The sequence below is a fragment of the Ranitomeya imitator genome, chromosome 10, assembly GCF_032444005.1.
Source record: "Ranitomeya imitator isolate aRanImi1 chromosome 10, aRanImi1.pri, whole genome shotgun sequence".
Lineage (NCBI taxonomy): Eukaryota > Metazoa > Chordata > Amphibia > Anura > Dendrobatidae > Ranitomeya > Ranitomeya imitator.
Window position 1 is genome coordinate 24,406,372 of NC_091291.1, and position 72,089 is coordinate 24,478,460.

The window sequence follows — 72,089 nt, forward strand, 5'->3', positions numbered from 1 at the left end:
TTCTCTTCACATCCTTCTACATTTCTATAAGGCTTAACGTGGCCATTCCAAAACTTTATTTTTTTTCCTCTTTAACAATTCTTTTGTAGAACGACTTGTGGCTTTGGGTTGTTCTCTTGCTGAATGACCCAGGTTTTCTTAAGATCCAACCCATAGAAAGATGTCTTGACATTATTTTTTTTTTAAGACTTGCTGGTAGAATTCAGAATTCATTGTTCCATCAATCATGACAGCCGTTCTGCTCCAGGTGCAGCAAAACAGACCCAAACCATGAGACCGCCATTCTACCCCCACATTTCACAGATGGTAGGAGGTCTTTTTTGTGTAATGTAGTGTTTTTCTTTATCCAAACATATCACTTTTCATTGACACCAAAGAGGTCTATTTTGATCACAGCTGTCCCCAAAAAAATTTCTAATAGCCATCTAACTTGGCCATGAAATTTTTAGAAAACTACAGATGAACAGCAATGTTCTTTTTGCTGATTAGCGGCTTTGCCCTTACAAACCTACCATGTATACGATTTTTGTTCAAGGTCTTCCTGATGGTGCATTCAGGAACATTAAAATTAGCTAATGTATAAGAGAGGCCTTTAGTTACTTAGAGGTTGCCTTGAGTCTCTTTGTGACCAGCGGATTATTATTACATATTCTTGGAGTGATCTTTGTTGGTCAACCGCTCCAAGGGAGTTTGATGACTGTCTAGAAATTCCTCCATTTTTGCACAAACTGACTGTGGATTGGTGGAATCCAAACTCTTCAGGGTTGATTTTGTAACCTATTTCAGCCTGATGAACATCAACAACTTTTCTTCTGAGGTTCTCAGAAATCTGCTTTGGTCTTGCCATGATACACTTTAATAAACATGTTTTTGTGAAGATCTGACTATTTTTATGTGCATGTAACGCTTTCAAAGTCCAGAAACAACTTTATATGGCCAGTCCTTTCCCCCGTTACTTTGAAGCCAAAGATTCAATTGAAATACTTTACTGACATCATCTTTGCTTCGCGACTTCAGGCAAATAAGTCCACAGTCAAGCAGGACGCAGCTCTTGGTGGGGAATAAAGATAGAGTGACACAGGCTTCAGATCTACCATAGCACTTTAGCATCATTTGCATATTAGGAGCTGCTTCAGGGTCTACTGTAGTATTCACAGTGCAAAAAAAAATAATTAAGTCAACTTTAAATAGTTACACACTAGCAGCTCTTCGTGGCACAGTTATATCGCAGTACAGGAGATGTAGTACTGCACTGTACTGGAAAGAGGCGCTACCAGACATCAAATCAATCGTAAATGTGCTTTATAAAAGTTCACTGTCTGGATTTTCTAGTCAATCACAAAAACTCTAGATCCAGAATGCTGATGGCATTGTACGTTTCAAATCACAATGATTCAGGAAAATCAAATGTTTGCTGGAAATATTTCAGCCGGATTACATTGTAACTTTAAGGACCACAGTGTCAATATATGAAATGAATAGTATACCGTGACGCAACTGTGAAGGTGCACAAGTAAGGTTCCCAACCAATGTGTAAAAAGAAATAGAACTTGGAACTTGGCACTCAACTTGGGTGATTCGAAAAAAAAAACTTTAATGAAGTCCAATATATGCAGACGTTTCGGTCATGTATATACCTTCATCAGTGTGCTGAAGTACAAGAAAAATATATATACACCAAACATGTATCAATCATGTGAATACAGAAAAACGGACAAAAAAAGATATCCTCTAAATATAGACATACACAATAATAAGGTAAGGACCAAATAAGGTAGTAGATAAAAATGAAATGACTTAAGGTAAATAAGGGAAGGAACTGGGAACCTACCCGACCGCTTTTTTTCAAAAGAATACAAATTTAAGCATTTTGCTTTGTGGGGTGACACCTGTAATGCAATAGTATAAAAGTATAATAGTGTAAACAGAGATATATGTTGTATAGGTCACCTAGTGTGATTGTGTAGCTAGTCATACTGATATAAACCAATAGCCTCACCATTGGAGAGCTGAATGAGAAACATATGTTCAGCCTTTGAGGCCATTGTAAGGCCCTGAAATGCAGTAAGTATGATTGTATGTTAGTCTAAGGATATGTCTCAATAGGGTACAGCGTATATTAATATTTATTCAAGGAGCATACCTTTGTCCCAGGTACTTTAGAAGAATATAGTCTAATATAGGTCCGGAATCCACCGGTAACTTGTGATGCAAAGGGCCTGTAAGTGCGCAATATAATAGGTGGCATGATATTATTCATGACCCAAAAAGATTCCTACTAAGAGTATCATTTCCTACCAGTTGTGCCCAGTATAGCTCGGGAGTCCCCCGGAAAAGATTTTTTTGCAAATGGCCTGCAATATAAGGTGTGACGTGATCTGATTGATATAGAATCCAAGTGTAATATCCTGTACTTTCTTACCGGTATCGTCTCGTGGAGTAGAGCATGGTTCCAATGCGGTGTCCTCCGCTTGTCGGATTGTCTTAGCAGCAATAAGCGCTGTGTTTAAATGAGCTTGGGGTGGGACTTCCGCCCGCGTGATGTGCGGAAGAGGATGGTCGGAAGTGACTGTGACTGAGAAGAAACCAAAGGAGTTCCTGGTACCGGCCGGGGCAGCGCTCTGGACTCTGGATGATTCATCATCCCTCTACCGCCACAAGCCTCCCTCTGGACCTGGGACACCTGCTGGTGACAACACACCCTTGACTCTCTGCCAGGACAGACCGGCATCTAAAGTGTACAATTTAAAGGTAAAGACCTTACACTCGCAAACTTTATACTGTCTATTTCTAGGCTGGTTTTGAGCATACATTAACCTTAGGTACAGCCATTCCCCTTCTGAATCTGCATCCTAATTAAACTTACTCATAAACCCACCAAATCATCAGCAGGTTACAGTAGCCTTGCTTTGTCTGATACCCCTTTGTTAATTATGACTTAAGATCTGCATTTGGCGTTATAGATCTCCTCTGAGGACACTTCCACATGACTTTTTCAACATATTATAAGATTATTACACCTCTTCCTAAGGAAGGTATGTACAGTGCAAATGATTGATACTTACCTATTGAATTTTATAAACTGACAACCTTTTGGTGTTGTCTCATTTGCAGCTGATACCCTCCTTACTATACTCGTACCTCCTACCACCTATTACTGTGTATAAAGACCTCTTGACTAGGGTTGAGCGAAACGGGTCAGCCAGATTCAGAAGTCACCGACTTTTGGCAAAGTCGGGTTTCATGAAACCCGACCCGACCCCTGTGTGGGGTCGGCCATGAGGTCGGCGATCTTCTGATCTAGAATCGGAATTCCGATACCGAGTTCCGATATGTTTAAGACATCGGGAATCGGTATCGGAATTCATATTTAAGTGTAAAATAAAGAATAAAAATAAAAAAATATTGATATACCCACCCTCGGACGCGCCCTGGTTCTCACCGGCAGCCTTCCTTCCTAAGAATGAGCGCCTGAAGGGCCTTCGATGACGTCGCGGCTTGTGATTGGTCGCGTGAGCGGTCACATGGGCGGTCACGCGACCAATCACAAGCCGCGACGTCATCTAAGGTCCTTCAGGCACTAATTCTTAGGAAGGAAGCATCCGAGGGCGCGTCCGAGGGTGAGTATATTCCTAATAGGTATATACTCACCCTCGGACGCTCCCTGGTTCTAACCCGCAGCCTTCCTTCCTAAGAATCAGCACCTGAAGGACCTTAGATGACGTCGCGGCTTGTGATTGGTCGCATGACGCCCATGTGACCGCTCACGCGACCAATCACAAGCCGCGACGTCATCGAAGGTCCTTCAGGTGCTCATTCTTAAGAAGGAAGGCTGCCGGTTAGAACCAGGGCGTGTCCGAGGGTAAGTATATCAATATTTTTTATTTTGATTCTTTATTTTACACTTAAATATGGATCCCAGGGCCTGAAGGAGAGTTTCCTCTCCTTCAGACCCTGGGAACCATTAGAAACCCAATGCACTGCATTGGGTTTCGTGTTTCGGCCAACCCCGACCCCGACTTTTCTATAGGATCGGCCGATTTCACTCGACCCGACTTTGGAAAAAGTCGGGTTTCGTGAAACCCGACCCGATCCTATAAAAAGAAAAGTCGCTCAACCCTACTCTTGACTATTCCAACAAATCGTATCTGGGTACATAAGGATGGGGGAGATAGATTCCAAATGGCCAAATTTTCCACATAAAGAACATAGGAACTCCTGACCAACCTAAATGTATGGGAAGTCAGAGGACATTCCTGTAGACCTATTGTGTATGGCCGGCTAAAAAATCACTGATTGACCCTAAAGTGTGATGGGAGCAAGACTGGTGTCTTATGTCTTAGATCCTAATGAAAAGTCATAAACAATTGACTTCTCCATCTGAAGAAGGAAGCATGATAGATTTCAGATGGACAAGTTATATCCTGTCGTAACCAAATTACCTAGCTTACCCTGCATACCAAGACCAACTGCTTGATCAAGGTGAGGTCCCCAAGATACTGCAACAGGCATGGTTGATGAATTTCATCTTTCTAGAGTCACTGCCCATCCATGGCTTGTTTGGAAAGGCTGAAAACCTCAAAATTGAACTCAACTTCACGATGGTGATTAAGTTGGTGGATGTGAAGATTATTTTGTTCTGAAATAAAGATTTATACCTAGAAGTTGGAATGTTTGTTATTTCTTAGAAATGAGTAGTGATGATAATGGTTATGTTGCAATTCATTTTACTTGGTCTAAACTACAGCTTAGGAACGAGTCTACAGAGGGCAATGGTCTACAGCTAGAACTGGTCTTAATTGAATTATATTGCCATAACCAAGAAACCTATGTATAATGCTAAGGATAATCAGGGACATACTGTCTACGCCGTACACCTATCTATACTTTTTTATACACCTCCATACAATGAATACAGTATACAGTGAATATGTATACAGTCAAATATAACAAATTGTTAATATGCCAGTACAAAGGACGTACGTTAACACAAGGACAAATACTGTATGCATCATATTATCATCTCCTCCACATGTCTCTAGAGGAGTAGAATTAACAATAAACAAAAAAAGTTGAACTCTGTAGTGCTAAAGCACGTCAATATGAAATATCTGAAATATGAATAGCATTAATGCTTCCGGATAATGGAAAAAAACTGAGACGCTTAGCACATAATTTGGCCAATTCTTGCATGCCCAGCAACCAATGACAAGGTGATCTCTCTGTTTTGTTGGGAACCTATGTGCCTAGTGTAAACACCTCTCTAAGACTGAAGTCTGAATTTCAATACCTCTCTTCAAAGTCTGAACTTATGGGTAGGTAGGATCCTGTTGCAATTAAAAACCACCACATGGTGAAGGGCGGAGTGCTCGGTCAGAGAGCTAATATACACTGCCCTTCCAAATTTTGGGGTCACCCAGACAATTTTGTGTTTTCCATGAAAACTCCTACTTTTATTAATCAAATGAGTTGTCAAATGAATGTAAAACCTAGACCAGACATTGACAAGGTTCGAAAAAAAAAAGATTTTAATTTGAAATAATAATTTTCTCCTTCAAACTTTGCTTTCGTCAAAGAATGCTCCCTTTGCAGCACTTCCATCATTGCAGACCTTTGGCATTCTAGCAGTTAATTTGCTGAGGTAATCTGGAGAAATTTCACCCCAACCCCAGACCATCACATTACCCCCACCATGCTTGACAGATGGCGTCAGGCGCTCTTCCAGCATCTTTTCAGTTGTTCTGCATCTCACAAATGTTCTTCTGTGTGATCCAAACACCTCAAACTTGGATTCGTCTGTCCATAACACTATTTTCCAATCTTCCTCTGTCCAATATATGTGCTTTTTTGACCAGATTAATCTTTTCCTTTTATTAGCCAGTCTCAGATATGGCTTTTTCTTTGCCACTCTGCCCCGAAGGCCGAATCCCAGAGTCGCCTCTTCACTGTAGACGTTGACACTGGTGTTTTGCGTGTACTATTTAATGAAGCTGAGGACCTGTGAGGCATCGATTTCGCAAACTACAGACTCTAATGTACTTGTCTTGTTGCTCAGTTGTGCATCGGGGCCTCCCATTCCTCTTTCTACTCTAGTTAGAGCCTGTTTGTGCTCTCCTCTGAAGGGAGTAGTACACACCGTTGTAGGAAATCTTCAGTTTCTTGGCAATTTCTCGCATGTAATAGCCTTCATTTCTAAGAACAAGAATAGACTGTTGAGTTTCATATGAAAGTTATTTTTTTCTGGCCATTTTGAGAGTTTAATGGAGCCAACAAATGTAATGCTCCAGATTCTCAACTAGCTCAAAGGAAGATCAGGATTATAGGTTCTCTAATCAGCCAAACTGTTTTCAGCTGTGCTAACATACTTGCACAAGTGTTTTAGAGGGTATTCTAACCATCCATTAGTCTTCTTACACAGTTAGCAAACACAAAGTACCATAAGAACACTGGAGTGATGGTTGTTGGAAATGGGCCTCTATACACCTATGAAGATATTGCATTACAAATCAGACGTTTGCAGCTAGAATAGTCATTTACCACATTAACAATGTATAGAGTGTGTTCCTGAATCATTTCTGACCTGACATTAGTGACACCCAGAGCTCCCAATAACGGTATAATGACAGCCAAAACTTTTCCATTGAAATCACACCAAGGCAGTGCGCCAAGCTCCAGGATTTCCTATCTTACCCCCATTCAGATCTTCTCTTTTGTTCACGACTACACAATAAAGTCACCATCTAGAGATCTGATCTTAACAACTGTTTGATACACCTGATGCTAATGCACCAAGCCGGCAGACAACCGCAAGCCACGCATCATAGGCCCACAAGCCACATGTGGTTCTCGAGCTACAGCTTGAAGACCCCTGCTGTAGATGTAAGATAACAGATGTCACATGGATGTAAAAACTGAAACGTAGATGGCACATAGATAAAAATAGAATGAAAGTCATCCAAGTTTAATTCTGATTTTCATTTTTCATATGCTCATCTGCCCCTTGCCTAAATCTGATGTTTGTAAGGTTTAGGACACAGGCACACATTCAGTATTTGGTCAGCATTTTACATCAGTAGTTTACAAACCTGTTTTTTTACTTTAACAATCTTCTTACTCAATGCATATTTGTAATTCTAATCATTTACATCTTTGAAGGATCACAGTCGTCTTCTCTAGCTATTCGAGGTTGCTCAACAAAATCCGTCTGTGACCTTGGTAGCCAGTCGCAAACTGTTGGAGATATTTCAGTGGAAGTGAAATTTATCTGCACCAGTGGTGGCAGAAGTGTCCATAAGTTGGTCCTAACTCCGGGCATCTTGTGTCTTCTTCTCCTAAAATTGTTCTATTAAATATTTTAGATTTTTTATATATCCTTACAAAAAATGCCAAATGTTTTCAGAATGAAATATTTTACATTGTTCCTTCAATTGCCAAACTTTTTTTTTTTTAAATAAATTTGGTTTTATCCAAGAATCTCTTGGTCATCCTTCACTTGTAATGTTACTTTTACTTTTCAAACTGTTAACTTTGCCGATTAAAAGAAAAATTGTCACCCGCTGTACTCATATAAAGTTTTAGCTTTTCACGGGACTATTACTTATTATTTAACAGCCTTCATCTCAATCTTGGGCCATGGCGGCTTGATGGATGAACACTTTGGAAGACGTTCAATCTTGTTGAAGCCAAGATAGTTCCACCAGGATCTTCTCTGCCATTATCTTGATAGTATCAAGCCATCGAATTGCTGACCTTCTTCTTTGACATGTTCTTTCTATTTTTCCAACCATAATGTCCTTCTTCAGTGATTGCTTTCTTCGTATGATTGGTCCAAAATAGTCAAGTCATAGCTTGGTGATCCTTGCTTCGAGTGACGTTTCTGGCTTGATTTACTCCAAAATTGATGTTTGTTCTTCTTGCCATCTATGGTATTGATAGCATCCTTCTCCAACACCACATTTCAAAAGTGTCTATTCTTCTCCTATCTAGTTTCTTTAACTTTCAGGTTTTGCATCAGTATGTTACCAAAGAAAATAACAAACTATATACAAGACATGTCTTCATTGACAGTGAAATGTTCTTCGATTTGATGACCTTGCACAAGACATAAGTGCAAAATGCATAAAAGTGTTTTCCGGGCTCAAAATAAATTTCGTTATGTGAATTCACATTTCAAAATCCCGATATTGTGTAATAAGCTCACTGTCAGGAATCCACTATATCTTCAGCATGAGTGGGAAGTCACGCAATCATAAGTATATAAAGCAATGAAAAAAGCTAATGAGAAGCTAGTTGGCACATGACCGTAAGAGATTTTATTTGCATAAAACAAATACAAATTGAATTGAATCTGCTGGGGATGAATTAAAAAATAATATACGTTCTACTCACTTCTCCTCAGTCTTCACAAAACTTGTCCCGTCTTGTCCGTTTCTGACCTGGTGCTCGTCTGGGTCTTCTGATGTAGGCCACCGCTGACTATGCCCCACAAGGTTACATATGGCCTGATACATGTTAATGATATGTTCCATGCCTCACACAGTGGCATGTAATGCTACACAAGTAGCCGCATGGGGCTTAGTCTAAGAATAAGGAAGTTGAAGGCTAAGTGGGGAGCAATGTTGGTGGGACAAGTAAACGCAAGAATGAGAAAAGTTGAACATGAAAGTTTAGTGTTTTATAACTATTTCCCCACGTTCAGAATCCAAGAAAATGGCCAACGACTTGCCAGAATTTTGGATGAATTTGCACTAATGAAATCTCTCGAAATTCAGATTCTGCAAACTCCAAATTATGAGGGAAATCATAGCAAATTTGATTTGTTTAGAATCTTTTTACTTATCTCCATTTGTTAGGATTAACGGCTAAACCATAGAGTAAGAGAAAAGAAGATTTAGTAGAAAGTGGAGTAACGTAGATACAAAGAAGAGATTCTGAATCATGTACAAGGAACTTGGAATCTTTTCACACTTTCCAGTGCATCACATGATAAAATCAGTCATGCCTTTCAAAAGTACAATTTGTCTTGCAAATAGAAAGCCCTCATATAGCTATGCGGAGCGAAAAATAAAACTTTTATGGCTCTTGGTAGAAGGGAAGGAAAGAAAAGAAATTGGCTGCTTTGCGAAGTGGTTAAATATGCAAATCATCTAGATGAGATCCCTTATACAGTAGACTCTGAACTATGGAAAAGAACAGTTTCTCACTAATTGGTTCTTCAATATGTCCATCGGAAGATCTGTAATGTTATCCATCGTCTTTTAATAAACAAATAGGAATAACTAGGAAACATTGACTTATTAACACTTTTTATGCAACCGATTGACATGGAGGGATACAATACGAGGGACAATTAACTACAAATATTTCTATTTTGCCACTTTAACATTTACTAGCCTGTCACATCTTTAATTTGGGTGAAACAGCAGATTTATTTCGAGGATAATACTTTCATTGGATGCTATGTTTTCAAGGTTGTTCATATTTGTGGAAGAATAGTTGTACGTGTGTCTTTTGCAGGACCAAGCCCATTATCAGTAGCCACAAAATCCATCTGTGATATCGGCAACATGTCTCAGACAGTCGGAGATTCGACAACGGAAATTAAGTATGTCTGCACAAACGGTGGCAAAAGTGTCCATAAAGTCCTCCTGAGTCCAGCCATTGCGTGTTTTCTACTGCTGAAATTGCTTTTGTAATATATGTTAAAACATCTTTGGAAAATAAATGACAAATGTTTATCTTTCTCTTTTAATAAATCTTAGTTTGACAAATATCCAAGATTTGGTTTCCTCCTACTTTTACCTAATGTACATGGGGGACTTCAGAGCAACAATCTCATTCTGAAGATACAAAGTAGGCTTCACCCACAAAGATGCACCAGTGTTGACAAAAATTTTCTTACATTTTTCTGGACTCCAGACGCCGATTTAAAAATCTGAATGGCGTGGTGTCGTATTCTGAGTCAGACGCACCATATTAAACATATAGAGACTAGAAAGGTTGCTCAATCCAGCTTATGTTGACTTTTAGCAATAATATTAAAAGACGGGTATAAACGGCTACTTGTATGGCCGTAGGCGAATTATAATGAGAGCAATATGGGATACCACCTGGAGGGGTGCCCATGACCCGATTACCCTCATTATAATGTTTTTTGTGCCACTGTTGATGGATCACATCTCCGGGCAGGAAGCTTTTCCTGCCAGAAATGCAGAATGGTAGCGAAGGTCCAAGGAACCTCTGGCCGCCTTTTCTGTTAAGTGTCGGCGTGATGACATCATCAGCCGTCTCCAGCACCAAGGTCATAGCTACTGTGGATACCCTTGTGTACCATTGTACAGCAATGGTGAAGAACTGGTAATCCTAAAGTGAGTCATCAAGTTGTTTAGACCTGAAACTTGCATAAAACACTTTGAAACAAGGCAACACAGTTGCACAAAAATGTTGAGGCTTTCGGCATTTTTACCACAGTTTTGGGAAGCTCCACCAAAACGAAACAATGGTCCCCATTCAAATTCTTCTAAAATGCAGATATTTCTTACATAAAGAAAAGTAGTAAAGTCACCTTACCATGTGCTGTGTTTGGACTCCCTGATGACAGCCAACGCTTCACACGGATCAGGTTGAGTAGCCACATGTCGAAACGCGTTGACCTGTCCTAACAGTGTGTAGTGCCCGACAATATGTGTCATTTATTTTTAGAATTTCCCAATAAAATTTATTTTTTAGCCACCCCTGATCCTCTTTACCTTTTTCTATATTTCTTACATACACCCTGAGTCGAGTTAAATGTTTGGCGAGGAGGCACATGTCAGTGATAAGATAACTTGCTATGACAGGAGATCTTCCTCTTTGGAATATAAGTCTTTCCTTCGTAAATCTTCTTCAGTAAAATAGTCATCACCATTTGCTTTATCTTTTGTGGGAGAGACTCACCGAGGAAGCTGGGTTGCGTTGACAATTTTCGGGGACAAGGATTACGATACCTGTAGATCAGAGTCTCTGTCTTGCTAAAGAAATATCATGAAGTTTCCTTTAAACAGAAAGGAGGTGTAGTTTTTAAATAGCAGCTGTTTGCTTGCCTTATCTTTTATAGTCACGCATAAGAAATTTATGACAGTCAAATAAAACTCAGAATTTCCAGGAAACTGAGATCATGGTTTAATTCTTCAGGGGGTCGCACAAGTTGACCCATTGGGCACTGCTTTGATGTCACTGTAGGATTCTTAGGATGGTTCTGTCCTTTTTATTTCTTACAGCATTCAATCAATTTTTTCGAAGGAGTCTATGACCAAGACCCATCTTGAATTGGCAATCTTTGCCCATTCTTCATTGCAGTAGCGCCAGATTTGTCAGACTCCAGGGGCATTTTTGTGATGCACAGTGCTCTCGATAGGTCACCCAAAGATTTTCAATGTGGTACAGGTTTGGGATTGGGCTGGTCTATTTCAAAACTTTGATTTTAATCTGGACAAGATGGTTTTCTATAGATATGTAGCCATGCTTAGTTCTATAGTAAAAGATGAAATTCCTCTTAATCTTCAGTATTTTGGCAGAGAACAGAAGGTTTTGTTGCAAAACTGATATTTGGATCTGTTCATAATTCCCTCCACCTTGACAAAAGCCCCAGTTTCAGCTGCTGAATAACAGACTTAAAGCACAATGCTGCCTCCACCATTCCTCACTGTGGGGATGGTGATCCTTTGAAGATATGCAGTGTCAGCTTTGCGCCAAACACACCTTTTAAAATTACGATTAATAACTCCAACCATGATATATACAGACTATAGCATGTTCCCACATGATTTTGGCAGACTTAATGTAGAACTTGGCAAAATCTAGCCATACTTGGATGTTTTTCTTTGTAAGAAGAAGCTTATGTCTTGCCACCCTACCCACAGGTCAAACATATGAAGAATGTGGAAGAATGTTTTCATACGCAGGACAAAAATTTACTTGACAGAAATTCCTGAAGCTCTCTTATTGTTGCTGTAAGCCTCTTGGCAGCTTCTCAGACCAATGCTCTTTTATCTAATCATCACTTTTTTGAGACATGCCCAGTTTTAGGTAATGCCATTGTTGTGCCAAATTTATGACACTTCTGCGGTGCCCCAGGGTCCTGGTCATCGCAGTGGTATTGCTTTCCTCTCGGGGAGAGTGATGCTTCATTTGCAGGCAAAGAATGATAAGTACATCCAGGTATTACAAATAGGCAACACATTTCACACTCCAGACCACCTGGGGGAGCTTCTTATTAGGTCACTCCCCACATATGTGTAACTAGTAGTCTGTAGGGAAAGTTAGTCAGTTCCAGACAGGAGTCAGTTCCAGACAGAGCTCCAGTCAGGAGTTCTGTTAGGAGTTCCAGACCAGAGTCTGAGAAGGACAGAAGGTTAAAGGAGCTGTGCATGCCCTCAGAGCTGCAGCTCCCAGAGACATTGAAAGACAGAATTGTATTGCAGCGAGCGTGAAGGAAAGCAAAGGAGAGGATACCAGAAGAAGACCAGCCCCGCTCAAGCTGTCTCCTTCTGAGATGCAACATCCCGGTAGCCGGAACACCGAGGGAGTAAGGAATTCTACGCCTTATTTCAGAGACCGGCAGGACAGCTAATTGCAGGTTACCTGTCCAAACCTACACCCAGGAGGCATGGTGACATCTACAGAGCCGGGTTATCTAAGAGACCCTATAAACAGGCTCAAGTCACCAGTCATACGGGTATTGTCCTATCCTATATGGGGGACAGAGAGAATGGAACACCACATCTGTAAGACCCTTATGTGAAGCCATAGCCAGTAAGGGACTACACCACTACAGCGCAAGGGAAGGCTACTTATTTCCACCTGGACAAGGGGACTCTGGATTTGCCTCCAAACCGGCTGGACTCTGCCTGCCCTCTGATCTGGTGCCCTGGACTGTGGATGCTGAAGTCTTCAGTTAAGGTAAAGAGACTGCAACCTTGTGTCCTCGTTCTTCATTATGCCTCTCACCATCCTACCATCTACACACTGGGAAGCCCTGGGGACATACTTCACCTGTGGGAAGGTATACCATCTAGCTGCCATATCATCACCCCAGTTGACCCCTAAAGCATCGACGGTCACCCTGACCGAATACCACAGGTGGCGTCACAAACATTCCCCTTAAAGACTTGTCCCTTTAACACTCATGTCCCAGGGCCACGGACCGGGTCAGCCACTGTGACATCCCCCTGTGAAGTACCAGACCCAGTGGGACATGAAGAGAATGTGTGTAGTGATGCCCAAATATTTGATCACGGTCAGATGAGGACAATTAATGGGAACAGCAATTAGTATCGCAAGAGGTAGAAAATGATAAAACACAGTTGTCAACAAGTGATGTTGTTACAAGTCAATAAACCAGGAGGACCAGAGTGCAGATGTGGAAGGCGAGGTAGTGGATGATGAAGTTACTGATCCAACCTGGTATGATACCATGTAGAGCGCAGAAAGCAGCTCAGAGGTGGAGGGATCCACACCACCACACCAGGCAGGACAAGGCAGTGGAGCGGCTAGAAGGATAAGGTGAGCAACTCCCCAGAGCACCCACACACGGGAAGTTACTCAGGCCAAGGGTTATGTGTTCCCCAGTCTGGTAATTTTTTTAAAGAAAGTGTGGATGATAAAAGAATGGTAATTTGCAACCTGTGCCATACCAATATCACCAGGAATCTGATCACTACCAGCCTGACCAACACCAGCATGCTCAGGCACATGTCCTCAAAGCACCTTACTAGGTGGGCCAAACACCTTGGTCCACAATCTGTGTTTGCACGTGACACCACTGCATCTTCCCCTGTGCTATGTGCTCCCTCATTGCTCCTGTCACTGCACATTCGCAAGCAGCATCAGCAACAATGTTTACTTTTTTGCCCCAGAGTTCAGCTGTCCCTACCCCATGTCTTGGAATGAAAGAAAAAGTACCCAGCCACCCACGCACAGGCCCAAAACACTATAAGGTCACATTTCCAGACTTCCCGCCCTGGAAATGTCGCTGTTTAGGGTTGAGGAAACTGAGGCTTTCTGCAACCTCATGACAGCGGCGGTCCCTCAGTACTCGGTTCCCAGCAGCCACTATTTTTTCAGGTGTGCCATCCCTGCCTTACACCAGCACGTGTCCAATAACATCAGTCATGCCCTGACCAATGCAATTAATTGGAAGGTCCCCATAAAGACTGACGCATGGACAAGTGCTTGTGGCCAGTGGCGCTACATTTCCCTGATGGCATACTGGGTGAACCTAGTGGAGGCCAGGACCGAGTCAAACCCTGGGACAGCACATGTGTTATTGACTCAGAGGATTGCAAGCCCTAGATACATCATGTTTTTCCACCCACCTCCTATACCAGTTCCTGCAGCCCCTCCTCCTCCTCCATCGCTGAATTGTCATACTGGAGTACGTCAACCATATCAGTCGCAAGCTGGAAGCACTGCCTCAGTGAAGCGGCAACAGGCTCTGCTGAAACTAATTGGTTTGCGTGACAAACAGTAAACTTTCACATAGTTTTGGAAAGGTCTAACAGACCAGATAGATTTGTAGCTCTCGCTGCTGGACCTAAAACCAGGCCTGTTTGATAATGGCTATAACCTGGTGGCAGCTCTAATTCTTGGCAAGTTCGCACAGGTATCATGCCTGGCCCATATGCTCAACTTAGTGGTTCAGCAATATCTGAAAACCTACCCAAATCTGTCTGAGCTACTTGTGAAGGTACACCGTGTGCAGCAATTTCCGTAAGTCGGCTACAGCTGTCACCGTTCTGGCAGAGCTGCAGGAGAGCTTGCAAGTGCCAGCTCATGTACTGGTGTGTGACGTGACCATGCTTTGAACCCTATGTTACACATGTTGGCAAGGCACGTCAGTATTTTGGTCAGCCTCTGCACATGAAAGCTGATGAGTGGGCATAGATGTGTGACATCTGTGAGATTCTGCAAAACTTTGAATAATCAACCAAGATGGTGAGGCCATAATCGGAGTAACCATCCTGCTTCTGTGTTTACTCAAATGATCGCTGCTCAGAATTAAAGAGGAAGCTGTACATGTGGACAAGGTGGAGATGGAGGAATAAAGAACACAGGGTGATAGTACTCACCCCAGCCTCATCTCATCTTCTCAGCGTCGATAGGGTGCTAATGAGGAAGAGGAGGCCGAGGAGAAAGAGGAACAGGGGATTGTTGCCTGCACTACAGAGGGTACTACCCACACCTGCTTCATCACATCTGTTTGGCCTGGATAGACTGAAGAGGAAGAGAGGGAGGAGGAAATGGAGAGTAAGCCTCCTGTGGGGACATGGAAGTCTTGCCTGTTGGGAGTTTAGCTCACATGGCTGACTTTATGTCCCGCTTCCTTTCCTGTAATCCTCGCATTATATGCAGTTTAGTGGACAATGATTACTTGTGGCTCACCCTTCTCAACCCACACTCTAAGGAGAACTTTCCATCTCTCCCTCCTGCGGCAGAGAGGTCTAGTACAATGGTGCAATACCAGAAGACCCAAGTGCAACAAATGGTATAAAAATTCCCATTTGACAATGCTGGCGACAGAGGTCATAGATCCTTGGGCAATCAAGGAGGAGAGATGAGGGAGAGACACACCAGGTCCAGTAGATGCAGGGGAACACTATCAAAGGTTTGAGACAGTTTCATTAGACCCTCCCAGTTCCCAGGACCTGATGTGCAGGGTAGTCAGTCAAGGAGGGAAAAGGTTTGGAAGATGGTGAAGGAGTACCTAGTCAACCATACCAGCATTCTCCATGATTTCTCTGTGCCGTACAACTATTGGCTATCCAAGCTGGACACGTAGCATGAACTGTCCTTCTAAGTCTTGGAGATGATGGCCTACCCTGCCACTAGCGTTTTATCAGAGCGGGATTTAGAGCCATCAGAGGCATAATAACTGATTGGCGCATCCACCTGTCAACTGAAACTGCTGACAGGCTGACTCTTATCAAAATGAAGAAGGCCTAGATTGGCCCAGAATTCTAACTCCACTGGATGATAGCAGCGGAACATAAAGCCTATTCAATTGTTCCTTTTTTCTGGTCTGTTCCCATGCATCCCTTCCCACCCAAAAAGGGTGTATGGTTCATGGTTTTTTGTGTGTCTTGTCCTCCTCTTCCACCTCCACCAAATGAACAGGGTCATTGAGGGACCCTTGATCAAAATCTTTATAGGGTCATCAAGCAGCCCTCACTCAAAATCTTTACTGGGTCATCACTCGGCCTTCACTCAAAATCATTATAGGGTCATTAGGCTGCCCTCACGCTAACACAGGATGATAGCAGCGGAACATAAAGCCTATTCGATGTTCCTTTCTTCTGGCCTGTACCCATGAATCCCTTCCAACCCAAAAAAGGGTATATGGTTCATGTTTTTTTCTTTGTCTCATACTCTTCCTCTACCATATGAACAGGGTCATCGAGGGGCCCTTGTTCAAAATCTTTATAGGGTCATCAGGCAGCCCTCACTCAAAATCTTTATAGGGTCATCAGGCAGCCCTCACTCAAAATCTTTATAGGGTCATCACTCGGCCCTCACTCAAATTCATTATAGGGTCATTAGGCTGCCCTCACTCTAAATCTTTATAGGATCAAAGGCAGTCCTCATTCAAAATCTTTTCGGGTCATCAGGCGACCCTCACTCTATATCTCTTTAGAGTCTTCAGGTGATTGGGTCATCAGGTGGCCCTCACTCAAACCTTTTAGAGGTTCATCTGGCAGCCCTCACTCAAAATTTTTAGAGGTTCATTAGGCAGCCCTCACAAAGTCCCTTCTTCTAATTTTTGGCAGTCCTTGCACGTAGTTTGTGAGTCTAGAAGTCCCAATACCTAACAACAGAATGTGTATGGGACCCTCCTTTATATACAGGGTGTATCGGAGTCCCACTTCCTTCTAAGTTTTGGCAGTTCTTGCACTTAGTGCATATCGTTGACCAGTCTAGGAATACCACTCCTTAATAATGAGAAAAAATGTTTTCTAAGGCCCACCTCTATGTGTTTTCCAGTTCCTCCTTCTAATTCTTTGCCTCTCCTTGCACTTAGTTTATAGGCTTTATGAGTCAAAGAGTCCTACTATCTAGCAATTTTAACAGAATGTGTATGATCCCTCCTTGATGTGTAATACAAGGTGTACCGGGGTCCTTCTTCTTTCAAATTTTTGGCAGTTCTTGCATTGTCCTCATGAGCTTTAAAAGTTTCTGAGTCCCTCCTTCATAAATTAAACAGGATGTGTATGACCATGTCACACATACCACATGCGCAGATAAGGTATTAAAATGTTAAAAAAATACATTTACCGGTGACTACTGTTGGGTGTAGCTTTATTTCTCAATCTACTATGTCATTTACTTTAGTCATAGGCCATTGGGAAATAAGGTGAGAGTTAGCCCGACTGTTAAAGGGTGTAGGAGGCTGTTGTGAATTCTGTTGTCGAATTCCCTCCTGTGGTCGTGAATGGTACTTCGGTGAGTTCTGTCCATGGACTCTCTCTGGTGGCTGTGAGTGGAGCTGCTGCTTCTGAGGTTCCTTACACAGGTGACATGGTTTATCCTTTGGCTGGCTGCTCTACTTAACTCCACTCAGATCGTTACTCCATGCCAGCTGTCAATGTTTCTGCATTGGTTCTGTTCGCTCTTGGATCTTTCTGGTGACCTGTCTACTCCAGCAGAAGCTAAGTTCCTGATAGTATCTAATTTGTTCATTGTTTTCTTGTCCAGCTGGATATCATGATTTTGTCTTGCTAGCTGGAAGCTCTGGGATGCAGAGTGGCATCTCCGCACCGTGAGTCGGTGCGGAGGTCTTTTTGCACACTCTGCGTGGTCTTTTGTAGTTTTTTGTGCTGATCGCAAAGCTACCTTTCCTATCCTCTGTCTGTTTAGTAAGTCTGGCCTCTCTTTGCTGAAACCTGTTTCATTTCTACGTTTGTGACTTTCATCTTTACTCACAGTCAATATATGTGGGGGGCTTCCTTTTCCTTTTGGGAATTTCTCTGAGGCAAGTTAGGCTTTATTTTCTATTTCTAGGGCTAGCTAGCTCTTAGGCTGTGACGAGGCGCCTAGGTAGAGTCAGGAGCGCTCCACGGCTATTTCTAGTGTGTGTGATAGGATTAGGGATTGCGGTCAGCAGAGCTCCCACATCCCAGAACTCGTCCTGTATGAGGTTTAACTATCAGGTCATTCCGGGTGCTCCTAACCACCAGGTCATAACAGGAGGCAATATCTTTATTTTTTTTTATTTTGCCTTAAGTTTAAGTCATTTTACCTCAGTCCATAAAAGTGGAGTAAAACTCTGACAACATTGTTCACAGCAACGACCTAGGAGTCAGAGATGCGCCCAGGCGTCTTCCCCATGCTGTTCCCATTCCATTTGAGAACTGTTTCCATCCATTTCAGCGATTTTCCCAAACCTCCCCCCAGCCCTCCATTTAGAGTCAGCCAGAATAATTCTCAAGTTTCCCAATAACTTTCATTATACTTGTTACTCGAGTCGAGGCCACCTGAGCATCCGACCTGCTCGATTCGAGTACAGAGCACCCGTGCATTTCAGTGCTCGCTCATCTCTACTCATAACCAATGGAAAACTCATCCAAATAACCGAGCTTTGATAATCAAATCTTGCTTAGTTCTCGTTTTTCACAGTTTCGTAACTATTAGTCTTATCTATGTTTATTATGAATCATGGATGATTAATATGAGTTTCGCCACACTCCCATAAATTACTCAAAATCTTTAGAGACAGTTGATCAATAATGTAATGGAATTGCACTATTACTTACATGTGATCACTTTCAATAAAATGAACTATTTATGAAATAAAAACCTTGTGTCCAGCAGTCCCGAGTCTGTTACATATAGATTAGAATAAATTGTAATAAATGTAAAGCTCTACAGCAGACCCTGAGTAGTTTAGTGACGATAATTGACATATCATCATTATTGGTACAAAACACTGTTTACATGTCAAGGCTTTTTCATTAAGTATGCTGTGTATAAAATACGTATTATTTCACTATTTTTCATATAAAAATTTAAGATGAAATACGAAAAACATTTTGCAATATTCAGTCTGGTCACAGCTTTTTAAAAGTCTGAATAGACGGTTCTATAGAGAGAACTTTTTTTTTTTAAGAAATCATCTCAATATCATCACAAGCAGGATTATAATGGTGGATCTTGTGTTATCTACTGTATGTAGAGGTGTTATCAGTCATTGTACAGGAGGGGGAGGTGAGCTGTGACATGACCTATTGTGAATGGTGGATCCTGTGTTATCTACTGTATATAGAGGTGTTATCAGTCATTGTACAGGAGGAGGAGGTGAGCTGTGACATCATCTATTGTGAATGGTGGATCCTGTGTTATCTACTGTATATAGAGGTGTTATCAGTCATTGTACAGGAGGAGGAGGTGAGCTGTGACATCACCTGTTGTGAATGGTGGATCCTGTGTTATCTACTGTATATAGAGGTGTTATCAGTCATTGTACAGGAGGGGGAGGTGAGCTGTGACATCACCTATTGTGAATGGTGGATCCTGTGTGATCTACTGTATATAGAGGTGTTATCAGTCATTGTACAGGAGGGGGAGGTGAGCTGTGACATCACCTATTGTGAATGGTGGATCCTGTGTGATCTACTGTATATAGAGGTATTATCAGTCATTGTACAGGAGGGGGAGGTGAGCTGTGACATCACCTATTGTGAATGGTGGATCCTGTGTGATCTACTGTATATAGAGGTGTTATCAGTCATTGTACAGAGGAGGTGAGCTGTGACATCACCTATTGTGAATGGTGGATCCTGTGTTATATACTGTATATAGAGGTGTTATCAGTCATTGTACAGGAGGAGGAGGTGAGCTGTGACATCACCTATTGTGAATGGTGGATCCTGTGTTATATACTGTATATAGAGGTGTTATCAGTCATTGTACAGGAGGAGGAGGTGAGCTGTGACATCACCTATTGTGAATGGTGGATCCTGTGTTATCTATTGTATATAGAGGTGTTATCAGTCATTGTACAGGAGGAGGAGGTGAGCTGTGACATCACCTATTGTGAATGGTGGATCCTGTGTTATCTACTGTATATAGAGGTGTTATCAGTCAGTGTACAGGAGGAGGAGGTGAGCTGTGACATCACCTATTGTGAATGGTGGATCCTGTGTTATATACTGTATATAGAGGTGTTATCAGTCATTGTACAGGAGGAGGAGGTGAGCTGTGACATCACCTATTGTGAATGGTGGATCCTGTGTTATCTACTGTATATAGAGATGTTATCAGTCATTGTACAGGAGGGGGAGGTGAGCTGTGACATCACCTGTTGTGAAAGGTGGATCCTGTGTTATCTACTGTATATAGAGGTGTAATCAGTCATTGTACAGGAGGAGGAGGAGGTGAGCTGTGACATCACCTATAGTGAATGTTGGATCCTGTGTTATCTACTATATATAGAGATGTTATCAGTCATTGTACAGGAGGAGGAGGTGAGCTGTGACATCACCTATTGTGAATGGTGGATCCTGTGTTATCTACTGCCTCTAATTATAAAGAAACTATGAGCCAAATTATACAAGACTACTATTTTTTTTAATAATTATCATATTATAAATGTAAATCATTCCTAATAAAAAAAATACAATTAATACAATTACCTTACTGAAACAATCGGTCATTTTCTGACTACAGCTTCCTGTTAATCACACTGCCGCCGTCAAGTGCAGGGTTAAATCTCATCACCTTTCCATTATCTTGGGTGTGCCACAGTAAATTAGTAACCAGAATAATATCAGAGGTCAGCCTGGGACTTTATTTAGTAATGGGCAGATTTCTAGTTGCTTGAAATTACTGAGGCCCATCCTACCTCCACTCCTCAGAAACCCAAGTGATAAGTACCGTACTTCATCCAAAGCTTCCATCTCACAATAAGACCCGTTCTCAGTTGAAGAACGATGAGCTCGCTGATTGGAATTCTGAGTCTCCTCTCCGCTCTCGCAGCAACAAGTAAGATTTTTCAAAAATCTTCGAATCTGAATTTTTATTTTGTTTTTAATTTTTTTTGCAATTTTTTATTTTTGCATTAGTATTCTTATCAATATTATAATTATTATTGTTTTTTATTTTTGCATTATTATTGTTTTTATTTTGATTATTTTTTATTTTTGCATTATCTATATTATTATTAAGATTATTACAGTTTTTTTGTTTTTGCACTATTATTATTATTATGGTTATTATTATTATTATTATTATTATTATGTTCATTAACCTGTGAGTTAAAAAGTGCAATTTCTGAGCTGCCAAAAATATTCTGAGTTATTACGTTGTTAACACCCGATTTCGGGTCTAAGAACCTTAATATATCCCCCCAAAAGTGTTGACTTTATTCTTTGGGTCAGTAACAAATTGGTGATAACAGATTTATAACGTTTTATCATTTTGTACAATAACTGCACAATTGCAAAAACAATCATTTATTGATTGGCGGCCAAATTCTAATTTTCCATCCATTGTATTGCTTGTGTTTCGTATGGCAAACAAAAGCTTTTTTTTCGGAACTTATAACTTTTTGATCACGTTTTATTAGACGCTTCTTCACCATTTGATATGATTGTTATAATATCTTTACGCCATGGGGCGGTACAATGCACCGTTATATAGGTGGTATATACCGCCGTTCATTACAAACATGGCGCTTTCAAATATGTGTTATTTTTGAGATTTTTCTTTTTTTTACAACTACATTTCTTATTATTAATCCCTTAATGACCGCCGATACGCCTTTTCACCGTGGTCGTTAAGGTCCTTATTCCTCAGCAGTGCCGCAATTCCTACAGGTGTCAACTGTTCATGACAGATGAAACCCTGTAGTATCGGTTTTTAACCCCTTAAATGTATCTAAGTGGATAAAAGGGGGTCACAAGACCCCTTTAGTAACCATCGGACCCCCTTGATGAGAAACGTTGGTCCTGATGGTTCTCATGGTACCCTTAGGTCATGTGTTGACCCCAGTCTTCGGTGGCCTGTGAGATCCAGCTATAATCCGAGTCTCACGGTGACTCACTCACTGGCCTCATGCATTGCAGTACACAAGTATTGCAGTGCATGAGATCAGTGATAAAAATTATACATGCCCCAACAGTGGGACTAAGTGAAAAAGTGACATAAAATATGTAAAAAAAAACAACAAAAATGCACACATAAATCACAAAAAGTCATTTCGCCACCCAAAACGTAGCGTTTGTGAAAAAACTAAAATAATCAAAAAAGTTTACACACTTGGCTACGCTGCACCCGGAACGATCCGCTCTATAAAACTGGCACGTCATTTATTCAGTGTTGTGACCGTCGTTAAAAAAATAACTAAAAAGAATGCCAAAAATATCGCTTTTCATCATACTGACTCACAAAAAAAGTGAATAAAAAGTGAAAAAAAGTGTAAAAAAAAAAATGGTATATCTGAAAACGCCAGAACCGTCCTGAAAAAAAAAGCCATTCGGCATAAAAAAATAAAAACGTTACAGCTCTCAGAATAAGGGGATGCAAAAATTATATTTTTGTAAAATATTGTTTTTAGTGTGTAAAAATATCAAAAGCATAAGAAAAAACAAAATACTGTATATCTGTTAACGGTGAAATCGTACCGACCCAACGAAAAAAATCTGTCTTATGGTGAACGGTCCAAAAAGTAAAATAAAAACAATAACTGAATTGCTGTTTTTTGTTTATTCTGTGCTTGAAAAATATGAATTAAAAAAACGATAAAAAAGTTATGTGCCCCAAAATGGTACAAAAGAAAAAACTGCAGCTCATTCCCCAAAAAATAAGCCCTCATACAGCTCTGCTGGTCAAAAACTTAAAAAGCTACAGCTCTCAGAATATGGCGATGAAAAAAATTACTTTTTCTAAAAAGCATTTTACTGTGTGATAGTAGAAAATGTATGGGGGCGGTGCAATATATGGGGGGATCTACACTTTATAGGGGCACAATGTATGGGGGCAGTATAATATATGGGGGATCTACACTTTATAGGGGCACAATGTATGGGAGTGGTACAATATATGGGGGATCTACACTTTACATGGGCATAATTTATGGGGGCGGTACAATATATGAGGCTCTACACTTTATAGGGGCACAATGTATGGGAGTGGTACAATATATGGGGGGATCTACACTTCATAGGGGCATAATTTATGGGAGTGGTACAATATATGGGGGATCTACACTTTACAGGGGCATAATTTATGGGGGCGGTACAATATATGGGGGATCTACACTTTACAGGGGCATAATTTATTGGGGCGGTACAATATATGAGGCTCTGCAATTTATAGGGGCACAATGTATGGGAGTGGTACAATATATGGGGGGATCTACACTTCATAGGGGCATAATTTATGGGGGCGGTACAATATATGGGGGATCTACACTTTACAGGGGCATAATTTATTGGGGCGGTACAATATATGGGGGATCTACACTTTACAGGGGCATAATTTATGGGGGCGGTACAATATATGAGGCTCTACACTTTATAGGGGCACAATGTATGGGAGTGGTACAATATATGGGGGGGATCTACACTTTATAGGGGCATAATTTATGGGAGTGGTGCAATATATGGGGGATCTACACTTTATAGGGGCATAATTTATGGGAGTGGTACAATATATGGGGGATCTACACTTTACAGGGGCATAATTTATGGGAGTGGTACAATATATGGGGGGGATCTACACTTTATAGGGGCATAATTTATGGGGCGGTACAATATATGAGGCTCTACACTTTATAGGGGCACAATGTATAGGGCAGTACAATATATGGGGGGATCTACACTTTATAGGGGCATAATTTATGGGGCAGTACAATATATGAGGCTCTACACTTTATAGGGGCACAATGTATGGGAGTGGTACAATATATGGGGGGATCTACACTTTATAGGGGCATAATTTATGGGGCAGTACAATATATGAGGCTCTACACTTTATAGGGGCACAATGTATGGGAGTGGTACAATATATGGGGGGATCTACACTTTATAGGGGCATAATTTATGGGGCAGTACAATATATGAGGCTCTGCACTTTATAGGGGCACAATGTATAGGGCAGTACAATATATGGGGGGATCTACACTTTATAGGGGCACAATGTATGGGGGTGGTAAAATATATGGGGATCTACATTTTATTGAGGCATAATGTATGGGGCATCCGTTGAAGCATTTCAGAGTTATTAGTGGTCAGATTTCAACAATTTGGCCTGGTCATTAAGGTCAAAATTGGATATGGTTTTTTTTTACATTTAATAAGATATTTTTTTACAACATCTACTGGTCCCATAATGGGACTTGGTCCTCGAATTCATTGACCACCATAATAATACACTCTAGTATTTATGTATTTTACTATATTTTTGCATTTTTGTCTCCTCACTTTTTATCAGTCCTAATTTTGTATTTTTTTTTTTTTCATTAAAGGGGTTGTCCATTTCTAAGACAACTCCCTTCTTGCTCTGAATGTTTGGTGCCAATAAAGTGAAAACATTTCTGTTCACCTCCGATGCCGACGGAGTTCTAGCGGCATCGGCACTCACGTTCCCGGGTCTCACATGCGTCAAATCAGAACTTGCATCACTGTCCTTGCCATTGGACAAATCGAAAATCAAGAGGAAGTCAGAGAGCAGACTTCCTCTTGATTTGTCCGAAGGTGTTGGACCGCGCAAGGCTCACCTGTCATAATAACCACACGTGAGCCCTAGAAACGCGAGTGCCAACACCGCTGGAACAGCGCCGACACCGCAGGAACAGCGCCGGCATTGGAGGTGAGTATAGGTGTTTATATTTTATCAGCGCCAGATAACTGAGAGAAATAGGACGAATATGTAAATAATAAATAATTAAAAAACTGATACATTTTGCATCAAACTTATGGAAATTAAAAGGCCCCCCCCCCCCCCCCCCATTGATATGCAAAAAAAAATTGTCAAACATTAGGAATAAATTGGTTAGTGCACACTATTGCACCACTACAATTGCAGGTAATCGAAAAGGCAACAATTCCAAGAAGAGGGGATAATATTAAAAAAAAAATATTCTCCATAGAGAGGCATACTGAATACATACCGTACTTTTAATTCACTATCGAGATTATGAAATTAATCGCATCATGTGAGATCATTTTTTTTGTGTGTGTGTTTTTTTCCGATTTTTTGTTTGTTTGTTTTTTCAAGTTTTTTTGTTTGTTTTTCTACCAACTTTGCTATTTTTTTTCTATGTTTTAATATGTTTTTCTTTGTTTCTTATAGACGTCCCATGTACGCTAATTAACAATAATGGGTTATTCTAAAAAACGATATACGAAAAGAGTGGATTTAGATAAATTGTATGTGAATAAACTTGATTACGTATTGATACCTTATTGCTATTATATTTATGATATATGAAAGAATACTTGCAAAATAATAATAAATATTTTAGAAAAAAAAATTAAAAATTCATTAAGTATTCATCAACAATAATATACAAAAAAAACCTTTTTAACCTATGGAATTAGTTCATCGATCCGCCGTATATCTGATCCATTCCCATTTCAGTGATATATGTACGATAATAACACCAATATTTGCTTTTTTTATAATTGTCTTTTTGTATTTATAAAAATAATATATTTACAAATTAGTCCTATTTTTTTCGTGTATTTATTTTAGAAAAAAACTTTATGTAAATTGTATCTAATACATTACCGTCTTCACACCTTATAATGTCATTTTTTTAATGTGACCCTGTATAAGTAAAGTCTTGTATTCTTACTGCACTATTGAAAAAATTGTTACATTTTTCAACAATTATGTTTTTGGGGGTTTTATACTTTTTCCTACCAATAACCTGTTGAAAAGTTCTTACGGTCATGTGAATTCCTGCTATAAGTAGATATTTTGATTTTATGGAATAAATCTGTTACTTGTTAAGTGCTATGTACCCAAAGGAGAAGACAGAAGTGGTGATAAACAGCGTCTGCCTTCTCCCATTGTCCATAGCCGTGTGTGACAGTCGTGACTGTAAGTGTTCCAGGTAGATTGCAAGAGAAGGAGCTTTTACTCTGCTCTGTAAAAGTACACAGGGTTAAAGTCCAGAAGCAAGCGCCAGAAATATATTGCACTTGCTCATTATCTGATAATAGTAATAATTATATAATAATAATAATAATAAAAGTTCTACAATAATAAATACTTAAAATAATGTTGTAGTAGTTCCAAAAATTGTTGATAAATACTATAACATTGTGGTAGAGCAATGGGCTGACCGATGTGCTGTCTGTGATTTAGGTGATGCTCTCTCGTGCACGCAGTGTACGTCTGACAAGACTTCATGCACGGGCAGCAGCGTGTCTTGTTCTTCCGGACAATTGTGTGGATCCATTTACTCCGACAGTCGCGCTGGTGAGTTATACCATTGCATTTCTCAATATAAGATTTAGTAGACTTGAGGAGGCTGATGTGCTTACTTCGAAACTCCGCTTGTGAATGCCTTGTAAATCCTTGTAAAAGATTATCTCCATCTTCGTCATTCATCGAACATTCTAAAAAAAAATAACAAAGTTTCAACACACATCTAAGCCTTTTGTTTAGCTTGTTTGATAAATAAGATTACTTTTTTGATATTATATATCCAGTCCTTTCTACTTTTTTTGAGTTTTGGTGAGGTTGATGGACTCAGGCCTTTATTGGATGACCTGAATTACGATTATAGGACAGTTCTTTTGTCTCTTCTTCCTTTTATATCTTCAGTCATGAAACCTTTCAAGTAGAATCATAAAACCAATGTAACAGGTATTTTTATAATAAGTACAACAGCGTCAAATAATAAGTACAACAGTGTCAAATAATAAGTACAACAAAGTTATTGACTCTAAGTGTATGTGCACATTGATCTTTTTTTTCAACTTTTTGGAGCGGAAATTGAGCCGAAACTTTACGTTTTTGTGGAGTTTTGAGTTTTTTTCAGGAGGACTTGGACAGTTTCTGTTATTTCAGCTGCAAAACTTTTCAAAAACCTAAGTGTGAATATACCCTAAGTGATCTATTTGACAATGAATGTGGTTCTGAATTCATTTTTGCTTTTTTTTTTTAAATTCCTTCCTTTTTTAAAATCCCAACCTGTTGTCAGTGAATGGACAGATTCCTGTTACATCCAGAGGCTGAAAACGTATAAAGACCTAGTAATTGTCAGAGCTGAGAAATTGTTACAATGGTATCCAGTCGAGACAATCCTCTGTAAGCTAAGAATCTGGAGACAGGTACTTTGAAAGTATCAGGACAGGTAAGAGAATTAATCTGCTTTTTAGCTCACAGAGGATTATCTGCACTAATGCAATGTAACAATTCCAGCATCTGTGAGAACAACACTCAGTCAATATTGGATTACAGTATCTAATGGTTAGGAATTCAAAGGATGGCAAGTATATCATAATAGTAATAACACATTTTTATTTCTATGGAGCCAACATATTCCAAAGCACTTTTGTAATGATTCCACCCCTCAGTGTGTCTTAAGATGCTGTGATTCATAGCCCAGTCATCTAGTCTGATGCAGGGGCATGCTGAGCTGTCTGTGTTTTGATTGACAGCTCCGTGGTCCAGTCTGAAACTGCGAGGTGCTGAGCTCTCGTTTGGTGCTCCCTGTTCCCTGGGAGGTGCTGATCTCTCATCAGGTGCTCCTTAGGAGGTGCTGAGTTCTTGTCAGTTGCTCCCTTTTCCCTGGGTGTTGCTGAGCTCTCGTCAGGTGCTACCTGTTCTCTGGGAGTTGCGGAGCTCTCGTTAGGTGCTCCCTGTTCTCTGGGAGTTGCTGAGCTCTCATCAGGTTCTGCATGATCCCTGGAAGGTTTTATGCTCTGGTTAGGTGCTCCCTGTTCCCTGGGAGTTGCTGAGCTCTCGTCAAGTGCTCCCTGTTCCCTGGGAGGTGCTGAACAGTCGTCAGGTGCTCCCTGTTCCCTGGGAGGTGCTTATTTCTTGTCAGGTGCTCCCTGTTCCCTGGGAGGTGCTCATCTCTCGTCTGGTGCTCCATGTTCCCTTGATTACTCAGCTACTTAACTAGCCTGGCAGTCAAAGAGATCTGTCAGCTGTATCTTCAGCTTAGTGTGGTTAGGTTTCTCTGTGCACATTGCTTTGCTTGTTGATCTATCACTGCCTGATCTTGGACCCCATTCTGACCAACTGTTTGTTTAACCCTTTGCTCTGATGCGCTATTCTCCCAGTATTTTGACCTCAAACCGTTACCTAACTACGCTTTTACAATAATAAAGTTGTCATATCTCATTGGACATTTATTTACATTGGTGTACTCCACCGGTAAGACTGTAGATTAGTTGGAAAGGGGAAAGAGAAGAAAGTGTGAATAAAAATGAACTTTTATTTCCTAATTAACATATACTAGTGTTAAAAAGCATAAAATTCACATAAATCCATCCCATAAATCCATCCTGTAAGATAGATTTATTGCAGTGTTACTGCATGCTATAGTATCAGTATTCATGCCGCAGATAGATCCAACACCCAGATGAATTCCAGTGTGTGTACAGCTAATTTGGGGGACCACTATCTGTATTTGCAGTGCTATGATGCATTGCAGCCAGCGCCACTCAAGTGACAGGTATGCCGCTGTTGATCCACCACATGGGCTACATCCAGTGAATCCACGTGATCGATCGCGTGTGAGTGCAACATCTGATTAACTGTAGGTGCGGTCTTCCTGAATCAATGGCCACATTGACATTGGATTATCGCCAGCATGCAATTGCAGGCAGACTGTCAGTCTCTCTGCAATTTATTGCGCTGTGCTGATATACCAGTGCACGTAAACATCTGTTTTATATTCCTATCTCTGTATTGTTTTTTGGACCCTATTCAAAATCAACACCTAGCATTAGACAGGTGTCCCGACCTACTGCTAGGTGTTGAGGAACATACAACAAATGTCTACGTGCACTGCCACATCAGGACAGCGCAATAAATTACAGACAGACAGACAATCCGCCTGCAGTAGCCAACTGACTATAATCCAATGTCGGTGCGGCTATTAATTCAGGCAGACTCAGCTGCTACACTCACAAGCGATCGATCATGTTAGCCGCGCATTCACTGGATGCAGATCGCTTGGTGGATCAACAGTGGCGTTACTGTCACTTGAGCGGCGCTAGGTGCAATGCATCATAGCACTGCTAATACGGATAGCGGTCTTCCACATTAGCCGTACACACACTGTTACAGGAGGAGAGAGGTCCCTACTCGCAAGCTTACAATCTATAAGGAAATAGGAGGGGGGCATAATATGTAAAAAGTGTTTGTCATTTATGGTCCACTCATCATTATAATAAATTGGGTATTTAAAAAAATACTGCATGATCCAGTCACCAGCGTGGATCTCTTTAGGTACAGTTTCCAAGTGCTATTGAGTGTATGAAGGATGTGGACACGGATGAGTAGTAAGGACCAGAGTCTGTGAAAAATTTAGAAAGAGGGAACAGAGAAAAGTTAGATCAATGAAGTGTCTAAAGAGATGTCTTTTTGAAGCATGTTTACAAATGTGGGCCTAGGTATCAGACAATCTGCCCAGGGTAGTGCATTCCAGAAAACTGGTGCAGCAGAAAAGAAGTCTTGGAGACAGAGGTGAGAGATTTGGATTATGGAGAATGTTAGTCATAGATCAGTTGCAGTATGGAGGGCACGGGTAGGGTGGTAGACAGAGATGAGGCAGGAGGTATATGCAGAACTATGGAAAGCATTGTGGGTGAGAAAGATAAGTTGGTACTGTATTCTGTAGTGAATGGGTAACCAGTGCAATGACTGGCACAAGGTGGAGGCATTGGTGTAGCGGCTGGACAGAAATACGACCCTGGCTGCAGCATTGTCCCTTCATTACACTATCATCTCTGTCTCTCACATCTTTTGAAAAGAGGCCTATAACACTTAGAGGCAGTAACCTTTATATGTCCCCCCATGTGTTTTATTTTTGTATTTTGCATATACTTGCTCTGCACTTATCATTCCCTTTTATTGTAGGATCTGATGGGGCGTGATATGCATAGCCAAACACTACATCTATTAGGGCCATACAGAGATATAGATTCAGCATGGACAGCTTGCAGTAGGAGAACGTTAATGACAGCAGGGGCTGATGACAGGGGCAATGTGATGGTTACAAAAAATAACTAATGTAAAAGCCAAACTTTTTTGCAATTTGATTAAAATGCCATGGTACTCCAATAGAATACCCATAGATGAGTAGAAAAGCGACGCGTTTCGATCAGACTCCTGCAGTTCTTATCAGTTCTCTGATTAGGATCACAGGGTGCAATCGAAACACGTCATTATTTTCTCCGCTCTGGGTATGTTATTGAATTGTCATAAAATTTTAATTATGTTACAATAAGGCTTGGATTTTTCATTAGGAGGTGGAACGCACAGTTCTTTTTTGCATCTGTGTACATGTTTGGTCAGAATGGAGTTCCGTGCACCTGTCACAATTCGACTTACCTGGTGAGCTGGCTATATTGCCGGTGATGCTGCAGAGGTCTGACCAATTTTATTACATGGACTGATAAAAAATATTATTAATGGTGGTAAGAAGGAATCAGAGAAGAGTCCAAGAGTGGCCATGTGGAGTGACTGACAGAGGTGCCACTAGACTAGTAAGTAGTCTAGTTACAAAGACCAAGAGAGTATTCAGCTGCCTCTATGAGCATACCCAAGGACAGTCCCTGTGAGAAGAGATGAGTGGGTCAGGAAAAATTCAAATTTGCGTATTTGAAAGTTATTCTATGCAAAATTAAAGATGTTGTCCACTATTTTTTCATTTACTAGCCTGTACTTAGGATAGGTCATCAATGTCTGATAGGTGGAGGTGATACCCACCACCCCACTGATCAGCTGGTCTTGTTGTCAGCTACAGCCGGAACTGATCAGTTACAGAGCGGCACAGCTCCATCAACTTTATAGTGGCCATGCCGGGTACTGCACATCCACCTCTTATTGAAATCTATAGGGGGTTAATGTGCAGTATCCTGCCACAGCCACTATTCCAGCACCAGACCTGCGCTGTGCAGCTCCGTGACTGAGCAGTTCTAGCTGCTTCCGACACCAAAAACAGCTGATCGGCAATTGTGCCGGGTGTCGCACCCTCACCGATCAGACATTGAGGACCTTTCTTAAGGATAGGCCATCAATGTAAAAGTAGTGGACAACCTATTTAATGTCCCTTATTATGAAAGGGATATTAAAAGACCACGGAACATAATAAACGTAATATGTTAAAAATAAACCAAATATTTATACTCACCCTCCGCTCACTTCTCTGGCTCTTTGCTCCTCAACGTCACCCGTCTGGTCCTCACCACAGCTTCAGATTGCTGCAGCTCGAGCTGAAATCCCCAGACTTCTCATGATTGTCTAACACTTACGGCTTTGATGTGCACCAGTAGAGTCATGCTCAGGTTCTTGTAAGGTCACAGCGCGCACCATATCATTATGATGCCATGACCTTGCACAGAATCGTCCTGGGCCCTTTACGCTAGGCCAAGACTTCCAGTTTTGATGAGGACACGACGAGCAACAGGGAGGACTGGGAGAGGTGAGCAGTAAGGATTTTCTTAACATTCTTTAACATTTTTATGGATTTCTACCAATCAGTAAAATGGTGGGCCACAAGCCGAATCCACGCGGAAGAAAATTCCTCCCCAGAAAATCTACATTTTGACAATTGTGGATTTTTGTAAACTTTGATCAGACTTCAATCCCACTTGGATTTATTCACTCATTTCCACCTGTGAGGCTGGTCAACAGACTGAAAGGTGAGACATAGTGGCTGCCATGAGAAAGCAGCACGCGAAACACGCATTGGGCATTTGCGGAGGACCATGTATTAATTACACTATGGGTAAGCACTTGTATACCACTGAGTATATAGAGTGGCGGCTGTAACCACTCCCCAGCCTTTACTGACAGCTGGCCCCAGTGAATGTCAGTCAGGGCCTGGGGTGCGGGTACAGCCATCATTCGATATACTCAACGGTGACTCAAATCAGTGACTGAACAAACGCCACCGCCGTCCCTATGATTAACCCCTTCCCGACCTTTGACGCCACGTAGGCGTCATGAAAGTCGGTGCCAATCCGACCCATGACGCCTATGCGGCGTCATGGAAAGATCGCGTCCCTGCAGATCGGGTGAAAGGGTTAACTCCCATTTCACCCGATCTGCAGGGACAGGGGGAGTGGTAGTTTAGCCCAGGGGGGGTGGCTTCACCCCCTCGTGGCTACGATCGCTCTGATTGGCTGTTGAAAGTGAAACTGCCAATCAGAGCGATTTGTAATATTTCACCCATTATAACGGGTGAAATATTACAATCCAGCCATGGCCGATGCTGAAATATCATCGGCCATGGCTGGAAATACTAGTGTGCCCCCACCCCACCCCTCCGATCGCCCCCCCACCCCCCCGATCTGGCCGGTACACTGCTCCGGCTCCCCTCCGCCCTGTGCTCCGCTCCCCCCCGTGCTCGTGTCCGCTCCCCCCGTGCTCCAATCACCCCCCCGTGCTCCAATCACCCCCCCTGCACTCCGATCCACCCCCCCCCGTGCTCCGTTCCACCCCCCCGTGCTCCATTCCAGCCCCCCCGCGCTCCGTTCCACGCCCCCCGCGCTCCGTTCCACCCCTCCCGCGCTCCGATTCCCCCCCCCGTGCTCCGATCCCCCCCCCCGTGGTCCCCCCCCACCCTATCATACTTACCGATCCAGCCGTGGTCCCGTCCGTCTTCTCCCGGGCGCCGCCATCTTCCAAAATGGCGGGCGCATGCGCAGTGCGCCCGCCGAATCTGCCGGCCGGCAGATTCGTTCCAAAGTGCATTTTGATCACTGAGATATAATCTATCTCAGTGATCAAAATAAAAAAAATAATAAATGACCCCCCCCCCCCCTTTGTCACCCCCATAGGTAGGGACAATAAAAAAATAAAGAAATTTTTTTTTTTCCACTAATGTTAGAATAGGGTTAGGGTTAGGGGTAGGGTTAGGGGTAGGGGTAGGGTTAGGGTTAGGGGTAGGGTTAGGGGTAGGGCTAGGGTTAGGGTTAGGGGTAGGGTTAGGGGTAGGGTTAGGGCTAGGGTTAGGAATGTGCACACGTATTCTGGTCCTCTGCGGATTTTTCCGCTGCGGATTTGATAAATCCGCAGTGCTAAACCGCTGCGGATTTATGGCGGATTTACCGCGTTTTTTTCTGCGCATTTCACTGCGGTTTTACAACTGCGATTTTATATTGGAGCAGTTGTAAAACCGCTGCGGAATCCGCACAAAGAAGTGACATGCTGCGGAATGTAAACCGCTGCGTTTCCGTGCAGTTTTTCCGCAGCATGTGTACAGCGATTTTTGTTTCCCGTAGGTTTACATTGAACTGTACACTCATGGGAAACTGCTGCGGATCCGCAGCGTTTTCCGCAGCGTGTGCACATACCTTTAGAATTAGGCTATGTGCACACGGTGCGGATTTGGCTGCGGATTCGCAGCAGTGTTCCATCAGGTTTACAGTACCATGTAAACATATGAAAAACCAAATCCGCTGTGCCCGTGATGCGGAAAATACCGCGCGGAAACGCTGCGTTGTATTTTCCGCAGCATGTGAATTCTTTGTGCGGATTCCGCAGCGTTTTACACCTGTTCCTCAATAGGAATCCGCAGGTGAAATCCGCACAAAAAACACTGGAAATCCGCGGAAAATCCGCAGGTAAAACACAGTGCCTTTTACCCGCAGATTTTTCAAAAATGGTGCGGAAATATCTCACACGAATCCGCAACGTGGGCACATTGCCTTAGGGTTAGGGTTGGAATTAGTGTTGTGGTTAGGGTTAGGGGTGTGTTGGGGTTAGGGTTGTGGTTAGGGGTGTGTTGGGGTTAGGGTTGTGTTTAGGGGTGTGTTGCGGTTAGGGTTGTGATTAGGATTATGGCTACAGTTGGGATTAGGGTTAGGGGTGTGTTGGGGTTAGTGTTGGAGTTAGAATTGAGGGGTTACCACTGTTTAGGCACATCAGGGGTCTCCAAACGCAACATGGCGCCACCATTGATTCCAGCCAATCTCGTATTCAAAAAGTCAAATGGTGCTCCCTCACTTCCGAGCCCTGACGTGTGCCCAAACAGTGGTTTACCCCCACATATGGGGTACCAGCATACTCAGGACAAACTGCGCAACAATTACTGGGGTCCAATTTCTCCTGTTACCCTTGTGAATCTAAAAAAATGCTTGCTAAAACATAATTTTTGAGGAAAGAAAAATGATTTTTTATTTTCACGGCTCTGTGTTGTAAACGTCTGTGAAGCACTTGGGGGTTCAAAGTGCTCACCACATATCTAGATAAGTTCCTTGGGGGGTCTAGTTTCTAAAATGGGGTCACTTGTGGGGGGTTTCTACTGTTTAGGCACACCAGGGGCTCTGCAAACGCAACGTGACACCCGCAGACCATTCCATCAAAGTCTGCATTTCAAAAGTCACTACTTCCCTTCTGAGCCCCGACGTGTGCCCAAACAGTGGTTTACCCCCACATATGGGGTATCAGCGTACTCAGGAGAAACTGGACAACAACTTTTGGGGTCCAATTTCTCCTGTAACCCTTGGGAAAATAAAAAATTCTGGGCTAAATAATTATTTTTGAGGAAAGAAAACGTATTTATTATTTTCACGGCTCTGCATTATAAACTTCTATGAAGCACTTGGGGGTTCAAAGTGCTCACCACACATCTAGATAAGTTCCTTTCAGGGTCTAGTTTCCAAAATGGGGTCACTTGTGGGGGGTTTCTACTGTTTAGGCACATCAGGGGCTCTGCAAACGCAACGTGACGCCCGCAGAGCATTCCATCAAAGTCTGCATTTCAAAACGTCACTACTTCAATTCCAAGCCCCGGCATGTGCCCAAACAGTAGTTTACCCCCACATATGGGGTATCACCGTACTCAGGAGAAACTGGACAACAAATATTGGGGTCAAATTTCTCCTGTTACCCTTGGGAAAATTAAAAAACTCTGGGCTAAATAATTATTTTTGAGGAAAGAAAACGTATTTATTATTTTCACGGCTCTGCATTATAAACTTCTATGAAGCACTTGGGGGTTCAAAGTGCTCACCACACATCTAGATAAGTTCCTTTGGGGGTCTAGTTTCCAAAATGGGGTCACTTGTGGGGGGTTTCTACTGTTAAGCCACATCAGGGGCTCTGCAAACGCAACGTGACGCCCACAGAGCATTCCATCAAAGTCTGCATTTCAAAACGTCACTACTTCACTTCCGAGCCCCGGCATGTGCCCAAACAGTGATTTACCCCCACATATGGGGTATCAGCGTACTCAGGAGAAACTGGACAACAACTTTTGGGGTCAAATTTCTCCTGTTACCCTTGGGAAAATAAAAAATTGCAGGCTAAAAGATCATTTTTGAGAAAATAATTTTTTTTTTTATTTTCATGGCTCTGCGTTATAAACTTCTGTGAAGCACTTGGGGGTTCAAAGTCCTCACCACACATCTAGATTAGTTCCTTTGGGGGTCTAGTTTCTAAAATGGTGTCATTTCTGGGGGATCTCCAATGTTTAGGCACACAGGGGCTCTCCAAACGTGACATGGTGTCCGCTAATGATTGGAGCTTATTTTCCATTTAAAAAGCCAAATGGCGTGCCATCCCTTCCGAGCCCTGCCGTGCGCCCAAACAGTGGTTTACCCCCACATATGGGGTATCAGCGTACTCAGGACAAACTGGACAACAATATTTGGGGTCCAATTTCTCCTATTATCCTTGGCAAAATCGGAAATTCCAGGCTAAAAAATCATTTTTGAGGAAAGAAAAATTATTTTTTATTTTCATGGCTCTGCGTTATAAACTTCTGTGAAGCACCTGGGGGTTTAAAGTGCTCAATATGCATCTAGATAAGTTCCTTGGGGGGTCTAGTTTCCAAAATGGGGTCACTTGTGCGGGAGCTCCAATGTTTAGGCACACAGGGGCTCTCCAAACGCGACATGGTGTCCGCTAACAATTGGAGCTAATTTTCCATTCAAAAAGTCAAATGGCGCGCCTTCTCTTCCGAGCCCTGCCGAGTGCCCAAACAGTGGTTTACCCCCACATATGAGGTATCGGCGTACTCGGGAGAAATTGCCCAACAAATTTTATGATCCATTTTATCCTACTGCCCATGTGAAAATGAAAAAATTGAGGCGAAAAGAATTTTTTTGTGAAAAAAAAGTACTTTTTCATTTTTACAGATCAATTTGTGAAGCACCTGAGGGTTTAAAGTGCTCACTAGGCATCTAAATTAGTTCCTTGGGGGGTCTAGTTTCCAAAATGGGGTCACTTGTGGGGGAGCGCCAATGTTTAGGCACACAGGAGCTATCCAAACGCGACATGGTGTCCGCTAACGATGGAAATAATTTTTCATTCAAAAAGTCAAATGGCGCTCCTTCCCTTCCGAGCCTTACCATGTGCCCAAACAGTGGTTTACCTCCACATGTGAGGTATTGGTGTACTCAGGAGCAATTGCCCAACACATTTTAGGATCCATTTTATCCTGTTGCCCATGTGAAAATGAAAAAATTGAGGCTAAAAGAATTTTTTTGTGAAAAAAAAGTACTTTTTCATTTTTACGGATCAATTTGTGAAGCACCTGGGGGTTCAAAGTGCTCACTATGCATCTAGATAAGTTCCTTGGGGCGTCTAGTTTCCAAAATGGGGTCACTTGTGGGGGAGCTCCAATTTTTAGGCACACGGGGGCTCTCCAAACGTGACATGGTGTCCGCTAAAGAGTGGAGCCAATTTTTGATTCAAAAAGTCAAATGGCGCTCCTTCCCTTCCAAGCCCTGCCGTGCGCCCAAACAGTGGTTTACCCCCACATATGAGGTATCAGCGTACTCAGGACAAATTGGACAACAACTTTCGTGGTTCAGTTTCTCCTTTTACCATTGGGAAAATAAAAAAATTGTTGCTGAAAGATAATTTTTGTGACTAAAAAGTTAAATGTTCATTTTTTCCTTCCATGTTGCTTCTGCTGCTGTGAAGCACCTGAAGGGTTAATAAACTTCTTGAATGTGGTTTTGAGTACCTTGAGGGGTGCAGTTTTTAGAATGGTGTCACTTTTGGGTATTTTCAGCCATATAGACCCCTCAAACTGACTTCAAATGTGAGGTGGTCCCTAAAAAAAATGGTTTTGTAAATTTCGTTGTAAAAATGACAAATCGCTGGTCGAATTTTAACCCTTATAACTTCCTAACAAAAAAAAATTTTGTTTCCAAAATTGTGCTGATGTAAAGTAAACATGTGGGAAATGTTATTTATTAACTATTTTGTGTCACATATCTCTCTGGTTTAACAGAATAAAAATTCAAAATGTGAAAATTGCGAAATTTTCAAAATTTTCGCCAAATTTCCGTGTTTATCACAAATAAATGCAGAATTTATTGACCTAAATTTACCACTAACATGAAGCCCAATATGTCACGAAAAAACAATCTCAGAACCGCTAGGATCCGTTGAAGCGTTCCTGAGTTATTACCTCATAAAGGGACACTGGTCAGAATTGCAAAAAACGGCAAGGTCTTTAAGGTCAAAATAGGCTGGGTCTTGAAGGGGTTAAGACCATTTGTGCAGGTTAATAGTCTCTTTTCTGGTGACAGATACCCATTAACCGTGTGCATCTTCTCACTTGTCTATCTCCTTACCCTTTGGCCAAAATTGGTCCTCTATCTGGATCCACATCTCTTGCCCTGATTTTAGAGTTTTTCTTTCTTTATAGCGGATAATGTCCTGTAGTAAAATTGCAACCCGTTGATTTGAATGGACACTGTTTTTTTAATTCAGTAAAAACAAAAATATTTGCTATTTTTAATTGTAGGTCCAGTGTCGTCTACGAGTTTCATCAGGTCATGCACACCGTCATCTCAATGTAACTTCACAGGCAGCATGACCATACAGTATGGATATATGAGGATGGTCATTTCATGTTGCAGCACTGACAACTGTACTCCTAATGTTCCTTTATGTAAGTCATTCATTTCTGCTTTTTTTTTCTACATGCACCTGTAATTTGGGAAAATTAATAATGCATTGACTCTGTGGTCCATGGGTAATGGCATAGCCAAATTAAAATCCCACATTATTACAGATGCCTTCTGGCGGGTGTGCACAGTACTGATTCATACCCCCTTCACACGTCCATTTTTTATGTCTGCATGCGGCCTGTTTCTTAAGGAGAGCAAATACAGACATAAGCACACCTATTGTATTCAATGGTGGTGCACAGATGTAAGATTTTTCACACGGACTACGCGTCCGTGTGAAATACCCTCAGACATGTCAGTTTTTTTGTGTAACACTGGACAAAATGCATGCTGCACATATGGGTGTTATTAGCGTGACACGTCCTGGACCCTGGAAAGAAGCTGTACAGTTCATGCTGTTCCAAGGTGCTGGCCGGCTGCTCGCGCTAAGATCAATGTAACCAGGAGACAATCATGGGAGTTACAATCAGCAGCTGTGTAACTTCTGTAGAAAATAAATAATTGCATTTAAAAAAATGGAGTGGGCTCTGGCGCAATTTTCATAACCAGCATGGGGAAAGCCCACAGCTGGGGGCTGATGTTAATAATCTGGGACAAGGGACAATACTCCATGTGGATCCATCTATTAACAACAGCTGTCAGCTATTTGCTTACCCTTTATTTGTGAATTTACAGGGGACCCCAGAAAGAAAATGACGTAGGTCCTCTCTATTAATTCAAACCAGCAAAGGCTAAACAGACAGCAGTGGGTTGATATTAATAGACTAGGAAGGGGCCAGGGATATTGTCCCCACTCCCAGGCTACCAAAATCAGCCCTCAGCTGCTCTATAAATGGTGCATTCATAAAATGCACCAAATGTGACTCTTAGCCTCATTCTTCCCACTTGTCCTGTGGCGGTGGCAAGTGGGGTGATGTTGGTAGCCTGGAGGGTGGAAATATCTCTGACTACTTCCCAAGCTAATAATATCAATCCACAGCTGTCTGTTTAGTCTTTGCAGGTTGAAGTTATAGGGGGACCCTACATCATTTTTTTTTCTGAGATTCCCAGTAAATTCACCAGTAAAGGCTAAGCAAACAGCTGTGAACTGTTATTAATAGACTTTGAACATTATGGGATATTGTCTCTTGTCCCATATCCGTGGGCTTTCCCTCTGCTGGTTTTGAAAATTGCACTGGAGCCCACGATGTGTTTTATTATTTAATTCTTTATTTTATACAGGAGGGAGACAGCGGGTGCTTAATACAATTCCCATAATTGTCTCCTATTGCGCTGATCTCAGCGCAAGCCAGACACAATGATGAGAGCTGCCTTCAGCAGCCGGCGCCTGGGATCAGCGCAAACTGTACCGCTTCTTCCCAGGCACCGGTAAGTGTCACATTTATGGCACACTGATGTAACACACGGACACACTGACACAAGGACACATGGATGACACATGGATGTTACATAAGTACACACGAGCCACAGATCTCACCAGCACTGATTTTCCTGTACAGCAATCATCAGGACGTGTGAAGGAGGCCTTAAAGTGGTAAATGAACAAAAAAATTGCACTCCCCTCCTAAATGCCTTTTGCTGTCCTTGTTAATCATTCTGTCTATTCTTAAGCTAATACATCGCTCATGCTTCTTCTTAACGTTTTACTGCAGAAACCGATCACAAAGTGGCAAATGAACAAAGACAATTGCAAAATGGCGTCAATAGTTAATTCAATGAGATAGTTGTAAAGAGGATTAAAGTAACATATCTAAGAGATCACCTATGATGGATCTCTGACTCAGGACTCAGGGATTCATTCTATTTGACAGATGTAGATTTCAAAGAAATTTTTTTTCTACAATGTAGACTTAGTTTTTAGGTGTAATAATTGGTTTCTGCTTCATTGCAAAGAATGTATTGAGATTGGTCGATTTATGCGATTTTTCAACCATACTAGCTACACTATATGAAGAAGAGTACTGAGACACATATCTTAATAACTGAATCCTGATTTCTCCTACAGTCTGATTAGCCGCAATTGTATATCCTACAGCTCCATTGCCCCAGTGTATAACCTACGGCCAATCATCCCCCGGGTGTATACACTCTGGTTCTTCATCACCCCCAGTGTATATCATTTTGCCCCTCACACCCAGTCGAAAACATCCAACCCCCCACCATATCTTCTGCCTTTACTAACATGACAGAATGGCCGGTGGTGCAGAGATTACTTATACCAGCGCGGTCCTATAATAGGAGCCATTGGTGTAATAAGTCTGTTCATGATATTTCTTTCTACTGAATCTTCCCCTTTCACCTGTGAGTGATATTATTGAGTTGTTGAAGGAACCGCAACAACTCAGGCATGAGGGAAGACCCCATAAGGTCATAGGGGTAGAGGAATGAGGAGCAGAGGGCAGAAAAATTACCACCGCTCTGCTGACCCCACAACTCCAGAACCCAGACCTCCTCTGGTATCAGAACAAACACGATGAGCTTTATGGCTGAGCAGCTGCATGAAGCTGTACATCACCAAGCAAAATGCCGAGCGTCAGATGGAGCGATGTAAATCCGCCAATACTGGACGTGTTCTGTGCAGTGGCAAATCACATTTCAATATACTGTATCTGCCGTCTGATGGAGGAGTCTGAGTTTAGTGAATGCGAGGAGAATGATACCCACCTGACTTCATTGTGCCCACTCTGCGGTATGGTGGAGGAATGGGTAGTACTGTAGGCTTGCAATGGGATCGACTTTGGCCCTTTGTTTTAGTAAAGGGAAATATTATTATTATTATTATTATTATTTATATAGCACCATTGATTCCATGGTGCTGTACATGAGAAGGGGTTACATACAAGTTACAGATATCACTTACAGTAAACAAACTAACAATGACAGACTGATACAGAGGGGCGAGGACCCTGCCCCCGCGGGCTTACATTCTACAGGATTATGGGGAAGGAGACAGTAGGTTGAGGGTTGCAGAAGCTCCGGTGTTGGTGAGGCGGTAGCTCCGGTGTTGGTGAGGCGGTAGCTCCGGTGTTGGTGAGGCGGTAGCTCCGGTGTTGGTGAGGCGGTAGCTCCGGTGTTGGTGAGGCGGTAGCTCCGGTGTTGGTGAGGCGGTAGCTCCGGTGTTGGTGAGGCGGTAGCTCCGGTGTTGGTGAGGCGGTAGCTCCGGTGTTGGTGAGGCGGTAGCTTCGGTAGTGATGAGGCAGCAGCGGGGTCAGTGCAGGCTGTAGGCTTTCCTGAAGACATGGCTTTTCAGGATCCGTCTGAAGGATCCGAATGTGGTTGATAGTCGGATGTGTTGGGGCAGAGAATTCCAGAGGATGGGGGATATTCGGGAGAAGTCTTGGAGGCGGTTGGGGAGGAGCGAATAAGTGTGGAGGAGAGAAGGAGGTCTTGGGAGGACCGGAGATTATGTGAGGGAAGATATCGGGAGATTATTTAAGAGATATATGGAGGAGACAGCTTATGGATGGCTTTGTAGGTCAGTATTAGTAATTTGAACTGGATACCCTGAGGGAATGGGAGCCAATGAAGAGATTTGCAGAGAGGGGAAGCAGAAGAGTAGCGAGGAGAAAGATGAATTAGTCGGGCAGCAGAGTTAAGGATGGACTGGAGAGGTGCAAGGGTGTTAGCAGGGAGGCCGCAGAAAAGGATGTTGCAGTAGTCAAGGCGGGAGATGATGAGGGCATGCACAAGCATTTTAGTAGATTGACGGTTGAGGAAAGGACGGATTCTGGAGATATTTTTGAGCTGGAGGCGACAGGAGGTGGAAAGAGCTTGGATATGCGGTTTGAAGGACAGGGCTGAGTCGAAGGTTACTCCGAGGCAGCGGACTTCCGGTACGGGGGAAAGCATGATGTCATTGATTGCGATAGATAGGTCAGGTAAGGAAGATCTATGGGATGGAGGAAAGATGATGAGTTCAGATTTGTCCACATTGAGTTTGAGGAAGCGAGAGGAGAAGAAGGAGGATATGGCTGATAGGCACGCTGGAATTCTGGACAGCAGAGCGGTGACGTCTGGGCCAGAGAGGCAGATCTGAGTGTCATCAGCATAGAGGTGGTACTGGAATCCATGGGATTTTATGAGTTGTCCAAGCCAAGTATATAGATTGAGAAGAGTAGGGGTCCTAGAACAGAGCCTTGGGGGACTCCAACAGAGAAAGGGTGGGATGAGTTTGCCACCTACTTCAAAAACAAGATCGACCAAACAAGGCAAACCTTTACTTGTCCACCACCCCAACCACTCCATATACCAGACCTCTGCCCTTCCCTAATAACATCCCTCTCCAACATCACTGAAGGAGAGCTTACTCGCCTCTTTTCCAAATCACACCTCACCACCTGTGCACTTGACCCCATACCTTCCCACCTGCTCCCCAACCTCACTAACACGCTCATTCCCGCCCTAACCCATCTCTTCAACCTATCGCTCTCTTCAGGTACCGTCCCCTCTGCCTTCAAACATGCCATCATCACACCCATCCTCAAAAAAAATAACCTTGACCCAACTGCTATGCCCAGCTATGGCCCCATATCACTGCTTCCGTTTGGTTCAAAACTCCTTGAGCAGCTTGTCCATGCTCAAGTTTCCTCCCACCTCTCATCTCTCTCCTTGACAACCTCCAATCTGGCTTCCACCCCCACCACTCCACCGAAACGGCCCTGACAAAAATTACTAATGACTTAGTCACAGCCAAAGCTAACAGACAGTTCTCCATCCTCCTCCTTCTTGACCTGTCCTCTGCCTTCGACACAGTCGATCACTGCCTACTGTTACAGATTCTTTTTTTCCCTTGACATCAAAGACCTTGCCCTGTCCTGGATTGCCTCATACCTGTCCAACCGCACATTTAGCGTTTCCCACTCCCACACTACCTCCTCATCCCGCCCTCTCTCTGTTGGAGTCCCTCAAGGCTCTGTCCTAGGGCCCCTACTTTTTTTCCATCTATACCCTTGGCCTAGGACAACTCATAAAGTCTCTCTCCTCTGCAAATCCCTCCACTGGCTCCCAATTCCCCAACGAATCCAGTTCAAACTACTAACACTGATCTACAAAGCCACCCACAACCTGTCCCCTCCCTATATCTCTGAACTAAACTCCCAATATCTTCCCTCACGTAATCTTCGATCCTCCCGAGACTTCCCACTCTCCTCCACACTTATTCGTACCTCACACAACCGCCTCCAAGATTTCTCCCGAATATCCCCCATCCTGTGGAATTCCATGCCTCAACTCATCCGATAATCCACCACCCTCGGATCCTTCAGATGGAACCTGAAAACCCATCTCTTCAGGAAAGCCTACAGCCAACAATAACCGAGCTGCCGCCTCACCACCGCCAGAGCCGCCGCCTCACCACCGCCAGAGCCGCCGCCTCGCCAGAGCCGCTGCCTCACCCCTACCTTCTGTCTCTTTCCCACTATCCCATAGAATGTAAGTCCGCAAGGACAGAGTCCTCTCCCCTCTGTACCAATCCGTCACTGTAAACCTGTTTACTGTAAACAATATCTATAACCCTGTATGTAACCCCTTTCTCATGTACAGCACCATGGAATTAATGGTGCTATATAAATAAATAATAATAATAATAATGAGGAGGTAGTGTTGGAGTGGGAGACGCTGAATGTGCGGTTAGAAAGGTACGAGGAGATCCAGGATAGGGCGAGGTCTTTGATGCCAAAGGAGGAGAGGATCTGTAGTAGGAGGCAGTGGTCAACTGTGTTGAAAGCAGAGGACAGGTCTAGATGGAGTACAGAGTATTGTCCATTAGCTTTGGCGGTAAGTAGGTCGTTAGTGATTTTGGTCAGGGCTGTCTCAGTTGAGTGATGGAGGCGGAAACCAGATTGTAGATTGTCAAAGAGCAAGTTAGATGAGAGGTGGGAGGAAAGTTCAGCGTGGACGTGCTGCTCCAGGAGTTTGGAAGCGAATGGGAGCAGCGATATTGGGCAATACCTGGACATAGTAGTTGGATCGAGGGTTGGCTTTTTAAGGATAGGCGTGATTGTGGCATGTTTGAAAGCAGAAGGGAAGGTGCTTTTGAAGTTAGTGATAGGTTGAAGAGGTGGGCTGGAATGGGATAAGTGTGGTGGTGAGGTTGGGGAGGAGGTGGGAAGGGATGGGGTCGAGCGCCCAGGTGGTGAGGTGCGATTTGGAGAGGAGACAAATCATAAGGCTTCAGTAAACCAATACATATTGCACAATTGAATGCTACCAATGTTTCGGGTACAGTTTGGGGAAAGGCCCTATGACTGTGCACCAGTACATAAAGTACATGAAGACGTGGTTGGTGGAAGAACATGAACAGCTGCAAACAGCCCAGAATTCATCTCCATCCAACATCTTTAAGGATAAAGTAGATTGTGATCCTGTTGGGACTCATATTTCTACTCCTGCTCAATGACTTCTGCTTAAATGCATGACAGCGTTTGAGCATAAACGGGATTTCTATCCCTATATTTGCCCGGATAGAAAATGTCATGTGTTACCTCTAGAATCAATTAGTTAGAGCAAAAGGCTGTTACCATAAGTCAGATTTGGCACTGGAGAACCACTAGTGTCTGTGTATTGCATGGATCACTTGACTTTAGTCCATGGAGAAGGCGACCACTGTTGGCTCTGGCAGAAGAACAACCCCTTTAGCAAAGAGAAGGATGAATGAATGATGAAAATTCTTCATAGGTTCATACATGAAAAACTTTATAGTGTTAAAGTAATAACAGCAAGATCTGATTTTATTTCCATTTCTATCCTCTTCGACTCCAGTGCCCACGTTCAACATGACCAAGAATGGACTCGTCTGCCGCTCCTGCATATCTGGTGACTCCGACTGGTGTTACACTTCAGAAACAATGCAGTGTACAGGGGTTGAACATATGTGTTTGCTTCAAAGATCAAAAGCAGGTACCAAAAATAATTTCTCCTTTATTAATCACTTTAAAAAAGGAACCGAAGGCAAAGACTGATCTGGTCTCTAAATAAGATTTTTGAAAATGAGCACAAGGAGGCCAGAAAAGGAGATGTATTGTTCATGTGAAAAGAAAATAGAAAAATAATTTATTAAAAAAAAAAGTAAATATAGAAAATATCGAGATAACATAATTTCTAAATGAATTAAATTAGCAAATCTTTCTTGTTTTGTCTATGGAGATAATGATTATGGTATAATGAAATGGCTGCTATCTTGTTACACTGGCAGAACCATGAATATTCAGGCAGGTGCTTGTGAGCATGTGCAGTCGTAATCTCCACATCTTTCTTTATTTGCTCTAGGAAGTTTTGTGCTGTGACCTGAAAATAAGCTATGTCATATACTCCAGGTGAGGGCAGCGGAGACTTCTGCTGCACATGCTCATAGACACTTGACTTTCATTTCCCCTTTCCCTTCCCTTCCCATTCCTCTCCTTTTCTTTTGCTTTCCTTTCCCTTTGGTTCAATTCCTTTCCTTTTCTTTCTCGTTCCTTTCCTTTTCTTTCTTTTTCATTTCTTCCCTTCCTTTGTTTCCTTTGCCTTCTTGCCTTTCCCTTCCTTCACTCTCCTTTCCTTATCTTTCCCTTACCTTCCTTTTCCTTTCCTGCCCTTTCCCTTTTCTGTCTTTTTCCTTTCCTTAATTTCCCTTCGTTTCCCTTCCTTTTTTACATTTCCTTTCCTTTCTTTCTCCCTGTTTCCATTCCCTTCCTTCCTTTTCTGTCCTCTTCCTTTCTTTCCATTCCTTCCTTTCCCTCTCCTTTCCTTTTATTTCTTTTTCTTTCCTAGCCCTTTCCTTTTCTGTCCTGACCTATCCTTTTCTTTTCCTCTATTTTCCTTTCTCTTCCTTTCCTTTCTTTTTGCCCTGTTTCCTTTCCCTTCCTTTCTTTTGTGTTCCTTTGCCTTTCTTTCTTTCTTTCTTTCTTTCTTTCTTTCTTTCTTTCTTTCCTTCCCTCTTCTTTCCTTTTGTTTCTTTTTTCCCTTTCCCTTTCCTTTTCTTTTCTGCCCTGTCCTATCCTTTTCCTTTCCTTTATTTTCCTTTCTTCCTTTCCTTTCTCTTTTTTTCCTTTTCTTCCTTTGTCTCTGTAGACCCTATAGCATAATAAAAAAAAAAAACCTTCAATACTCACCAACCCATTTACCGGTCCCACCACCCCACTGCCCTCTGTCTGCTGCTCCGTGGCTGATCTTTGATCTTTCCGGCATCCAATGCCATCTCCAGCCTCTTCATTCTAGGCCAGGACTTCCAGACGTGATCAGGCCTAGGATATTCCTGTGCCTCATGCCAGTGCAATGTATGTCATGACATAACAACGTATGTCATGACCTTATGCTGCATAGCGGCCTGATCACGCCTAGAGTGAAGGCCCGAGATGTGGCATGTGACTGCAGAAAGGAGTAACCCGAAGGAAATGGACGGCAAGTAGCTGGCAGCAGGTGCAACACCACAAAGGAGAAATTAGGTGATTTTTTTTTTTTTGGCAGCCCTTTACAATTCAACAAAACGGCACAGTGTGAATTGAGGAAAAAAAATCTAAATTTTAGAAAATGCGGACTTTTGTGAAATTCCACTTGAATAAATGTTCACATCTCTATTATCAAGCTTTTCATTTAGAAATACAAGAGACTAATATAAACTATATTCCATAAACCTAATTTCTGAACACTGTACTACAGAAAGATATGATCGTTATGATCGTTTATGTAATTTATGAATTACTTAAAATGAAAACTCAACTGTAAATGTTCTCTGCTGCCAATGAGAAAACGTTAAAGGTCAGACCATGTTCTTAGATAAGGAGTAATATTGAGTTCGATTTTTTTTTTAATCTTTTTAGGATCAATTAAAACAGCCATCAGGGGGTGTGCAACAAAATCCATCTGTGATCTTGGCAAATGGACAGAAAATATTGGAGGTGCAGCAACCGATGTGAAGTTCACCTGCACTAGTGGTGGCATAAGTGTCCATAAAGTTCTCCTGGCTCCGGCCATCGTGTGTCTCCTGCTGATTAACTTCTTTTAACAGTTATTCGGGATCTTTAAATGCAGTAGACCAAAAAAGATGACCACTGTGTACAGTGTAGAATTTGATTTATATTATTCTTTCATTTTTTGTTTCGTATTGAATTTTGCCTCTAAAATATCCAGGTAACGAAATAATAGAACTTCTGCATTTATTAAAAAAAAAAATTACTCTTGTTTTGAAAAAAACTGTTTCCATTAATTATAACTTGAGACTTTGTGAAACGCACCTCAACCACTTACACAAAAAATGTACAACTGATTTAGGAATTTGGAGCGAATCTGCCAAAATTTCAATTTGGAAGATTCGCTCATAATCTGTAGGGAAATTTTGATTCACAATAAAATTACCTTAGGCAAAAATTGAGTGAGAGAATTATCCAGAAAGAGGGAAAAACGTGGCACTCACCCACCAAATAAAACGATAAATTTTTCATCTTGTTAAAAAAAGTTCCAGCAAGAGAATAGTTTAATACTCCCAAGGACAATGGCCGTTTTGCGCTTCCTGGGGGTCAACAGAAGTATAGGACCCGTTGAAGCGCAGACGGGGCGAAACGGCCATTGTCCTAAGAGTGTTCTATTATTCTCCCGCTCCAACTTTTTTACAAGATGAAAAATTGAACGTTTTATTTGGAGGGTGAGTGCTACCTTTTTTCTGTTTCTGGACAATTGTTCTGGCGTCCAGAAGGACCGGAGGTTTTATGCAGGTTGATGAGATATATTGTGGTGGCAAGACAAAGGGGATCTGGTGCCGGTATTTTCTCTGGTCTTGAGAAAAATTGAATGAGACTCGATTGCTGTTAAAACAAACAAGAAAAAACAAAAACAATACAAAAATATTCATTTATTATGCTCTGAGGTCTCCCAACCCTGTAGTATAAAAATGGATTGGCCTGGAAAGGGATGAAATAGCAGTAAATGATAATAATCACCTAGTTCTTCACCTGATCCCCCGATAGCTTCGTAAGGCCCAAACTCCACTCTGTCATTGGTCTCCTCTTCACTCTCTACCAGCGTTGACCAAACCGCGATGACTTTTCTGATGTCTTGAGAACATGAATCTCCCAAGCTCTAACGCTGGCTGCCATTTTCCAGAATTGCCTGAATAAAATTTCCCCAAATTTGGAATTACCAAATTCCAAACATTTTTTGGAAATTCTAAAGAATTTGAATTTATTGAGAATCAGTTTTTTTTTATATCTTTTTGATGCTGAAAAATTCGACTTGATTTTCATGAGAAATCCAAGACGCTTTTTTAAAAGGTTTTCTAAAGTTATTTTCACACGTTGCATTTTTGAAGCTTTCTTTTTTTGCTGTGTTTTTTATGCAAATTAAAAGCTGCTTTTTACAGTGCCATATAAACACCAATATAAGAAGGCTCCACACTAGAGCAAATTCAATAAAAAGATATTTTTATTACCAAATCACAAAAATATAACAACAATATAACTCAAAGGTGAGGACCACAAAACAGACAGGAAAGAAAAAAGTGGATACACCTGGAGACAATCTGTATATATATAGAGTCACAGATATCACTTGTGACTAACCACGATAATGCATATTTATTAATTAGGCATAATACGGTATGTAACATAGGAAATCCTATCTCACAAATATAATGCACCCCTACACATACTGGGCCACCATGTTTGTGACCATAGTATACCTATGGAAGAGTAATACTCATTCATCAGGCCAAACAGAAGGGGCTAACTAAACACATTCATATATAAACAAAGCATTAGCATGATAATTACCAAAGGTGACAGAGGGAGTCTCCAGGCGTCCACCACACCCGACGCGCGTTTCGCACTGAAATGCTTCTTTTTACTGAATTTGCTCTAGTGTGGAGCCTTCTTATATTGGTGTTTATATATTCTTTAAATGGTTTCCATTAGGATATATGCTTTTTACAGTGCCAGCAAAAGCTATGAAATTACAGAAATCTCATGCACATTATTGATTGATTTATTTTCTTCTGGTTCGATTGGAAAACTGCTGAGATTTTAAAAACTGCAAGATGTCAATTTTTTAAGCTTTTTTGCATCATTTTTTTTCACCCCAGAAAGCAACGAGGAAGTGCAAAAAAGCAGAAAAAAACAGCTTTTTTGGTGAATAAAACTAACTTTATTAAACATGTACTTTAGGCACATGACATGTAATCTGCACTAATAAAGGAATTCTCTGCATTGTGCTACACTGCTTTTTCATTCTTCTTTCTGCCCATTGCTGAGTGAACATGCACAGTAAGGCGATGGTCCCAGTATCAGTTTCTTGCTGGCAGCTTCTTTTAGGCTGGTGGGCTGATGTTCATTGGTAACCACTCCCACTTCCCTTTAAATAGTCACATGAGCCATCAGCTGATCGTCAATTAGAGAGTAATTTCTATGCAGACCAGCTAGGTGTGTGGAGATCTCCTGTAACTGATATTGCCGCTGTTGGAGTCCAGCTATCCTGGTGCCGTTTTCTCTGCTGCTGGAGAGTACCAGATTCTGAGCTGAGTTGTATTCTTTCTGTCAGTTCCCTGTTTGTCTCTTTCCCTGTGTAATATTACCTGCAGTTACGAGGCTAGGGTCCTTACTGGCCAGTGTATAATACAGCGGGGGGTAGGACTCACATAGGGCATTAGGGGAGCTTAGGGTTAAGTACAGGTTGATGTCAGGAGGTGTCTCATACCCCTCTCACTAACGTTAGGGCCTTCCTCTCCCTTTATCATCCTGTTGCACGCATATGTTGTGTCTTCCGCCGGACATACCCATGTCTTTTTGTGACACACAGCTCTTTTATGCGCTGCGCCACCCTTCTGCTAAGTAAATATCCATCTGGGCACCGTCAAAAAACTAAAAAATCTGCTTTTCATGTTGTTTTCAGAGGCTTTTTCTACGCTTTGAAGATTCGCCAACTATTCCAAGAGTTTCAATTTTTTTCCCTATTTTTGAGAGAAGGGGGAACAATTTAGGAGAGTTGGCATGTAGGCAGTAAAGGAAAATTCCTCCTGCCCCAATCACATCTAAAAATTACCAACTCTAAAGCCGCTAAATAAAAACCCGAGATCAGAACCAATATATCGTTATGAAGCTGAGAAAGTTTCTAGCTGCGCTATGCTTGGGACCCACACAGAAGCAGTAACAGTTGCTGTTCACATATGATCCGCAGACATTATTGCACGTCACAGTTTCATCACAGTTTTTGATGCAATTTAACCTAAAACTTAGAAACAGCTCCCACCGACCCTGTTTTTTGGGGGAGCTGAATAGGATTTCAAGCTCCTACTAGGATCCAAGGGGTAATGTTTCTCCTCGCGCAGAGTGACATGTCAACTCTGACATGCCGATTTGAGGAGACTTTTAAGCCTTGCAATGCTCCTCTGGGAAATATTCAAATTGTCTCTTCAGAAAGGAAGAGGACTAGAACTCTACTGCCAGCTATTGGAAGTAGCAATCCTACAAGTCAATATCGATCATCTGAAGAGCCTTGCCAGATGACTTAGGATTATTGTTGAGCATTCCGATACCGCAAGTATCGGGTATCGGCCGATATTTGCGGTATCGGAATTCCGATCCCGAGTTCCGATATTTTTGCGATATCGGGAATCGGGATCTGGATGAATATTTATGTGTAAAATAAAGAATAAAAATAAAAAATATGAATATACTCACCCTCGGACGCACCCTGGTTGTAACCGCTGCAACCGGCAGTCTCCCCTCCTAAGAATGAGCGAGTGAAGGACCTGCGATGACGTCGCGGCTTGTGATTGGTCGCGTGAGCGGTCACATGAGCAGTCACGCGACCAATCACAAGCCGCGACGTCATCGAAGGTCCTTCACCCGCTCATTCTTAGGAACGGAGGCTGCCGGTAACACCGCTAAGGTCCAGGGTCCGCCGGAGGGGTGAGTATATCCATATTTTTTATTTCTATTCTTTATTTTTTACATGAATATGGATCCCAGGGCCTGAAGGAGATTTTCCTCTCCTTCACACCCTGGGAACCATTCCAGGATACATTCCGATATTTGTGTCCCATTGACTTGTATTGGTATCGGGTATCGGTATTGGCGATATCCAATATTTTTCGGATATCAGCCGATACAATCCGTTATTGATACTTTCAAATATCGGAAGGTATCACTCAACACTATTTAGGATAAAAGCCAAAAGCAAACACTTAATTTGCAGACTCTGTGTTTCGGGGTACTGCCCCTCATCAGTGCAAAGTTGAAACACTTTATGTATTTTCTTTTGTTTCGTTTTATCAGCTGGAGTCAGCACCCTCCGCTCTCAACTCTTTATGTTTAGGGTTGAACATGCTGTCAGTGCACATATTTGTCAAGCAGAACAGTGAAAGTCGGAAGGCACTAGGTTAGTTAGCATACATGAACCGTCTTCTTACACGCTGGATTCAATTTAAGACACTCGGTGGCACAAATCAGAATGTACAGCCGTCGGGAGGTGCATCACATAAAGCCAAATACTGCTGTAGATACATAAGAGGACGAATGAAAGTGGCACTCACCCGGATGATGCTGAATGAAGATGTCCTTTATTCAAAAGAATGCATGGACAAGCATACAATGGAGCAGCGGCTGGTAGCAGTTAGGGTGCGGGAGGGAAGTGCGGGACGACGGCCGTTTCGCGCTTGCGCGCTTCTACGGGTCCAGGTGAGGGAGTCGAAAGCGTCATATCCTTTATAAAGGGATTTGATGACTAAGCGTGAACAGGTGCATGTTAAAAACAATTATAGTAACCCTCTTAACAAAACATTGATAAGCACATAGTGTGGAGGGGGTGGGCACTCTTAAAGTGTAACACAATGCTTTTAAATTCCTAGATAAATGGTTTATTCAACATACAGGTACAGCGATGGGTACGCCCGTCGCATGTGTATTTGCAAATTTATTCCTTGCGGCTTTTGAGGAAAAATATATAACTGCCTCCACTAATCCATACTTAAAACATATCCGTACATACCTACGATTTGCCGACGATGTATTCATCGTATGGGATGGCCCAAGAAACGATTTTGACAACTTTGTTTTATATCTAAATACCATAAATAAGGAAAATATGCAGTTCACCGCTAATTTCGGGGGTAACTCATTAGACTTTTTAGATGTAAAATTAGAAATCATCGAAGGGAGAATTAACACTAGCGTACATAAAAAACCTACAGCAGTAAATAATTTGTTACACTTTAAGAGTGCCCACCCCCTCCACACTAAACGAAGCATACCCTATAGCCAAATGGTTCGCTATAGAAAAATAAACAATAACAACGAACTGTTTAATGAACAAATAACGAATTTAAAGATTGATTTTCTGAAAAGAAATTACCCTCCTGACATCTTAACAAAAGCGGAGAATAGAGTAAAAAAACTGACACAACAGAGTCTATTAAAAAACCGTAAGAAATCTGTAGAATCCAATAAAAGAAAAAAGGATGACAATAGGAGGTTTGTCTTCACGTTCGCACACAGTCCTATGGATAAAGAAATTTACGCAGCCATTAATAAAAACTGGCACATATTAAAAAATGACAGGGACTTGACCCCCACAGTAATATCTCACCCTATTTTTGCATATAAACGCACTAAAAATCTGGGAGATCTTCTTGTAAAAAAATCGTCTTACTGCCACGAATAATAGTAATTGGCTAAGTAAATCGCAACCTATTGGGAATCATAAGTGCGGTAATTGTAAATTTTGCCACCTGAGACTATTAGACAAACCGATCCACATTGGTCCCATCCATCATACAGTCAAACAACTTATCACTTGTAAATCCCAGTTCGTTGTCTATATTATTACCTGCCCGTGCCAATTCTTTTATATTGGAAAAACTATACGTCCTATGTTCCACCGATTTAGGGAACATTACAATTCCATAGGTTCGGGCAAAGGCTGCCCTCGTTTCATTCAACATATAAATGACACACACAATGCTAATCCCAATGTGCTACGGTTTGCAGGACTTGAAATAGTCAGTAATCCACCTAATGGAGGCGATCGCATTAAGCTGCTACTACAGCGCGAAGCCAGGTGGATTATTAAAACAAACGCACAAGGACCATTGGGATTAAACGATAAATTAGATATGACTATCTTTTTGTGAAATTATATTTTGGAACGTAATAAGTCGATGCCCGAAAAGAAATGTCCAAGCGAATTATGCATATTCTATTTTATGTGCTTATCAATGTTTTGTTAAGAGGGTTACTATAATTGTTTTTAACATGCACCTGTTCACGCTTAGTCATCAAATCCCTTTATAAAGGATATGACGCTTTCGACTCCCTCACCTGGACCCGTAGAAGCGCGCAAGCGCGAAACGGCCGTCGTCCCGCACTTCCCTCCCGCACCCTAACTGCTACCAGCCGCTGCTCCATTGTATGCTTGTCCATGCATTCTTTTGAATAAAGGACATCTTCATTCAGCATCATCCGGGTGAGTGCCACTTTCATTCGTCCTCTTATGTATCTACAGCACATATTTGTCTGCAAGAGTAGAAGGGCAGAATGTTCTATGCTCGAACACATGGGTCTATTTTTTATCAGGTGAGTGTTGAAGAACATAGATTTTTTTTTTATACGCCAGGTTACAGGTGCAGATTTTTTTTTTACTATACTTCCTTATTGTATCAAAGGCCAATTCCATCAATTATTGATCTTTGACTTTTGCTACCTTATTTAATACCTACAGGAATGTTCACAAATACACTGCGTTTCCTGAATGCTTTTTGCTATTATCTGTTTGATTATTTATATACATAGGAAAATATTAAATATGTATATATATATATATATATACATACATATGCTGTATGTAATGCTCAGGGGCATATTCTAGGAAGGGGGGCGCCTGCCTCAGCCTGATGCGCTAGATTGATCTTTGATAGGTATGATTCCCGTCAGTTCTATGACTCTTATCAGAGATTGATTCATTTTTTAGCCCTATAATGATAAATGCCTATGGGTGAAATAACAGCAAAAGAATGTGGAGGATAAGAAGGTCATCTTTTTGGGCATCTTTTACATACAGTGGGGAAAATAAGTATTTCCCTGTATGTCCTGTAGCCCATCCCAGCTTTGTGCAAGTCTAAAATTTTGTCCCCGGTGTCCTTAGACAACTCTTGTGTTTAGGCCATGGTGGAGAGGTTGGAATGTGATGGAGTGTGTGGACAGACTTCTTTTATACAGATAATGATTTAAAACAGGTGCAATTGCTAGAAGTAATGAGTGCAGAGTTGGAGAACTTCTTAAAGAAAAACTAAGCAGAATTCTTGCTGGTTGTTAAGTCATCAAATATTTATTTCATGCAATAAGATGCAAATATAATTATGTAAAAATCATGCAATGTGATTTTCTGTTTTTTTTTTAATTTTAGATTCTGTCTCTCACAGTTGAAGCGTACCTATGATAAAAATCATAGACCTATCCATTCTTTGTAAGGGGGGGAAACTTGGAAAATCGGCAGTGTATCAAATACTTATTTTCCCCACTGTAAGCAAGCGCTTAAAAAAATAAAAAATACAACCTTGTTGTTGCCATGCTTCACTCGTTAAAAACTGTATAAGCAGGGTGTGACGCCCAAGAGACCGGGGTACCCAGCACCGGACCAATGGGGTCTGTCTCTTGAGGGGGTGTCACGGGTGGCTTGACCCGGTGCTGTGGCCTCAGGCAATGCACAGTGTAAAGGGTATCATGAGGGAACAGGCACTTACTTGATCAGCAGCAGGTTCTCCCAGCGGTGATGATCCCAATCCTGGATAGATGGCTATTGTCCAAATGAAAGACTGAGGCACTGAAACGTTTAACCAGTTTACTTTAACAAAAAAGGATTTACAACCAGTCCTGTCACCGGAGTCTGTATGGGAACTCTGAGTTACTTTGACCCTGCCGGGGTCTTCGCCTCTTATTGTACGCAATATCTGTGTGGCCCTGCTGCTGTATGTGAACTGGCTGCCGGCCCAATCTGTCCCCTCCGGGTCCTGGTTCGACGGGCAACCCGAGTCCTTTTATCGGCTTACCCCCTCCAGGAGTACCGCTGAACTCTGTGTCTGTTGCTGCGTCCGACCCTAGTGAAGCTGATATCACCTCACGTTTTTCCGGTTGCTGTATTATATGTAATGAATACAGCCACGGATCCGGTATCCGTCTTTGCGCCTGTTCTGGGTAGTGATTAATGCTACCCGGTTCTCACAATGTCCTTTTTCTCTATCCCTCTTCTCCTCAGGCCGGTGATTTAGGCCTGGTAACAGTCACAGGGCTGTTAGAGATTCAACTGTATGACCTCTCACTATCAGCTCCTTGGCCCAACTGCCAGTTCTTCTCTCAGACCAGAATGGATCAAGGGGAGTCTCTGGAGCTCCCCCTTCTGGCCGGAGGTGGTAGTGCAGTCTTGCTATTTTAGTATTTGCATTTACTGTCAGTAACTATTTTTGTGGCAAATACCCCTAGGGGTGCCACATTCCCCCTTAGTTAAGAACAGTACTCCGGGACTGTGGGACAATAACATTTTGAAATAACAATTAATATGTACAGAGTCTTAAAAATGAAAAGTTACAAAAACCACTCAAGGAAACAAAAATATAGTTCTGTACAAAGTCACTTCAAATAGCGTCCATTAATACAGTTCTATCCTTGAAGGTACTAGGAAAGGCACTGCACTTTGTGTCCAGGAACTTAGTTCCATTTTTCCAACGGAGTTATCAATATAAAGTCTAAAGAAAGTTCAAAAAGAGCGAGGAGCAAAGTTCAAAAAGCAGTCTTTCCGGAGCTTTGATTTAGTGCCTCCGGGCTGATAAAAAGTTCAAGAATATGCAAGAAGTTCATACAGACAAGTCTCTGTAGGCACTGGGCTTAAACGTTGCAGACTGATAACAATGACTATACTACATTTTCTGTTTAACTATATACGGCATAACATATATACAATTCACATTATGAGCTTTATAGTTGGTAATCTGCATACCTGGCCGGTAATTGACCCTGGGTACTACGCTGTGATCTACGTAATAGCGGTGTCTCTTCATGTGGTGTACTACTGTCTACTGCGGATGTAGTATCTGCCCGCTCTGCTACAGATAATTCCACGACTATGGAGTTGGCAAGTCCACCGTGAATGGGATTACTCTGACCAGGAATCTGTTCTTCCTGGCCTGGAACCTCCTGTAGTACGGGGTCAGCCTCTTCCTGTCTTGGGACTTCTGGTATTGGGTTTGGTGTTGGGTAAAAGGCCACCATGGGAACCACTACTGCACCATGGTATGTTAGTAGGGTTTTGGGAAAGTCTCCTATACAGGTGTGATACACTTCCTCTTCTTTTTCCTTTACTGGTTGAACCTGTATGGGTTGAATAACTTCTGGTTCTGGCTGGACAACGTCTGGCTCTTTCAATGCTTCCGGACATAATTTAAGATTGTCTCTTGACACTAGTACAGATGTTAAGCCTCCGTTTTTGCTAATGAGACACATTTTAGGATTATCCACTCTTGTTGGTAAAACTGTGTAGGGTACGGCTTCCCACTGATTGTCCAGTTTATTGGTTCGACGATTTCTCTTGAGCACTTGGTCACCTGGTCTTAATGGGGTCGCTAGAGCATTCTGGTTGAAAGTTCGCTCTTGTCTTTCTCTAGTTTGCTGAAGGCTTCTTTCCACACTCTCTTGCACTTGGCGATACTGCTTTTGCCGTATGATATCCCAATTGGAGTCTTGGACTTCTGCGTCTGGTTTCAGAATTCCCATTTCTAGATCGATTGGTAATTGGCCGGGTCTTGCACGCATAAGGTAAGCTGGGGTGCAATTGGTGGAACTCACCGGGACATGATTATACAGATCCACCAAGTCAGGCAATTTCTCTGGCCATTGATTCCTTTCTGCCTCAGGTAAAGTCTTTAGTAGTTCTATTACAATATGGTTCATCTTCTCGCATAAGCCGTTTGTTTGTGGATGATAGGCCGTCGTCCGGATCTTTTTGCAACCATACATATTACAGAATTCTCTGAAGATCTCTGATTCAAAGGCTGTACCTCGGTCGGTGAGAACCTGTTCCGGATATCCATGGGGTCTACAAAAGTACGTTTGGAACGCTTTGGCTGCTGTTTTTGCTGTCAGATCTTTTACGGGTACTACTACCAAGAAACGTGAATAATGGTCCACGATGGTCAAGGCATAGACATAGCCAGACCGGCTTGGTGTCAACTTCACGTGGTCCATGGCTACAAGTTCAAGTGGTTGTTTGGTGATTATGGGCTGCAGTGGTGCTCTTTGGTTCTTTTGATCGTTTCTTCTGAGGTTGCACGGGCCACAATTTCTGCACCACTGTTCGATTGATTTTCTCATCCCGACCCAATAAAATCTTTCTCTTAGAAGTACTTCTAACTTTTTCCAACCGAAGTGACCAGCACCATTATGGTAAGCTTCGAGGACCATCTTGACATCTTGTTTAGGCACGATAATCTGCCAAACCAATTCATGTGTTTTCGGATTGGTGTACCTTCTACAGAGCTTCCCTTGATACAGGAACATTTTGCCTCTCTCTTTCCAGAGTTGATGCGTCTCTTCTGGGGCATCCTCATCGGGATATGCACTTTGCTCAGTTAACAGTTCCTTCACCAACTTCACAGCCGGATTGCTGTCTTGGGTGTCAGCCCATCTATGGTGTGCTAACGGATTTAAATTCACCTCTTGTTGTTTCTGATAGGTACTTGACTGATGATGTTTTGCCTTGGGATGATGGAAGGCTGGTAGTTCAATTTCTTCAAGCTCCCCCATTTCTTCTTCTACATCTCTCAAGTGTGGCATCCGGGATAGGGCATCGGCATTTCCATTCTTGCGACCTGCTCGATACTTGATCTTGAAGTTGTAATTAGATAACCGGGCTATCCATCGCTGTTCTAACGCACCTAATTTGGCTGTGTCCAGGTGGGTCAACGGATTGTTGTCAGTATAGACAATAAATTCTGCAGCGGCCAGATAGTGTTTGAAACGTTCAGTCACAGCCCAAACTACTGCCAGTAGTTCCAATTTGAAGGAGCTGTAATTTTCTGAATTTCTTTCAGTAGGCCGGAGCTTTCTACTTGCAAAGGCGATGACTTTCTCCCGACCTTCTTGCTTTTGTGACAGCACCGCTCCTAGTCCCACATTACTGGCATCGGTGTAGAGGATGAAAGGTTGATGGTAATCTGGGTATGCCAGAACCTCTTCTCCAGGTTAGTGCCTTCTTTAGTTGTTCAAAGGAGTCTTCCCTTTCGTCGTTCCACTGAAAAGGAGGGTTTCGGTTTGAAGGTTTCTTCGTCTGCCCTACCAAGGTGTCTTGCAAGGGTGCTGCCAACTTGGTAAATCCTTTTATAAATCTGCGATAGTAACCCACCAATCCCAGGAATTGTCTCACTTCTTTTGCGCTGGTAGGTCTTGGCCAATCCCTTATGGCGCTTATTTTCTCGGGATCTGGTGCTACTCCCTCCGAACTCACGATGTGTCCCAGGTACTGTACCTTTGGCTTGAGAAGGTGACATTTGGATGGCTTGACTTTCATGCCATACCTGGATAAGGCTTCGAACACTTCTGCCAGGTCTATTAAGTGTTGTTCGTAAGTCTTTGAGTAGACGATCACATCATCTAGGTACAGGAGGACGGTCTCGAAGTTCTTGTGTCCGAGGCAGCATTCCATCAGCCGCTGGAAGGTACCGGATGCGTTGCAGAGTCCGAACGGCATGCGATTAAATTCACATAGACCCATTGGTGTGGTGAATGCCGTCTTTTCCTTATCTCGCTCAGCCACAGGGACTTGCCAATACCCGCTTGTTAAGTCTAAGGTGGAAAAATAATTAGCAGATTTCAAAGCAGTTAAGGACTCTTCTATCCTAGGCAAGGGGTAGGCGTCTTTATGGGTGATGTTATTAATCTTCCGGTAGTCTACGCACATTCTCATGGTTCCGTCCTTTTTTTTGACAATCACTAGAGGGGCCGCCCAGGGGCTACAGCTGTCTCTTATTACCCCGGCCTGTTTCATCTCCCTCAGCATATCTTTTGCACATTGATAGTGAGCGGGCGGTATGGGTCTATATCTTTCTTTTATTGGGGGATGGTCACTGGTGGGGATTGTGTGTTCTACCCCTTCTATCCGTCCGAAGTCCAATGGGTGTTTACTGAAGACTTGTTCATATTCCGTCACTAGCCTATACACCCCTTGTTTTTGATGGGTAGGTGTTGAATTTATGCCCACGTGTAGCTGTTGGCACCAATCCTCCATTTCTCCATCTGAGCCATTGCCTTCCACCTGACAGGTTGGTTCTAAGGGCTCAATGGTTGTGATGGCATTGTTGTCAACAGTATATAGCTTTGCCATTGTAGCATACCTTGGCAAAGTGACCTCTTCCTCTCCACAGTTCAAAAGTCGTACCGGCACTCGTCCCCGGTGTACCTTGACTACCCCTCGTGCTGTGAGTATAGTGGGCCTGCTGTCGGTGTACACTGGTTCTATTAAGGCTTGATAATCTCGTCCCTTAGTACCAATGGCTGCTCTACACCATACCAGCATTTCTGTTTTGGTGGGATTACAATAGATGTTGGATCACTTACCCTCACACTGCCGATTTCTCCACCTGCAACTTCTACCTGTTGCCTTAACATCAATACTTTTATTTCCCTCCGGAGAACTCTCTGCTGGCAGGATTGGGCAGTTTCAGCAATTTGCTGTAAGACAGAAATGACTTCGGAAAAGCAGTTCTCTAACACATTCATTCCTATCAATACAGTTGGTTCACAGTTCCGCCGGTCAACATCAACAACAATTATACCCTGTTTCTTCAATTCTACTTTACCAATCTTTATGGTCATCTCCCTGAATCCTAGTTTCGGTACCAACTTACCATTACTGGCCCATATATCTAGTTCAACATCAGAGGGCCCTTTATCAATATCTGCATCAGCCCAGTACCTCTTATAAAGGATATACGGTATAGATGAAATCTGGGAACCTGTGTCCAGCAAAGCGTTGAGGGGCATTCCGTCCAGCACGATAGGGATAATGGGTCGTCCTCCGATGTACCTGTCGTGCCAGGGTGTTGGGCCTTGAAAGTTCATTCCTGCGAAGCGGCCCGCATTCCCAGGGGATTCCCGTTTAAATCACAATCTCGTGCAAAGTGGCCTGGCTGCTGGCAACGGCGGCAAATGGGCTGTCCATCCGGTTGGTAGCGGTCGCGGGGTCGTCCTCTCCATGTCGGGTATCTCTGGGGTCTCATCCATGGAACACCTTCTCTACGGTTTGACAACTCCATCTTGGGTCCTCTCATCTCCTGCATGGTTTTAGCCATTGAAGCAACAACATCAGTTAAAGAGTCAAGCTTTTGTTGAAGAGCCTCATTAGTACTGGGCCCCAGGGGCTTAGCAATGGCCCCGGACATAGCTGATGTCACTGGTACTCCATGTTGTTGAGGAGCCTCTGCCATGAGTTGCGCAGGATCCTGATCCCGAGGTGCCTCTGCCAGCTGGAGACGTATAGCGCTCTCCTTTAATTGGGCAAATGTCAATTCAGGGTTCTTAAAAACAAGCATGCTCACATGCCCCCGGTGAGAAGGGGTGTAGAGTCCCTCAATAAATTGATCTCTTAGCAGTTTATCCGCTCCGGTGTTAAAAATGGGTTCAGCCAGTGTAAGTGATTTAAGGGCTTCCTGCAGGTTTAAGGCAAAGTCTCTCACGCCCTCATTAGCTTTTTGTTTGCAATTAAAGAATCATATTTTAGCTTTGCTGCTGGCAGTGGTTTCAAATGTAGCTTTTAATCCAGCAAATATGCGTTCAACAGTGCCTTTTAGATCAGCTGCCCATGCTGTGACTTCTCGCTTAGCATGGCCACTTAACTGCATCATCAGGAGACTAACACGCTGAACTTCACCCACGAGGAACATGTCAAAATGGGCCAGCATCTTTTCTCTGAAATCGTCAAGGGTATTAGGCTCACCTTCATACATTAGAAGCCATGGGTCACCCGGGGTATATGGCATCAGCACCGGCATGATGGGCGCCACTCCTTGCACCGCTGCGCTGCCGGACTCTCTATTGATACTCTGTCTTTCAGCTGCATTAGCGTCGCCGGGTGCTGCGGCGTCTCCGTGCTGCGACATACTGTGCCCCCTTAGTTAATCCGGACCCTTCTGGTCCTCCGCTTCCGTCGGGATAGTGTAGATTCGTTCCGCTGTGCAGCAGGATCGATTTTCCCCTTGCTCTGATGTCAGAGCGCTCAGCTTGGTGCCGCCCACAATGACACGCCCCCTGCTGCTTCCACCCACCGCGCTCTGTAATGGCGGATTCTGAAGTTTTTCAGTTAGACTGGGGCTCAGGTGATGGCGTAGCTCAATTAACAGTCTCGTGCCTAACGGTTATGAGGTGATTACCTCAGGGGATGGCGGCCATCTTTACTCCATTATAACCAATGGGGAAAAGTCACTTTCAATAGTTTTCAATGGAGAATGGATTTTTCTTTAATAAAGTCAATTTTCAAGATTTTTCATCCAAGTTTTCACAGTTTTGGGCTCCAATCACGGCACACAATACCTGGTATACGGGCTGGCTAGATCCTGTTCGTGACGCCAATTGTGACGCCCAAGAGACCGGGGTACCCAGCACCGGACCAATGGGGTCTGTCTCTTGAGGGGGGTGTCACGGGTGGCTTGACCCGGTGCTGTGGCCTCAGGCAATGCACAGTGTAAAGGGTATCATGAGGGAACAGGCACTTACTTGATCAGCAGCAGGTTCTCCCAGCGGTGATGATCCCAATCCTGGATAGATGGCTATTGTCCAAATGAAAGACTGAGGCACTGAAACGTTTAACCAGTTTACTTTAACAAAAAAGGATTTACAACCAGTCCTGTCACCGGAGTCTGTATGGGAACTCTGAGTTACTTTGACCCTGCCGGGGTCTTCGCCTCTTATTGTACGCAATATCTGTGTGGCCCTGCTGCTGTATGTGAACTGGCTGCCGGCCCAATCTGTCCCCTCCGGGTCCTGGTTCGATGGGCAACCCGAGTCCTTTTATCGGCTTACCCCCTCCAGGAGTACCGCTGAACTCTGTGTCTGTTGCTGCGTCCGACCCTAGTGAAGCTGATATCACCTCACGTTTTTCCGGTTGCTGTATTATATGTAATGAATACAGCCACGGATCCGGTATCCGTCTTTGCGCCTGTTCTGGGTAGTGATTAATGCTACCCGGTTCTCACAATGTCCTTTTTCTCTATCCCTCTTCTCCTCAGGCCGGTGATTTAGGCCTGGTAACAGTCACAGGGCTGTTAGAGATTCAACTGTATGACCTCTCACTATCAGCTCCTTGGCCCAACTGCCAGTTCTTCTCTCAGACCAGAATGGATCAAGGGGAGTCTCTGGAGCTCCCCCTTCTGGCCGGAGGTGGTAGTGCAGTCTTGCTATTTTAGTATTTGCATTTACTGTCAGTAACTATTTTTGTGGCAAATACCCCTAGGGGTGCCACAAGGGAATGAAGAGTTAATCAGTAATCCCTTGGCTCTAGTCCTCAGAAACTTTGTTGCATACAGCATCAGCCCAGGATTCAAGGAGAATAACATTATCTCTCGCAGGTGAGATTCTTACCAGCTTGCATCATTCTCCCCAGCTGGAGCTGCAATCTGTGCTAGCAAGGGACAATGTTGAGAGCTGTATTCAGCTGATAGCATAGAGAGCAGGTAGGGGCTGATGAATACTTTCACAAGACATCAGCCCACTTCTTACTAATGGAAAGGCGTCTATAAGACACCTATCCATTACTAATCCTATAGTTGTATTGTAAATAAACACACAGCCAGAATACATTCTTTTATTAAAAATAAAGCAAAACACACATTTACTTTTTTATTTAAAGACAAGAAACACAGTTATACTCACCTAACGGCTTTTCTATTGAAGCCCTCGTCTCCTGTAATAAAACACAAATGAAACACAACAAAATCCCGCACCACTCCGTCGTTCTGTCCTACGCCTTAATCCATGTCTGGGGATAAATTGTTTTCCACGTGGATGGTGCCAAGATGTGACCGACAAGAATGAGAACCACTGAGGAATAAGCAGCTGTGAGCGCTGCATCAGTGACCAGCGGTGACTTAATCGAGGTTACCGTGGGTCACTGAGGCTGCGTTCCCAGCTGGGAACCGCGGTGACCTCAGCACTGTGAGAAAAAGTCAGTGAGTTCACCGCAGTTCAGCTCAGTGAGTTCAGAGCAGATTACCGCAGTTCATTCTGCAGTGAACTCACTGACCTGTACTGCGGTAAACTCACTTTTTCTCATGGTGCTGAGGTCACCGCAGTTCAGCTCAGCTGGAAACACAGCCTCAGTGACCTGCAGTAACCTCAATGAAGTGAACATTGCCCACTGATGCTGCTCTTGAATCACCTCATTTATCAGTGCTTCTCAGCCTGGACAGCCGCATCTTGACGGACAGGTGAGGGTTTTGGTTGTTTTTAATTTTTGTTTTATCACAGGAGACAAGGGATTTAATGAAATTAGGTGTTAGGTGAGTATAATTGTGTTACTTATTTTTAAATAAAAAAGGAAAACTGTGTTTTGTTTTATTTGAAATAAAGGACTTTATTCTGGTTATGTCTTTATTTGCAATAGAACTATAGGATAAGTAATGGATAGGCATCTCATAGAAGGTAATGTTATAGCTTTCCTCCTCCGATAGAATGACTGATATCATATCTATACACAGTAGATAACACAGGATCCACCATTCACAATAGGTGATATCACAGCTCACCTCCTCCAGTACAATGACTGATAACATCTCTATACACAGTGGATAACACAGGATCCACCATTCACAATAGGTGATGTCACAGCTCACCACCTCCTCCTGTGCAATGACTGATAACACCTCTATATACAGTAGATAACACAGGATCCACCATTCACAATAGGTGATGTCACAGCTCACCTCCTCCTCCTCCTGTGCAATGACTGATAACACCTCTATATACAGTAGATAACACAGGATCCACCATTCACAATAGGTGATATCACAGCTCACCATCTCCTCCTGTACAATAAGTGATAACACCTCTGTATACAGTAGATAACACAGGATCCAACATTCACAATAGATGATGTCACAGCTCACCTCCTCCCCCTGTACAATGACTGATAACACCTCTATATACAGTAGATAACACAGGATCCACCATTCACAATAGGTGATATCACAGCTCACCTCCTCCTCCTGTACAATGACTGATAACACCTCTATATACAGTAGATAACACAGGATCCACCATTCACAATAGGTGATGTCACAGCTCACCTCCTCCTCCTGTATAATGACTGATAACACCTCTATATACAGTAGATAACACAGGATCCACCATTCACAATAGGTGATGTCACAGCTCACCTCCTCCTCCTGTACAATGACTAATAACACTTCTATGTACACTGGATAACACAGGATCCACCATTCACAATAGGTGATGTCACAGCTCACCTCCCCTTCCTGTGCAATGATTGATAACCCCTCTATATACAATAGATAGCACAGGATCCAACATTCAAAGTAGATAATGTCACAGCTCACCTCTTTTTCCTGTGCAATGATTGATAATACCTCTTTAGTGAGTATGCAACACAAGGTTCTCCCTGTACATTAGGTGATTATTTTTATTATTATTATTTATTTATATAGCACCATTGATTCCATGGTGCTGTACATGAGGAGGGGTTACATACAAATTACAGACATCACTTACAGTAAGCAATCTACCAATGACAGACTGATACAGAGGGGCAAGGACCCTGCCCTTGCGGCCTTACATTCTACAGGATGGTTGGGAAGGAGACTATAGGTTGGGGGTTGCGGTAGCTCCGGTGTTGGTGAGGCGGTAGCTCCGGTAGTGGTGAGGCGGTAGCTCCAGTGTTGGTGAGGCGGTAGCTCCGGTGGTGGTGAGGAGGCAGCGTGTCATTGCAGGTTCCATCTGAAGGATCCGAATGTGGTTGATAGTCGGACGTGTTGGGGCAAAGAATTCCAGAGAATGGGGGATATTCGGGAGACGTCCTGGAGGCGATTAGTTGAGGAGCGAAAAAGTGTGGAGGAGAAAAGGAGGTCTTGGGAGGACCAGAGATTACATGAGATATTGGGAGAGTAGGTCAGAGATATATGGAGGAGACAGGTTGTGGACGGCTATGTAGGTCATTTTTAGTAATTTGAACTTGATATGCTGAGGGAATGGGAGCCAGTGAATAGATTTGCAGAGGGGAGAAGTGGTGGAGTAGTGAGGAGAGAGATGAATTAGTCGGGCAGCAGAGTTAAGGATGGACTGTAGAGGTGAAAGGGTGTTAGCAGGGAGGCCGCAGAAAAGGATGTTGCAGTAGTCTAGGCGGGAGATGATGAGGGCGTGCACAAGCATTTTAGTAGATTGACAGTTGAGGAAAGGACAGATTCTGGAAATATTTTTGAGCTGGAGGCGACAGGAGGTGGAAAGAGCTTGGATGTGCGGTTTGAAGGACAGGGCAGAGTCAAGAGTTACTCCGAGGCAGCGGACTTTAGGTATGGGGGAAAGCGTGATGTCATTTATTGCGATAGATAGATCAGGTAAGGAAGATCTGTGAGATGGAGGAAAGATGATGAGTTCAGATTTGTCCATATTGAGTTTGAGGAAGTGAGAGGAGAAGAAGGAGGATATGGCTGATAGACACTCTGGGATTTTGGACAGCAGAGAGGTGACGTCTGGGCCAGAGAGGTAGATCTGAGTGTCATCAGCATAAAGGTGGTACTGGAATCCATGGGACTTTATGAGTTGTCCCAGGCCAAGTGTATAGATTTAGAAGAGTAGTGGTCCTAGAACAGAGCCTTGGGGGACTCCAACAGAGAGAGGGCGGGATGAGGAGGTAGTGTGGGAGTGGGAGACGCTGAATGTGCGGTTGGAAAGGTATGAGGAGATCCAGGAGGGCGAGGTATTTGATGCCAAAGGAGGAGAGGATCTGTAGAAGGAGGGTTTGGCTGTGAGTAGGTCATTAGTGATTTTGGTCAGGGCTGTCTCAGTGGAATGATGGGGATGGAAACCAGATTGTAGACTGTTAAAGACCAAGTTAGATGAGAGGTGGGAGGAAAGTTCAGCGTGGATGTGCTGCTCCAGGAGTTTGGAAGCGAGAGGAAGCAGCGATATTGGGCTAAAGCTGGACATAGTGGTTGTGTCTAGGGTTGGCTTTTTAAAGATAGGCGTGATTGTGGCATGTTTGAAAGCAGAAGAGAAGGTGTCAGAAGTTAGTGACAGGTTGAAGAGATGGGTTAGGGATGGGATAAGTGTGGTGGTGAGGTTGGGGAGGAGGTGGGATGGGGTCTAGTGCACAAGTGGTGAGGTGCGATTTGGAGAGGAGACAATTAAGCCCCCCTTCAGTGATGTTGGACAGAGAGGTTATGGGGTTTGGGCATTGGTCTGGCATATAAAGGGGCTGTGGTGGTTGAACAATAATGACTTGCCTTGTTTGGTCGATCTTATTTTTGAAGTGTGATGTCACAGTTCACCTTCTCCCCTTTCTGTACAGTGACTTATTCCTTGTCAAGTGCAGAGATTAAAGTCAGTACGTTTTATGCAAAACTACTTCCATAAACTGGGGTTTATCAGAGTAAATGTATAACTTTGGTAATAAAAGGAGGTCAAGTTATTGCATTGTTTATTGGAGTACAGGTTTCTACTGCTTTAGAATTCCTGAGCCCCACCTCACCCCCACTCCTCTATAACCCACAATAAGATCTGTCTTCACTGGCAGAACAATGATTTCCCTTATTGGAATTTTGAGTCTCTTCTCCCCAAAATGGGAAACATGTATTTCGGGAAGGAGGACATTTAGTTGTGTGGAAAAGTGTTTGACTCTTTCCTGATCTCCTATTCTTTTGCATGTTTGTCGCGCTTAAATATTTCCGATCACCAAACAAATGTATCTGTTAGACAAAGATAACACAAGTAATCACAAAATGCAGTTTTTACATGAAGGCCTTTATTATTAAGGGAAAAAGAAATCCAAACCTACAGGGCCCTGTGTGAAAATTGATTGCCCCCTAAGCCTAATAACTGGTTGAACCACCCTTAACAGCAACAACTACAATCAAGGGTTTGCCATAACTGGCAATGAGTTTTTTTTACAATGCTCTGGAGAAATTTTGGCCACTGGTCTTTACAGAATTCTTGTAATTCAGTCATAATGGAAAGTTTATGGGCATGAACTGCATTTTTAAGGTCATGCCACAGCATCTCAATTGGACTGGTAAGGAATTTGACTGAGCCACTACAAAGTCTAAATTTTGTTTTTCTTAAGCCATTCAGAGGTGGACTTGTTGGTGTGTTTTGGATCATTGTCCTGCTGCATAACTCAGCTGCGCTTCAGCTTGTGGTCATGAATAGATCGCCGGATATTCTCCTTCAGGATTTTTTGATAAACAGCAGAATTCATGGTTCCATTTACCACAGCAAGTCTTCAAGGTCCCATCAAAACAGCCCCAGACTATCACACTACCACCACCATTTTTTACTGTTGGTATGATATCCCTTTCTGAAATACTGTGTTACTTCTACGCCACATGTAATGGGACATACGCATTCTAAAAAGTTCAACTTTTGTTTTGTCAGTCCACAGAGAATCCTTTCAAAAGTCTCACCCATCTGGAAGTGGCTTCTAAATAATACCCTCCATTCCAGGATGCAGTGGTGGACCCTGTCCCCCTCTGTTCCCGATGCGTTTCGTTCTCCTCTTCAGGGGATAACATTGGGGCCAATATATCTGTGCCATCGGTGGGACGCTGTCATCACACGTGTGTTGCGCATCAATGCGTAGTGTCCGGCTTCCCGGGCCGGACACGCCCACCAAATATAGTACTGACCAAAGTTTGGACACACCTTCTCATTTAAAGATTTTTCCGTATTTAAATGAGAAGGTGTGTCCAAACTTTTGGTCTGTACTGTGCTCAGTGGGACGCAGGAGCACAAACACAGGTACGTGCCTGCGTCCCTGAGACCATCATGCCACGCGCGCGCCTCACCCGCGCATGCGCTTATCACATTATATGCTTGCCGCTCATCATTCACTGGTGGTGGGGCTACGTAGGATACTCCGCCCCCTACCAAGGGCAGTCAGGATGACACTTCCATTGCCGGCACTCAGAATGAAGCCAATGGAAAATTCTTATCAAACTTCTACTTAATTATGTACAGGTTATATCTCGAGGGTATCATTACACATCAACATCAGGTCTTTTTTAGTATAGAGTAACCCCTACAGGAAACGATAACAGAAAAAAACAGAAGAAACAGAAAAAAGAATCCCTATACCTAGCGCATACATCCTAGAGATCTATAACCACTGGCAATGACGAGGCCGAGACAACTCAGAAAGAAGGAGGGAATGGGAGAATTGGATAAAGGATCCCATATTACCCCTTAATTAATATGTCACAAAAGACAGAATCATTCCATATTAACCCTTTAGTTAGTATGTCTCAGGAGACAGTGCACTTGCGTACTTTTTTGAGCCATGTTGTAGTCTTAAATTGGACTATCCACTATTGCCCCATTACCTCTTTTTACATATGATCTATAGTATTCTGAGGGATTTTTCTTGCTACTTGTGTTTATGTATTTCAACCTCGCCGAACGTGGCACTTAGGTGTCACTATCCCTGCTATATCAATTTTTAGACACCATGGGATCTCACAATTAAATATTAAACTCTACACATACTATACCACAAAAACCCCAATTATGAACTTAATCAATGAGGTAAAGAGTTTTTTTATGAAAATATAAATACTTTATTACAAAATTCAAAATTTCACATATGAGAGGATAGAGTACCACACACCAAACAGGTGTAATAGGGGAACAAAAAACAGGTCCATAGTAAATGACAATTTCCATAACATAAACACATTCAATATATGTTGTTAAAAGGCCCAGACCATAGCGACGGTTTTTATATATATATGGAAGTATTTTGTACAAAAGGCAATTTTAGCAATAAACCATAAGAACCCGAATGCTATGTCTGGCCCTTTAAGGAAAAGCACTTAAAAGGGCAGTGTTATTTATAAACCTCTACGCTAAACCATAGTGCTAATTATAGCACCTGGGAAACTTAGTGAGCAGGCTGCAAGTGCAGCATAATGACTCCACTGATAGTGCTGGTAATAACATAACTATTATGCCCAATATAACTTACTTTTCTAATAAGGACCTGGACCCCCACCTGGCGCCTCGACGCGCGTTTCGCCGATCTTCTTCAGGAGGCGTGGCTTACTATTGATCTCACATCCGTATATATGGTACTAGGGGACCAATGAGGGAGTCCTATAGCAAAATGATATCAGCCGATGTGCGGCGCATGCGCGAATATTCCCGGCCCCACATGGACACTTCCTCCTTCGCTCCCGAAGCGCAAGCGATCCACCGCTGCCTAGCAGCGGGGGACGCCGGCGCGTCACATGAGCGAATCGGGAACATCCGGGCTCGGGAATCTCCGGGCATGCGCACTAGCTGAAAAGCAGGACTTAGACGGCAATCCATACCATAGCAATGGCTGCAGGAAATGATTGCCCAGATTTTACAGCTATACCCGAGACAGTATAAATACTGATAGGTATGTGGGCAAAAATATATAAAAACTGGGAGCTGGTCTAGTACTGTCAGAGATGAAGAACCCGCATAATTATAACATATCAATTACCGTATATACTCGAGTATAAGCCGAGATTTTCAGCCCAAATTTTTGGGCTGAAAGTGCCCCCCTCGGCTTATACTCGAGTCACGGTAGCGGTGGGGTCGGCAGGTGAGGGGCTGAGGGCGCTGGGGTATACTTACCTAGTCCCAGCGATCCTCGCGCTGTCCCTGCCTTCCTCCCCGTCTTCTGTGCTGCAGTTCTTCCCCTCTTCAGCGGTCACGTGGGACCGCTCATTACAGAAATGAATAAGCGGCTCCACCTCCCATAGGGGCGGAGCCGCCTATTCATTCCTCTAATCAGCGGTGCCGGTGACCGCTGACAGGAAGAGCTGCGGCACCGAAGACAGGAGGGGACAGCGCGAGGATCGCCAGGACTAGGTGAGTATAGCATATTCACCTGTCCTCGTTCCAGCCGCCGGGCGTCGCTCCATCTTCCCGGCCGGCGCCTCCATCTTCCCGGCGTCTCTGCTCTCTGACTGTTCAGGTCAGAGGGCGCGATGACGCATACAGTGTGCGCGGCGCCCTCTGCCTGATCAGTCAGAGCAGAGACGCCGGGAAGATGGAGGCGCCGGAACGAGACGCCGGGAGCTGCAATCAAGGGAGGTGAGTATGTGTTTTTTTTTCTTTATTGCGGCAGCGGCGGCACAAATTTATGTGGAACATCTATGGGGCACAGTGAACGGTGCAGAGCACCGTATATGGCACAGCACAGCTATGGGGCACAGTGAACGGTGCAGAGCACCGTATATGGCACAGCACAGCTATGGGGCACAGTGAACGGTGCAGAGCACCGTATATGGCACAGCACAGCTATGGGGCACAGTGAACGGTGCAGAGCACCGTATATGGCACAGCACAGCTATGGGGCACAGTGAACGGTGCAGAGCACCGTATATGGCACAGCACAGCTATGGGGCACAGTGAACGGTGCAGAGCACCGTATATGGCACAGCACAGCTATGTATGGGGCACAGTGAACGGTGCAGAGCACCGTATATGGCACAGCACAGCTATGGGGCCCAGTGAACGGTGCAGAGCACCGTATATGGCACAGCACAGCTATGTATGGGGCACAGTGAACGGTGCAGAGCACCGTATATGGCACAGCACAGCTATGGGGCACAGTGAACGGTGCAGAGCACCGTATATGGCACAGCACAGCTATGTATGGGGCACAGTGAACGGTGCAGAGCACCGTATATGGCACAGCACAGCTATGGGGCACAGTGAACGGTGCAGAGCACCGTATATGGCACAGCTATGGGGCACAGTGAACGGTGCAGAGCACCGTATATGGCACATCTATGGGGCACAGTGAACGGTGCAGAGCATCGTATATGGCACATCTATGGGGCACAGTGAACGGTGCAGGGCACCGTATATGGCACATCTATGGGGCACAGTGAACGGTGCAGAGCACCGTATATGGCACATCTATGGGGCACAGTGAACGGTGCAGGGCACCGTATATGGCACATCTATGGGGCACAGTGAACGGTGCAGAGCACCGTATATGGCACATCTATGGGGCACAATGAACGGTGCAGAGCACTATATGGTTCACACCTATGGGGAAATATGAACGGTGCAGAGCACTATATGGCACAGCTATGGGGAAATAATGATCTATTTTTATTTTTGAAATTCACCGGTAAATGCTGCATTTCCACCCTAGGCTTATACTCGAGTCAATAAGTTTTCCCAGTTTTTTGTGGCAAAATTAGGGGGGTCGGCTTATACTCGGGTCGGCTTATACTCGAGTATATACGGTATATATATACAAAAACTACACAATATATATAAACAATATCCATATTGAATCACAAACAATATTCCATATATATATATAAAAACCGTCGCTATGGTCTGGGCCTTTTAACAACATATATTGAATGTGTTTATGTTATGGAAATTGTCATTTACTATGGACCTGTTTTTTGTTCCCCTATTACACCTGTTTGGTGTGTGGTACTCTATCCTCTCATATGTGAAATTTTGAATTTTGTAATAAAGTATTTATATTTTCATAAAAAAACTCTTTACCTCATTGATTAAGTTCATAATTGGGGTTTTTGTGGTATAGTATGTGTAGAGTTTAATATTTAATTGTGAGATCCCATGGTGTCTAATTGCTTGGCTTCTGTTTTATAACAGTTTTGGATCTTTTGGAATGGATTTTAAAGCCAGAGAAAAAGTTTGGCTGGATAAAGCAACTGATTTATTTAAACAGAGTACCACTGCCAATTTTAATACTACCCATAGTGATAATAAGGAATTGATGAATAAATATAAAAATGTCTATAATAAGAAA

General features: G+C 42.9%; 1 protein-coding gene across 1 annotated transcript; it reads left to right on the plus strand.

Moving 5' to 3' along the window:
- Positions 1-20,857: 20,857 nt before the first annotated feature.
- On the plus strand, positions 20,858-49,272 carry LOC138652045 (phospholipase A2 inhibitor and Ly6/PLAUR domain-containing protein-like). The gene is made up of 5 exons (XM_069742760.1): positions 20,858-21,012; positions 26,344-26,457; positions 37,928-38,074; positions 44,853-44,990; positions 46,892-49,272. Exons 1-5 carry the CDS (start codon positions 20,961-20,963, stop codon positions 47,074-47,076), a joined length of 636 nt encoding a protein of 211 aa, XP_069598861.1. The 5' UTR covers positions 20,858-20,960; the 3' UTR covers positions 47,077-49,272.
- Positions 49,273-72,089: the final 22,817 nt, after the last annotated feature.

What these genes read in the sequence shown, in the direction of transcription:
- LOC138652045 (XM_069742760.1), top strand. Translation starts at nt 20,961, where the DNA reads ATGAGCTCGCTGATTGGAATTCTGAGTCTCCTCTCCGCTCTCGCAGCA. An exon ending in TTACTCCGACAGTCGCGCTG is followed by an intron (nt 26,458 to 37,927) that starts GTGAGTTATACC and finishes TTTTAATTGTAG; the next exon opens with GTCCAGTGTCGTCTACGAGT. An exon ending in TACTCCTAATGTTCCTTTAT is followed by an intron (nt 38,075 to 44,852) that starts GTAAGTCATTCA and finishes CTTCGACTCCAG; the next exon opens with TGCCCACGTTCAACATGACC.